The following is a 72,089-nucleotide window of genomic DNA, read 5'->3' as shown; positions in this document are numbered from 1 at the left end:
TTTGAGCTTCAATTTGAGTTTTCTGTTCCCATCTCTATGGTAATGGTCAGTTTTGACCCACATCTTCAATCAGCTGTAAAATTCACTAAAAACAATTTTCTATCATCCAAGTTGTTTCCATCTCTTGGTTTCCTTGGTAGGCTTCCTTATCCATGGAAATATTGGTTTGAATATTTTGTTGTGGGCCTCTGGACCTTTTTTTAGTCAGTAAACCCTCGATTTCAATTAAAAAATGATAAAATGAACCTTTGGGTTTGGCATAAAAGTCTTTTTTTCAGCAACAGAACTTTAATATAAACACTAAATGAAAAGCAGAACAGGCCAGAACACAAACTCTGCTCTGCCGTCCTTCCTGGTTACTGGGCATGGACTGCTGGAAGGGGCATTTTCCTCAGAAAGGGACAAGACGTTCATCCACTCTCACCTCTGGCCCTGGGTTGAATGTTGGTGCAAGGAGCTGCACCCATCTTTCCCAGACATCCCCAATGGGGGCAAGCTTGTCAGTTCTTGCTCCGGTGTCTCTGTCGTCAAATCTGAGGACTCTTGATGTTCGTTGAAAGTTCTGAAGTGGCCTTGTGGCCCGGAAAATATTTCTGCCTGTCGATGCGTCCCAGAGACGATCAGTGGCCTCACTGCAGGATCTGAACACTCCAGGAAGAAGAAGAACACCAATAGAAGCATCCAGGTGTCCCTCATCAATGTCTTTCCTCTTGTCACCATGGACTTTTTTTCCTTTGAGGTTTGTCACAGCAATGCTGACTCTTTTTAGTGACAGTGGCATGAACAGAACCATCAACCATAAACAGCTCCAAACATGTCTTGATGTCACTGCCTCTCGTCACAGCAAACCTTGTGATTCCAGGGCTCATTTTGATGACATCAGCAGCAGCTTCCCTGCCATGTACATCAGGAGACACTGAGCTCCAGCCAATGTTCCCTCTAGTTTTTCATGTGTCTGGTTATCCTCACAAGCTCCCTGAGCTCACTGAGGACCACTGTGAGCACCGTCTGAGGTAGGACCTGCATGGAGGCCAGAGAGAGAGAAGAATCAGGGACAAGGATCTGTCGGTTTGCTGCTTTATGAAAATATTGTAAATGATTATTATTCTTCATAATATTGTTTTAGTAACCTGCTTAGGAGTTGTGAATGATGCAGAGTCCATGGGAAACAGCTAATGCTGTGGTACCCCCCCCCCCAAGTTACTGTACAAACCTCAGAAACCTTTTGCCATAATAAGACAAGATGTTGTTATAGAGATGTAAAGATAAACCTATAGAGATGTACATGTATATAGATGTAGTCAAGTCAAGTCAGTTTTATTTGTATTGCACCAAATCACAACAAAAGTTCTCTCATGACTCTTTACTAGTAGAGCAGGTCCAGCACCAAACTCCTTCAATGAACCTCCACCCAACAGTTCTCCATCAGCAGCACATCCTGCAACAGTGGTGATGAAAACCTTCCTTTTAACAGGCAGGAACGTGGAGCAGATCCAGGATCAGTGGGGACGGCCTTCTGCTTTGACCGGTTGGGGGGAAAGAGAGCAGGAGAGCAGGGCAGAGACAAAGACAGATAATGGAGGAAGACAGATACGCAGAAGGAAAGAGAGGGACAGAGATAAAGAGAGAGAGAAAGGGAAGAGACTGATGGACAGACGGTGAGAAGGTGGAGCTACGGGAGGCAGCTTGAGCCTCTTCAGGTCTGCAGCCTCCTCCAGCAGCACCAGGATCTGGTAGCAGCGGTAGTGATGAGTGGAGTAATCCAGGATTTCGTTTTGAAAAACGTGTATTGATGACGTATTTAGTGACGTCCAAATCCTCGCCGACCGGCAGTGACCACGTGACTGATTCAGGACCTGGTTCTCTGGCTTGGCGTGAGATTCTAAACCACTAAAGCCTGATTTATGCTTCTGCGTCGCGTCGACGCAAACCCCAACAAAATCCTGCCTCCGTGTCGCGTCGACACGTGGTGACGTCAACGTCGAGGACTGTGATTGGTCCGCTCAGAACGTCATTTCCGGTTCAGTCGCAGCACAACAACACCGCCATTTTCAAAGTTTCTGTGGTGAAAGCTCCAAGAAAAAATGGACCAAGATGAAGAAAGGATCATTCGCGGCACTACAAAGACTGACAAATGGCCAACAATTGTTGTCTGTGACCGGAAGAAAACCAAGGAATCCGACAAGAGCCCCGTAAACAATACAAAGACAAAGCCACACCCCCTAGCGGCTTGGCGGTGAATTGCAGAGCAACGCGTTCCCTCGACGCAGAATAAACCAGGCTTTCCAGTCGCACCTGTTTTACGCCCCGTGCCAGATAAGGACCCCCATCGGGCTGTGCCACTCTGGAGGGAGCAGTCTCACAGTCAGTCAGCGGAACCATGCGGATCCGGGCCGGAGCTGTGGGAAGGAGCGCCAATTGTATCGGGTTGTTGTTTTCTGGACTGCAGCAGAACAGGAGCAGCCGGGACTGGAATGTAGAAGTAGGTTATCTTGAAGTTGACTAAGTTATGGTGAACGATATTGTGGTTCAACACTTTAATGAGCTTTAAGGCAAACATATTTCATGAGGAAACAACGCCGGAATTGGACGGATTTCAGCGGCACACAACAACGTATCCGATACACCTCATTGGAAACCTGGTGGTCTAAGACTAAGAAACACCAGTCACCATGAAGAAAGGAACTTTTAGCTGAGTACTCATGTTCTTTTCTGCAGGTTGAATGTGGCATTTGTTGGACAGAAGCGTCTCATCTCAACAAAAGCACCTCTTCAGTGCTGAGGCATGATGGGGCCAGGCATGAGAATGAAGTCCCAGATCCACCAGGATGAACTCAGGTATACAGCCACTCTCCAACTGACTCACAGTTGCTTCGTTGAGAATTAATTCCTATTCATTTCTTCTCTCCTTCATCTTTAACCATCCAGCTTCCAGGAAGCAGATGCTGGATGAGGCTCTGCTGAATTTCATCCTGAAGGACTGCCAGCCCCTCAGCACTGTTGAGAGGGAAGGGTTCAGGGAACTGGTTCAGGTCCTTGAGCCTCATATGTTTGCCAACCAGAAAGGTTTGTGTGGAAAGGATCTAAAGCAGTCCTTGATATCTCCAGTTTATTTCATCTCTAATTTCAATGTATTGATTTACTCTGGGTGTCATTTTCAGACCATCAAACAAACGGTGGCCAAAAAGTACCAGGAGGAACGGGAAGGAGTGAAAAAGGAAGTCCAGCTGCCATGTGGACATCTGTGGACATGGAGGCTCCCTTGGCTCTGACCTGTCACTGCATTAGTGAGAATGAATGTGTTGGGAGTGCAAGACTTTCCACAAAGTCACCCTGCTGACAGTTTGGCCCCAGTCCAAAGAGGCCTGATGGAGGACTGGGCCATCACCAACAAAGTCAAGTGTCTTGTGAGTGACGCAGCACCAAACATGACAGCATCCACTAGACAGCTCCAAATTCACCACTCAGTCTGCACTGCACATCGTCTGAATCTAGGAGTCAGAAAATCCTGTGATCAGATCCCCACTTCCATCATCAGACACAAAGCCAGGAACACTGTCACATCCTTCAGATCAGCACTACAGCCAAGGAGAAGCTGGCACAGGTGCAGCAACAGATGGGAGGGCCAACCCTGAAACTCATCAGTGAGGTGCCAACACGCTGGAACAGCACACACAGCTGTCAGGGCTGCATGATGAGAGGGAACCAGTGTGGGAACCTCTGGCCTCTCTAAGACAGATTTGACTCCACTGACAGCTGAGGAGTTCACCACCATAGGAGAAGCACTTCTAGTAAACAGAGGTCATTCGAGTAGCCTGGTCCCTCTGTGGTTGAGCTATAATTTTAGGAAATATGCTCATTATTCAATGGTGACATCTCTCTGCTGAATAATGTAGAACTGAACGGATCCACTGGACCTTCTTTTTACAAACAGCAGCATGCAGCAGCTGTCCTGAGTGGAAAACTGCACATTTCTGTTGGTGAGAGTTAATCAAGTGATGGACTTTGTCTCTCAACAGAAGCTGTGTGGAAAAACCCTGCAGCTACGAGCGCTTCAGATTCTGAGAGTGATTCTTACGCCATTGGCTGGTTTAACCTGGCGTCTGACCGTGGAGGTGGCCGAGAGGAGCGTGACATGGCTGCACAGGTAAATCAACTAAAGCAGAGTTAGTCTTTGGCAGCAGGCCAGGCCGACAAATGCTAATGTCTCTGACTGACTGACTGATGAAGTTGGACCATTGGTCAGCCACAATGATGCATGACCCCCAATAGTGGCCTGGGTCTTTATGAAGCTCACAAGACTGTGAGCATCATTTTGATGTCATGAGCAACTCTCACTACATCACTGTAGCATCAATTTGAGGTTATTAGCAACTCTCATTACATCACTGTAGCATCATTTTGCGGTTCGTCGCAACTCTCACTACATCACTGTAGCATCATTTCTGAGGGAGGTAGCAACTCTCATTACACCGCTTTAGCATTATTTTGAAATTACTATCAACTCTCACCACATCACTGTAGCATCACTTCTTAGGTTTGTAGCAACTCTCATTACATCACTGTCAGCATCATTTTGAGATTCGTAGCAACTCTCACTACATCACTGTAGCATCATTTTGAGGTTCCTCGCAACTCTCATCACATCACTGTAGCATTATTTTGAGGTTCGTAGCAACTCTCACCACATCACTGTAGCATCATTTCTTAGGAAAGTAGCAACTCTCATTACATCACTTAAGCGTGATTTTGAAATTACTATCAACTCTCACCACATCACTGTAGCATCATTTTGAGGTTCGTAGCAACTCTCACCACATCACTGTAGCATCATTTCTTAGGTAAATAGCAAACCTCATTATATCACTGTAGCATCATTTTGCGGTTCGTAGCAACTCTCACTACATCACTGTAGCATCATTTCTTAGGGAAGTAGCAACTCTCATTACACTGCTTTAGCATTATTTTGAAATTACTATCAACTCTCACCACATCACTGTAGCATCACTTCTTAGGTTTGTAGCAACTCTCATTACATCATTTTAGCATCATTTCTTAGCTTAGTAGCAACTCTCACTACATCACTGTCAGCATCATTTTGAGCATCCTAGCAACTCTCACTATATCACTGTCGCATCATTTCTTAGGTTAGTAGCAACTCTCATTACATCACTGTAAGCATCATTTTGACATTAGTAGCAACTCTCACTACATCACTGTAGCATAATTTCTTAGGTTAGTAGCATCTCTCATTGCATCACTTGATTATCATTTCTTATTTGAGAAGAAACTCTTATTACATGACTGTAGCATAATTTTTAGATGAGTAGCAACTCTCACTACATCACTGTAGCTCTATTTTCAGTTAAGCAGAAACTCTTACTTCATCACTGCAGATTCATTTTGAGGTTCGTAGTAACTCTCACTACATCACTGTAGCATCATTTTGAGGTTTTAAGCAAATCTCATTACATCACTGTCGCATCATTTCTTAGGTTAATAGCAACTCTCATTACATCACGTTCGCATCATTTTGAGGTTCGTAGCAACTCTCACGACATCACTGCAAGCATCATTTTGAGATTAGTCGCAGTTTCACTACATCACTGTAAGCATCATTTTGAGGTTCGTCGCAACTCTCTTTACAACACTGTGGCATCATTTTGAGATCAGTAGCAACTCTCACTACATCACTGTAGCATCATTTCTTGGGTTAGTAGCAACTGTCATTACATCACTTTAGCATCATTTTGAGCATCGTAGCAACTCTCACCACATCACTGCAGCATCATTTCTTAGGTTAGTAGCAACTCTCATTACATCACTGTCACCATCATTTTTAGGTTTTTGGCAACTCTCCCCATATCACTGGAGTATTATTTCTTAGGTTTGTATCAAATCTCATTACATCACTGTCCGCATCATTTTGACATTAGTAGCAACTCTCACTACAACACTGTAGCATCATTTCTTAGGTTCGTAGCATCTCTCATTACATCACTTGATTATCATTTCTTATGTGAGAAGAAACTCTCACTACATCACTGTAGCTTTATTTTCAGTTAAGAAGAAACTCTCACTACATCACTGTAGCTTTATTTTCAGTTAAGAAGAAACTCTGACTACATTACTGTAGCTTTATTTTCAGTTAAGAAGAAACTCTTACTACATTACTGTAAGCATCATTTTGAGGATAGTGTCAACTCTTACTTCATCACTGCATCATTTTGAGGTTCGTAGCAACTCTCACTCCATGACTTTAACGTCAATTTTTAGGTTTTAAGCAACTCTCACTACATTACTGTCAGCATCATTTTGAGCATCCTAGTAACTATCACTACATCACTGTCGCATCATTTCTTAGGTTCGTAGCAACTCTCATTACATCACTTTAGCATCATTTTTGAATTAGTAGCAACATTCATTACATCACTTGAGCATCATTTTGAGGTTCGTAGAACTCTCACCACATCAGTGTAACATAATTTTGAGGTTAGTAGCAACTCTCACTACATCACTGAAGAATCATTTAAAGGTTCGTAGCAACTCTCACTACATTACTGTCAGCATCATTTTGAGGTTCGTAGAACTCTCACCACATCACTGTAGCATCATTTTGAGGATCGTAGCAACTCTCATGACATCACTATCAGCATCATTTTGAGGTTCGGAGCAACTCTCATGACATCACTATCAGCATCATTTTGAGGTTAGTCGCAACTCTCACTACATCACTGTAGCATCATTTGTTTGGTTAGTGGCAATTCTTATTACATCACTGTAGCATCATTTGAGCATCGTAGCAACTCTCACGACATTACTGTTGCATCATCTTGCGGTTTTTAGCAACTCTCACCACATCACTCCAGCATCATTTTTAGGTGAGTTGCAACTCTCAATACATTACTGTAATCATCATTTTGAGGTTTTTAGCAACTCTCACCACATCACTGGAGCATCATTTCTTAGGTTAGTAGCAATTCTCATTACATCACTGTAGCATCATTTTGAGATTAGTAGCAACTCTCACTACATCACTGTAGCATCAGTTTGAGGTTTTTAGCAACTGTCACAACATTACTGTAGCATCATTTTGAGGTTGGTAGCAACTCTCACTACATCACTGTAGCATCATTTTGAGTTAACAGAAACTCACACTACATTACTGTCAGTATCATTTTTAGGTTTTTAGCAACTCTCACTAAATGACTTTAGCATCATTTTGAGGTTCGTAGCAGCTCTCATGACATCACTTTGGCATCATTTTGAGATTAGTTGCAACTCTCACCACATCACTGTGGCATCATTTCTTAGGTTAGTAGCAAGTCTCATTCTATCACTTTGGCATCATTTTGAGGTTCGTAGCAACTCTCACTACATGACTGTAGCTTTATTTTGAGTTAAGCAGAAACTGTCACTACACTACTGTCAGTATCATTTTTAGGGTTTTAGCAACTCTCACTACATCACTGAAGCATCATTTATAGATTTTAAGCAACTCTCACTACATAACTGTAGCATCATTTTGAGGATAGTAGCAACTCTCACTACATCACTGTAGCATCATTTGGAGGATAGTAGCAACTCTCACTACATCACTGTAGCATCATTTGGAGGATAGTAGCAACTCTCACTAAATGACTGTCAGCATCATTTTAAGGTTTTAAGCAACTCTTACTGCATCACTGGAGCATGATTTTGAGGTTCGTAGCAACTCTCACTACATCACTGTAGCATCATTTTGAGGTTCGTAGCAACTCTGACTACATCACTGTCGCATCATTTTGAGGTTTTAAGCAACTCTCACCACATCACTGTAGCATCATTTTGAGGTTCGTAGCAACTCTCACCACATCACTGTAGCATCATTTCTTAGGTTAGTAGCAAACCTCATTACATCACTGTAGCATCATTTTGCGGTTCGTAGCAACTCTCACTACATCACTGTAGCATCATTTCTTAGGGAAGTAGCAACTCTCATTACACTGCTTTAGCATTATTTTGAGGTTCGTAGCAACTCTCACTACATCACTGAAGCATCATTTATAGATTTTAAGCAACTCTCACTACATAACTGTAGCATCATTTTGAGGATAGTAGCAACTCTCACTACATCACTGTAGCATCATTTGGAGGATAGTAGCAACTCTCACCACATCACTGTAGCATCATTTTGAGGTTCGTAGCAACTCTCACTACATCACTGTAGCATCATTTTGAGGTTTTTCGCAACTCTCACCACATCACTGTAGCATCATTTTGAGGTTCGTCGCAACTCTCACTACATTACTGTTAGCATCATTTTGAGGTTTTAAGCAACTCTCACTACATCACTGGAGCATCATTTTGAGGAAAGTAGCAACTCTCACTTCATGACTGTCAGCATCATTTTAAGGTTTGAAGCAACTCTCATTACATCACTGGAGCATCATTTTGAGGTTCTTAGCAACTCTCACAACATCACTGAAGCATCATTTTGAGATTTTTAGCAACTCTTACTACATCATTGTAGCATCATTTTGAGCTTCGTAGCAACTCTCACTACATCACTGTAGCATCATTTTGAGGTTTTAAGCAACTCTCACAACATCACTGAAGCATCATTTTGAGGAAAGTAGCAACTCTCACTTCATGACTGTCAGCATCATTTTAAGGTTTGAAGCAATTCTTTTTACATCACTGGAGCATCATTTCTTAGATTAGTAGCAACTCTCACTACATTACTGTAGCATCATATTGAGGTTCGTAGTGTCACGTCCCCATGGTCACGGGCATGGGGGCATTGCATTATTTTTGACTTCCTTCCCTTCTCGGGTTCGAGCTTCATGGGGCGGAGCTGCTGACTAATTGGGAGCACCTGGGCCCGGCGTCTCCCAGCTATAAAGCAGGCGGCCAACCTGGCCGGCTGTCTCTCGCTCACTCCTCCTGGCCCACGTCGGAGCGATGGTTGTGTTTCTTGAGTTATGTCTTGTTTAGTTCTCTGCATCCATCACACCGCACACATACACCCCCTGTACACTCATGCACACACTCGCACTCACCACTGACACTACTGATAACCACACTCCACTGTACGTTATGGTTTGCCTTGTGTTGATTTTGCGTTACTAAAAATAAATTATTAGTTGTGTGTCACGTTTAGTCCGCGTCTCCCTCCTTCGATGTCACGATTTCTGAGCCGGGTCGTGACAGAAGCAACTCTCACCACATCACTGTCGCATTATTTTGAGATTTTAAGCAACTCTCACTACATCACTGTAGCATCATTTGGAGGATAGTAGCAACTCTCACTACATGACTGTCAGCATCATTTTAAGGTTTTAAGCAACTCTCAGTACATCACTGGAGCATCATTTTGAGGTTCATCGAAACTCTCACTACATCACTGTAGCATCATTTTGAGGATAGTAGCAACTCTCATGACATAACTTTCGCATCTTTTTGAAATTAGTAGATACTCTCATTACATGACTGTCAGCATCACTTTGAGGTTGTTCGAAACTCTTACTACATTACTGTAAGCATCACTGAGTTTATTAGCAACTATAACTACATTACTGTTAGCATCATTTTGAGTTCTTCAGCAATTCTTACTCCATTACTGTTCGCATCATTTTGAGATCATTAGCAATTCTTCCGACATCGCTGTCGCATTATTTTGAGGTTCGTAGCAACTCTTACTACATTACTGTTGCATTATTTAAAGGTTCGTAGCCACTGTTACCACATGACTGTCAGCATCACTTTGAGGTTGTTCGAAACTCTTACTACATTACTGTAAGCATCACTGAGTTTATTTGCAACTATCACTACATTGCTGTAAGCATCATTTTCAGTTCATTAGCAATTCTTCCTACATCACTGTCGCATCATTTTGAGATCATTAGCAATTCTTCTGACATCACTGTCGCATTATTTTGACGTTCGGAGCAACTCTTACTACATTACTGTTGCATTATTTAAATGTTTGTCGCAACTCTTACTACATGACTGTCAGCATCACTTTGAGTTTATTAGCAACTGTCACTACATTACTGCCAGCATCATTTTGAGTTTATTAGCAATTCTTACGACATCACTGTAGCATTAAATTGAGGTTGGTAGCAACTCTTGCTACATGACTGTCAGCATCACTTTGAGGTTATTCGAAACACTTACTACATTACTGTAAGCATCACTGAGTTTATTACCACCATCACTACATTACTGTTAGCATTATTTTGAGTTCATTAGCAATTCTTACTCCATCAGTGTCGCATCAGTTTGAGATCATTAGCAATTCTTCTGAAATCACTGTCGCATTATTTTGAGGTTCGAAGCAACTCTTACTACATTACTGTCAGCATCACTTTGAGGTTGTTCGAAACTCTTACTACATTTCTGTCAGCATCACTTTGAGGTTATTCGAAACTTTCACTACATTACTGTTAGCATCACTTTGAGATCATTAGCAACTATCACTACATTACTCTTAGCATCATTTTGAGTTCATTAACAATTCTTACTCCATCACTGTCGCATCATTTTGAGATCATTAGCAATGCTTCCAACATCACTGTCGCATTATTTTGAGGTTAGTAGCAACTCTTACTACATGACTGTCAGCATCACTTTGAGGTTATTCGAAACTTTCACTACATTACTGTTCGCATCAGTTTGAGTTCATTAGCAATTCTTCCGACATCACTGTAGTATTATTTTGTGGTAAGTAGCAACTCTTACTACACGACTGTCAGCATCACTTTGAGATCATTAGCAACTATCACTACATTACCGTTAGCATCATTTTGAGTTCATTAGCAATTCTTACGACATCACTGTCGCATCATTTTGAGATCATTAGGAATTCTTCCGACATTACTTTCGCATTATTTGTAGTTCATTAGCAATTCCTACGACATCACTGTAGCATTATTTTGAGGGTAGTAGCAACTCTTACTACATGACTTTCAGCATCATTTGAAATTGTTCGAAACACTTACTACATTACTGTAAGCCTCACTGAGTTTATTAGCAACTATCACTACATTACTTTTAGCATTATTTTGTGTTCATTAGTAATTCTTACGACATCACTTTCACATCATTTTGAGATCATTAGCAATTCTTCCGACATCACTTTCGCATTATTTGGAGGTTCGTAGCAACTCTTACTACATTACTGTTGCATTGTTATGAGGTTAGTAGCAACTCTTAGTACATGACTGTCAGCATCACTTTGAGGTTGTTCTAAACTTTCACTTCATTACTGAAAGCATCACTGAGTTTATAGCAACTATCACTCCATCACTGTCGCATCATTTTGAGATCATTGGCAATGTTTCCAACATCACTGTCGCATTATTTTGAGGTTCGAAGCAACTCTTACTACATCACTGTCAGCATTACTTTGAGGTTATTCGAAACTTTCACTACATTACTGTTAGCATCACTGAGTTTCATTAGCAACTATCACTACATTACTGTTAGCATCATTTTGAGTTCATTAGCAATTCTTCCGACATCACTGTAGCATTATTTTGTGGTTTTTAGCAACTCTTACTACATTACTGTTAGCATCACTGAGTTTATTAGCAACTATCACTACATTACTGTTAGCATAATTTTGAGTTCATTAGCAATTCTTATGACATCACTGTCGCATCATTTTGAGATCATTAGGAATTCTTCCGACATCACTGTAGCATTATTTTGAGGTTCGTAGCAACTCTTACTACATGACTGTCAGCATCACTTTGAGGTTATTCGAAACTTTCACTACATTCCTGTTAGCATCACTTTGAGATCATTAGCAACTATCACTACATTACTCTTAGCATCATTTTGAGTTCATTAACAATTCTTACTCCATCACTGTCGCATCATTTTGAGATCATTAGCAATGCTTCCAACATCACTGTCGCATTATTTTGAGGTTAGTAGCAACTCTTACTACATGACTATCAGCATCACTTTGAGGTTATTCGAAACTTTCACTACATTACTGTTCGCATCATTTTGAGTTCATTAGCAATTCTTCCGACATCACTGTAGTATTATTTTGTGGTAAGTAGCAACTCTTACTACACGACTGTCAGCATCACTTTGAGATCATAAGCAAATATCACTACATTACCGTTAGCATCATTTTGAGTTCATTAGCAATTCTTACGACATCACTGTCGCATCATTTTGAGATCATTAGGAATTCTTCCGACATTACTTTCGCATTATTTGTAGTTCATTAGCAATTCCTACGACATCACTGTAGCATTATTTTGAGGGTAGTAGCAACTCTTACTACATGACTTTCAGCATCATTTGAAATTGTTCGAAACACTTACTACATTACTGTAAGCCTCACTGAGTTTATTAGCAACTATCACTACATTACTTTTAGCATTATTTTGTGTTCATTAGTAATTCTTACGACATCACTTTCACATCATTTTGAGATCATTAGCAATTCTTCCGACATCACTTTCGCATTATTTGGAGGTTCGTAGCAACTCTTACTACATTACTGTTGCATTGTTATGAGGTTAGTAGCAACTCTTAGTACATGACTGTCAGCATCACTTTGAGGTTGTTCTAAACTTTCACTTCATTACTGAAAGCATCACTGAGTTTATAGCAACTATCACTCCATCACTGTCGCATCATTTTGAGATCATTGGCAATGTTTCCAACATCACTGTCGCATTATTTTGAGGTTCGAAGCAACTCTTACTACATCACTGTCAGCATTACTTTGAGGTTATTCGAAACTTTCACTACATTACTGTTAGCATCACTGAGTTTCATGAGCAACTATCACTACATTACTGTTAGCATCATTTTGAGTTCATTAGCAATTCTTCCGACATCACTGTAGCATTATTTTGTGGTTTTTAGCAACTCTTACTACATTACTGTTAGCATCACTGAGTTTATTAGCAACTATCACTACATTACTGTTAGCATAATTTTGAGTTCATTAGCAATTCTTATGACATCACTGTCGCATCATTTTGAGATCATTAGGAATTCTTCCGACATCACTGTAGCATTATTTTGAGGTTCGTAGCAACTCTTACTACATGACTGTCAGCATCACTTTGAGGTTATTCGAAACTTTCACTACATTTCTTTTCGCATCATTTTTAGTTCATTAGCAATTCTTACGACATCACTGTCGCATCATTTTGAGATCATTAGTAATTTTTACAACATCATTGTAGCATTATTTTGAGGTTATTAGCAACTCTTCCTCCATTACTGTTAGCATCATTTTGAGTTCATTAGCAATTCTTCCGACATCACTGTAGCATTATTTTGAGGTTTTGAGGTACCTTTGTTTGTAACCGATCTGCTGACCAGCGAGACGCCACCACGCACGGCTGTCGGCTCCGTAAAGGAGGGAGAGGAAGTGGAAAGGACGGAGAAGGGTCGGACCAGGTCTATTTCTAGGTGACCACTCACTATCGTCTGCCACACTGCCCCTCATGGTGGGGAGTGTAGCGCCATCCTGCCACAGTACATTTGTTTCATTCTTTTGCTCTTGCACTTTAATTAAAATGGACTTGACTTGAGAATGTTTTGTTTCAAAATATAGAAGAATTCCCAGATTTATAGGTATCATGAGTATGAAGTTGCACTTGCACCCAGTGGGAAAATGTCCTCTGCATTTGACTGTAACTATGGAGGAGCAGTGGTAGCAGTGTCAGCCTGGGGGCTTGGTCAAGATCAATGACAGGAGTAGCAGACAGGTAATATCCATAGCATGCATGTTGTTTGAGAGGAGTAAGGGTACACTGTTGGTCTCTCACCTGATGCGCTGTCATCAGCACAAATGATCTGTTCCTAAACATCAAAATCTACCATCCCCCCTGATTGTTTTTTACAACTGGAGTACTGGTTAACACTTTAGAAAGCCTTCATTCAGAGCTGTGAAGAACCTTGAACCTGATATCCCAGACAAAGTGGGCCACTAACTGGCCAGATGAAGCTATGCTAGGCTGCTGTATCCTGAAGAGCTAAAGTAGCAGCTTCTGAGAGGGATGCTAACCTGGATGTGTTCATCTCCTACTTTAATATCAGCCCCCAACTTGGAGCTCTGACAGCCTCCAGCTTGTTGTTCCTGTTTCTGCTTCAGTCAACAGGGAACTCCAACCTGCAGTAGAATCTTCAACAACAATGGAATAGAAAAGTGAGGAAGAAAAACTAGAATAAACTTACAAAGCTGAGAAATGTTCATGAAGAAGAAAGGCACACGTTATGATTGAGGCCAGAAACTAAAACTCCACACCAAATGTACTTTGACTTGTAGGATAATGAACTTGAATGTGTTGAAACAGCAGATCAATGAATCCACTACCACACAACAAGATGATGACCCCCTACCACAAGATGGCGTCACAGATCCTGACGCTCTGAGCAGGAAACACCGAGCAAAACATTACAACAAAGCTCCTGTTGTTCCCTCCAGGAAAAACTGTGGCTCTGATGAGAAGAAGGATCCCAGCCTCTTCTGAGGATCCATGGCCGCACCATTGGGTAGAAGGACGATGGGGTCGGCACCAGGAGGAACCCTGGTGTCTCCGATGCAGGGAAGATGGAGCAGTGAAGAGGCCACATTGTGGCGTCCTAAAGAGGACATTTGGTGGAGCCTGAGACAGCAAACATCACGCCCCCTTCATCAGAAGAACCACAGCACCAGAAGAAAGAATCCTGGCAGTGACGACAGGGAGGATCAGGGTGACCTCCTCACCACCACCTTTGAACCTTCAAATGAACTTTAAAAAGCTTTAGAGTGGAGAAGGATTTTAAACATTTTATTGTTTTTTCCTTTCATTCTCATTTGTGCGATTGTCTGATTTATTAGAAATAAACACTGTCTGCTGGGTTTACATTGACTGTGATTCTCTTTTTGCATGCAAGTTGAAAGTTCTGCCAATAAAAACACAAGTATTTGAAGACCAAAGGAAGAACCCCCAAAGTCAGGACCCTGAGATCAAAGTGAGCGCTCTGATCTCAGAGGTCTGGGATATTTCCCATCCCATGGCCCTTCAAATAAGAGCCCTGTGTCTCTGTCTCAAAGTTTTCAACCGTATTTGTTTGTTAAATTAAAACCAGACGACCACTGTGGTCCTTTTTACACGGTAAGTAAAGCACAGATGCCCTGGTGGACCTGTTGGCACCCTGGACTTTGAATCCAGTGACCTGAGTCCAAGTCTCAGTTCCAGCAGGTTTCCTGCAGCCTTCAGCAGAGCTGCCATGTTTCTCTGTAGAGAACTAAGTGATGCTCTCAGCAGGTTGAGGGCACCACCAACAAGTGAGGTATGAACCTCTGACTTCCTTCTTGTCAAACAGGAAACTCCTAATACCTCATTTGAGTAAAGTACCTCATATTCCTGACATCCAAGTAGTAGTGAAGTGGAGGAAGAAGGGAGGAGATCTCCAACAGGATCCTTCTTTCCTCTGTCCTCCTTGATCTCATGGATCACCACAGTCAAGGGGAGACCCAAGCTCCCGGATGGATCTGGCACTCAGGAACTGCTGAGTTTTCCAGTGGACTTTGTTCCATCCATGGTTCAGGAACAGGACTCCTCCTGGTTAACCTGGTATCTTTCCACCCAACTGTGGGTTCTTGGAGAATTTTTCATGTCATGTCAAGAAATCAGGCTGGTGGGTTTTTCAATGAGAGAAATTCTGGTAACTTAATTAAGTGGCATGTTTGTTGAAGCAGTAATTAACTGATAAATTAAGGAAGGCCTGGCCAGTCTTTGCTCCCAGGTCATACAATGGAGTTAGAAAGTCCTGAATAAATCTGGAGTTCCATGATTTCCTTGTGGTTCATGATCCTTTTGCCAATGTAGTCTGGAACAACAGCAAGATGAACCTCCAAATATCAACAGTTTGTATTGCAGGTGATGTCAAGTGGTATTTAGAGGAACCTCCTCCTTGTGTTTGGTTCCATGGTGGAAGGGTGAGCCCTCTGGACTCTGGATCCAGTGATCAGAGTTCAAGTCTCAGAAGGACCTTCCTGTCTGGAATGTGTCCCATGTAACAAACTGATCAAGAGATGTTACGTGGTTCAAATGTTCTGGTTCATTTCTTACTGCCATGAACTCAGACTGTGTGTTTAATGTTAACAATAAATGTAACAACTAAGGAGCCAGTAGCTCCTGTGGAAAAAAATTCTACTTTGTCAGTGAATGAATTCATTTGATATTGAAGTCTGCAACTTTCAGTGTCTGTCAGGATGGCCGAGCGGTCTAAGGCGCTGCGTTCAGGTCGCAGTCTCTCCTGGAGGTGTGGGTTCGAATCCCACTTCTGACAAAGGACATTTTCTCCACATTCCTATGCATCCACAATGGTAAATTCCAAACCCAGTTGAAGCTGCTCTCCACTGATGGGAGTGAGTGGTTGAACTGGCAGCAGAGGAGGCAAAGGAGCTTCCCTGTGACGGTCCAACATCGCCTGGTTTCCTCCAACATGGAGCAGCCACCAAACTCTAACTTCAATGTTGGATCAAAGTCTGCTGAAGAAATGTGTTTTCTTTCAAGTCACATTTTGTCCATTAACTTCATAATCAGAGTCGCCATCTCATCACATGACTAAAGTCTGGGTTCTGTATTGGTGGTAAAACATCCTTCCATGCCCCTCACTAGTTTGCACACAGAAAAGCATATTTTACTGGTTTCAGATCTCTTAGCTTGTTCTCTCTCTTAAACCTGCTGAGGCAGCTTTCACTGTGTGATTCATTTTAAAATATAAATATGGAACAGAACCATTGGAATCAGATGTCAGGACATTTGAAGGAATGTCAATCTCCTGTTGAAATGTTGCAGTGTGCAGCTGAGGCTCTCTGGCAGTGGCACCAGGAGCCCCAATGGCAGAACCTGGACCCTCCTGGAGGAGAACCACAGGTGAGGGCCTTCTTGGCTCCAGATTGATGGAAATCAAGTGTCTGAGGCTGTTAGCAGCCATGAAGTTGATCTGGTTGGCACTGGTATTTGTTCTTGCTGCAGCTCAGGAGTGATTCAGGAGAAGAGTTTCAGAACAGCCCAGGTTGGGGACTGGAATTTTAAAATGTCCCCTGGAACCAAACAACCTTGGAGGGTAAAAGCTCCAATCATAGCCACTCAGATGCAGCAGCAGAAGAAGCTGACATCCACCCTGACAGTCAGAGCATCAAGTCAAGAAAACATCACCATCTTGTAGTTCCAAACCTCCACCTGTCAGATTCAGCTACTTCTGATTGTGGTACTTTAAACTTGAACACAATGGAATTTGGACAAGGAGTTTCCTTCCAGTCCAAACATCATCGTCCAGCCTCCAACCAGTGGTCCCTCAGTTATCATGGAGCCACAGGTGGAGTCTGGATTCTTTTCTGGAATGAGACGGCAATGAGAGTCCTGCCAAGTGACATCACTGACATGACAGGATGACTTCAGTCATGTGACTGGATGACTTCAGTCACGTGACTGGATGACTTCAGTCACGTGACTGGATGACTTCAGTCACGTGACTGGATGACTTCAGTCACGTGACTGGATGACTTCTGTCACGTGACTGGATGACTTCAGTCACGTGACTGGATGACAGTGTAGATTCCAATGTAGAGGTTGGGGAAATAGTCTCTGAGAATCCAGCTTGAACCCACAGCCTCCTTGTTTTCCAAAAACCCAAACAGCGACCATCAGTCTCCCTCCAATCCTGTACTTGGGTAAACAACAAAAACAGAGTAAAAGTCTCTGGCAACATATTTGTTTCCTGTAGGGTTTCTTCATGTATGTGTGGTGTACCTGCTCTCCCAGAGGACTGCCATCTTTGTTCTGTGGCTGACATGTTTTAGTGTCAGCACAGGTCATAGCGCTGAGACTGAACTCTCATTCTCCTCCAAGTAGTATTTCCACCTCACACTCCTGCAGATATTCAAGTGAACAGGGAACACAAATTTATGCTCAACTTCTCCTGTGTATTCATCCACAGTCACTAAACAACAACCAAACCAAACAAAAGGGGGTTTGCTAGCATGGCAATCAGCTGTAGTTCACCATCTTATCCAGGTCACATGACTCAGGAGTAGCGTGGCCGTCTGGCAACCAAAGGGTGGCTGGTTTGATCCTCACTTTCTCCAGTGACCATGTCAAAGTGTCCTTGAGTGAGAGACTGAACCCCTAAATACTTCTGATGAGTAGGTTGGCTCCTTGCATGGCAGCCTTCAGCATCAGTGTGTGAGTGTGTGTGAATGAGAGGACATTGTTCAGCTCCTTGAGTGCTGCTGAGGTAGAAAGGCTCTGTACAAACTGAGTCTTTTTACCATTTCTTTCCTGCCTCTAGCAGCGCTGTCGTCACTTCCTGTGACCGTGGGAGGGAAGGAGTCCCCCTTCAGAATCAGTTTGATATCATTATGTTACTTCCTCTTCAACATGCCTTTAGCAGACCAACTCAGAGAGTAGCACAGTGAGGTAGTGTGGCCGAGCGGTCTAAGGCGCTGGATTTAAGCTCCAGTCTCTGAGGAGGCGTGGGTTCAAATCCCACCACTGCCATCATGTCCCAGATCACTGGAGAGGTGTGGCAGGTCTCTCACAGCCTCTCCTCTCTCTTCCACTGAGGTCTTCAAACCTGTGACCAAAAGAAGAACCCTCCTCTGAGTCCACAGACCTGAGCATTGCTGCTCTGACTACCAGGTTACCTCCTGGTGATCAGTGTGAAGTCATGGGGAGGTGGTCAGTTGTTCCTTTGTTTTTTGACAGAGGCTTCATTGTGAATTAAATAATTTTAATTCTTTACTTGAAGTTTCACGCTGTTTCGATTGAAAAAGGCGAGTTCCTGGAGAAGATCTTCCAGGGGTCCAGGTTCAAGCGGTGCCCCAGCTGGCACCAGGTGCTGACCCAGGTCCTGCATGGGAGATACTGTCAGTTCTGTTCTGCCCTGCTCACAACCACAGGCTGGTGTTGAGGCCTGCAGCAACCAGGGCCCCAGTCACCACGAGTATAAAGGCTGGTCATTGTGGCAGTGGGAGGAGTCAAAATGAAGACAGACCAATGTGAGCAGGACGCTCCTGGAGAAGTCAGAAGAACTTGACCATGTTTCCAAGAGGCAGGGTTCACCCTGGACAGGTCAGAATTCCTGATGATGTCATCAGGGCTTTGACAGTAGCTAGAATTCTGTCTTTGATCTCAGGAGGACATGAAAGAAACACAATTGAGGAAAGTAGAGGAGAACATTCAGCTTCATTAGAAACACTTGAACTGTTGAACAGTAGAATTTGTTAGAAACAGTTTACAACACTGAGTGACAGGATTGAAGAGGGAAGAGTTTTCTACTTTAAATTGAATTCTAACTTTAAACTGTGGATGAACATTTTTAGTAGTTCATATTCTAACATACAGAGGAAGTCATGACATTCCCTTTTTAAAAAAAGAAAAAACATGTGAAGCTCCTCCCCCCAACTCCAGATGGACAGACAGACATGAGAGTGGCCAGGAAGCAAAGAAGTGTTGTGCTCCTCTCCAGTGCTCTGGTGTTCATTTTTTCTCATTTTGAAATTCAACAGCTTCTATCATTGATTGACAGGAAATGTTGATGACACACTGGGATTTTTGTTCTCCTGCTGTCACTGTCAAGTGCAGCTGAACATGAGAGGTAGCAGGATCATTCATGTGTTCATGTTTCCAGCAGACAAGGAGGAAACCTGGGAGGACTTCAGTGACTCTGATCAGTGGTTCTCACTTCATCTTCTCAGTATAAAGTTCAAAGCGAGCTGGCCAGGAGTTGAACCTAGAATCTTCTGATCCGTAGTCAGACTCGTTATCCATTGCACCACCAGCCCTGTGAAGAAGCGGCTGTGTTCATGTGTCCTTGCTGTTACAGAAAATCCAAACAAGGTGGTGGCATTTTCAGGGGACACAATGGTGCAGTGGTCAGCACTGTGGCCTCCCAGCAAGAAGGTTCAGCTCTCCTCCTATTTGGTTGCTAGGAACCTGAATCAGGCCTCAGTGGAGCGGTGCTGCTGAGGCTGAGTGAGGCTGAGTGAGGGACTGAGCAGGAGCCAGCAGGTCCAAGCAGGTTCAGGCAAACTCCCCTCGGTCCACCAACATCAAAGCAGAGGAACTGAGTTCATCTAACAAAATGATTCATATCATCTCCTCTTGGAATGTTCTGGAACTACAAGTACACTTAAAATGGCTGACTTATGACAACAGAAGGAACTTTGAAGTAGATTTGATTCATTTAAGTCAGTGACAGTCATTTTTTCAAGAATTTAGTTCAGGTAACTTGATTGTTTTACTAAGATGAGCTTTAATGTTATACCATTGAAAAAAGACCTTCATGTATTTATGATGACATCACCAATAGGAGCCTTCAGTCTGTCAGGGGGTAGAGTTCAGTCACCACCAATGACATCAGAGTCAGAGTTTAGAGATCAAAGACAGACATTAAAGTCTCACATTAAAGTCTCTCTTATTAAAAAAATTAAAGTGTCATATCTTTGAAAATATACTGCAATACATGAAATATTATATTTACATGAATGGTAACCTCGTTCTTATATTCTTTAATATACTGCAATAGTAATGGACCCTCTATGACACTGCAGTGATGAATCTATCAAGGAGTAAAAATGATTATAATCAGAGAATTTTGAAGTCAAGTTTGAGATCAGTTTGATCCTCTCTCTCCCTCCCCCCTCTCTCTCCCTCCCTCCCGCCCTCTCTCCCTGTCTCCCCCCTGTCTCCCTCTCTCTCTGTCTCCCCCCTCTCTCCGTCTACCCCCCCTCTCCCTCTCTCTCTCTCTGTCTCCCCCCCTCCCTCTATCTCCCCCCCCCTCTCTCTCTCAGGAGCTTTTAAATGAAAATTTTAATAAAACAGAACAGGAGACTGAAGAGTGATCACTCAAACCCACAGGCTGAATGGGACATCTCTTAAAAACATTGAACCACTGAGTAAAACCATAGAAGCGCTCCTGTCTAGTCGGTGCTAACAAGTTAGCTGCTGAGTGAGTCCAGCTGTGCTGTCTTGGAATCCTGGTCAAAAGCCTCCACTCATCAAACAGCTGGTGTGTTGGTGGATCTGTGGATCCTGCTGGAAGAAGCAGGGTGGAGCTCTGAATGGTTCCTGTCTCAAAGAGCTTCTCTGTGCAGCTCCCATCAGCTCCTAAAAACAGGAAACCAGCAGATTCACTGTTGAACGGTGGCATTAAAATGTCTCAAAAGCTGTCCTGTCCACCATTTGTTGGTGCAAAGACATTTAAAAACACCAGTTGAACATTTTCCAAAGTTGCTCTCACCTTCTTTCAAACACCTGGAATGATTTCCTCCAAACCAAAAGAAACTGGTGAAAAAAACAACAACAAAAACTCCTGGAGAATCAAACTCCAGCCTCTGCTCCAACTGGACTTGGGACTTCAAATGACCCCCATTAAAAGCCTGCCTGCATCCCCATTCACTGACTGTTGTGCTGTGGGTCTCCTGGACAAACATGGCAGGATCCTCTTGATCTCCAGGAGAATAAAAGAGGGAACCCTAGAAAACAAGTCAGCGTGAAAGAGGAGCAGATTTTAAAACTCCTCATCATTTCCACCTCCAGGAGTGAAGCCTCCCGGGACCCAAGAGGCTCCAGCTGGCAGAGCTCTCACTCATTTCTCCACCACCTCGCTAACCTGAGCTGGAGCATCTGAGAACCAAACAGTGACCCCCTTCACTCCAGAGCTGACTCCACAAACTCTGAGCCCCCACTTTACCCACAGCCAGCAGGCCTCCTCAACACTGCATGACACACGACGACTAAATTTAACACTTCTCATCCAGAGATCTGTCACATGAGTCTGCTGTGGAGGGTCAGTCTGTCCATCCACATTCAGATCATTAACACAGCGACTCCTAAGCACCAGTAGAGCCTGTTCATCGTCCCTGGGTGGGCTTGAACCACCAGCCTCTCTGTTAACAGCCGAGCGCGCTGACCGATTGCGCCACAGAGACTCTGAGTCACCTGCTTTTCATGAAGAGTTTTCAGGCTAAATTCAGTTTGTGAGGTCCACGCTGCACATTTGAGGGACCATGAAGGACAGAGGAGAGTCTGACTGTCATGGTGAAAGCCTTCAGCACTAGAACTGAAACAGCCCCACCATCTTAACCCCCCCAGACCAAACAGGCTTCATCAGAAACAGACCCCCCTCCTAGAACATCCAGAGAACATCAGTCTGATTAATAGAACATGACAAACAATCAAGAACTTGTTATTGTTTGATCAGAAGCTGAAACAATGTTTCTATGTTTGTCTGTTCTGGTCTGAATGAAAGAGGAGGTTTTCTTGGTCATGTGACGTGGATGAGAGTTCAACTAGAACTTCCTGATTCAACAGGATTTTAGTTTGTAGGGATTTTGTCAAAGCCACCAACCAAACCTCTGAGTGGTGCAGATGTCTGCTGCCTCCTCAGAGCAGACTGGAGCTCAGCCTCACTCACCTGTGGGAGCCCCAGCAGAGCCACCGTGTGATGGAGTTTCAGTTTAGGATCCAAGGTCCTGGATTGAATTGGTGTTTTGTGTTTTTTGGCCTCCTGGCACCATCAGTGGTAGAGCAGAGTGGTGCAGAGGAAGCGTGCTGGGCCCAGAACCCAGAGGTCGATGGATCGAAACCATCCTCTGCTAGAAGAAGAAAAATAAAATGAACCTGCATCTTTAGAAATGTGTGTCTGTTAAAAAGAGGTTCATAAGGATTTTGTCTTCCTCCACAATCACCAACCATTGTGAGAGTAAACAACAGTCCACTTTCTGACTGAAGCAAAAGTAGACTTCAAAAGGTTTTTCTGATTCAACATAGCAGCTAAATTTCCATTTCCATTTCCTGAACAGGACAGGTTAAAAAAAAGGGAATGTCATGACTTCCTCTGTATGTTAGAATATGAACGACTAAAAATGTTCATGCCCAGTTTAAAGTTAGAATTAAACTGAAAATACAAAACTCTTCCCTCTTCAATCCTGTCACTCAGTGTTGTAAACTGTTTCAAACAAATTCTACTGGTCAACAGTTCAAGTGTTTCTAATGAAGCTGAATGTTCTCCTCTACTTTCCTCAATTGGGTTTCTTTCATGTCCTCCTGAGATCAAAGACAGAATTCTAGGTACAAATAAAGACACTATCAAAGCCCTGATGACATCATCATCAATTCTGACTTTGATCTGTGTCTGTCCAGCCTGTCCTGAGTGGATCCAACAGTTTCCCATGGGTGACTCTGTCGTGGTCTCTCTCCTGCTGTCTCCAACTCTCAGAGTGCTTCTACTGGTTTCTCCCCATCGTCCCTGTTGCTAGGCAGAGCACTGGTGAGGACTGAGGCCAGTGATGTCATCACCTCCAGCTGAGACCTGCCAGGTGGTCCTGCTTCATTCAACTCTGCTGCCTCTGCCACTGCCCTGACTGGTGAGGCTGACAGCAGGTTCTCTCTCATCTAAACTCTCTGTTTCCAATGGAGGCTGAAATCCTTGTGATTGGTGGTTCAATCATCAGGTCTGTTGAACTCCCAGGTGCCATCACCTGCTGTCTTCCTGGTGCCAAAGTTGTGGACATTATTGAACGTCTCCAGGACTCATCGACCTCCACCCCTCCTGCAGGTTCTCCCTGTCTCTGTGTGGGTTCTCTCTGGTACTCCAGCTTCCTCCCACAGTCCAAAGACATCAAGAGGGTAGTGGTTACCTGGACACTCTAAACGACTGTGAGTGTGAATGGTTGTCTGTCTGTGTGTGTTGGTCCTGGGATGGACTGGTGACCCATCAAGGGTGAACCCAGGGCTGGACTGGCCACCTGGCCGATGCACATCTTTGGGCCGGCCCATAACTGTCATATTTTTTTTTTCAAAAGTGTATAGTTTTTAATCGACCGTAACGGTATCGGAGACGCGAAACGCGGCCCATTGGTTGATTTTCTTGAAGGACATTGGGCTCGTCCAATGAAATCTCTCAGCTCTCTCTCTTTCTCTTAGTCAAGCCATGCTGTTGCAATGGAAGTGGAGGAGTCAGATCAGTCAGTTGGAGACTATTTTAGTCGCCCTTCTTCCACACAGAGGACTGATTTTTTAAAGTTTCATCCTCAACAAGATTCCATGAACCCTGTCGTCCAGAGGCTCTTCGTTAGAACGGACGGCACGACGTGGAAATGGCTGACTTATTGTGGTCAACGTCATGCTTTGTTTTGTTTTGTTTGCCCTGCTTTTAGCAAGCCCAGTGATCCAAGTGTCTTCATTAGAGGCCTGACAGACTGGAGGCATGTGCACCAAAGAGTAGAGGAGCATGAGAGAGGCATGGCACAGAGGCAGTGTGCTGAGGCCTATTTTTGAAACTGCTCCAGAGCAAGACTGGCCACCTCCTTGAGGGAAGACAGCTGACAGGACACCGTGAGCAGGTTAAGAAGCAGGGCTGGACTGGGACCAAAAAATGGCCCTGGCATTTTTCATCCCTGGCAGCCCTCCATGGTTATTTACACGATATGTGTAAGCACACGCCATACCAGAGGATGTATGCGCACATTTTGAAGTTTCAAAAATTAAAATAAAGTGCAGTATTCTACATGGAAGACAGTAACCATGTTAAAAGAGTGATACTCTTTCACTACTCACAGAGACCTTCTTCTTCCACTACACGTTCCAACACCTGACGTCTCTTCTTCCCAGTCCAGCCCTGGAAGAACGCGTCGAGTTTTGGAAATTCGGCTGCTTTTCTTCTCGGGAGTCTCTCTTTTTCGGCTCCTCCTTTCTCCTTCCTCTTACTGGGCAACATTCTTCATGGCTTCTGACTGCAAGGCGGCCGCTGAGTGGTGGCACTACAACTGGATGGGTCTGTTTCTCATTTTAACACAAAAACAAACTAACCGCTGTTTCTGCGTTTTTACCAGAAATATATATTTTGAAATGCCTGCTCACACCGGCCCATCCGGCTACATCCACCAAACTTTACACACATAATATAATATAATAATATAATATAATAACCCTAAACACAAGCCCCAAAGCAGTAGTTGTTTTGTTTTTCTTCATAAAGGAGGGGCACTGTCATGACTACGATATCTCTGGCAACAAACATGGAAGGGGCTTTGGGGTCTTGTGTTTCAGCTCTGTAAGTTCTGGATGGTTGAAAATGTCAGAATCAGTCCTCTCACTGACATCAATCATTGGTGTGACTTTTGGTAGCTTCAGCTCAAATGAAACCAGGGAAGAGGGGCCAGACTTTGAGGAGCCCCTTAGGGTTAGTGGATGCCCCCGGACCGTGCTTGGGCCCCTGAGCACCTAGATGGCTGAAATTCCCAGCACATGCTACTCTGGGGCATCACACTATGTGTGTAAAGTTTGGTGGATGTAGCCCAAGCAGAAACACCAGAACCCAGATTTGATCCTCAATTCTGCTCCAAAAGGCTCTCGGAGTGCAGAAGTCCCAGACCCTGATTTTTCCCAGTTTCACAAGGGGATAGTTTTTTCTCTTTGAACCTAGGAAGTTTAAATTTGAGTGTGTTGTTCTGTTCTCGAAGGATCACATCTGTGCTGGTTTGACCCCCCTAAGTCCTTTCTGCTGTCCGTAAAGGGCGTGGCAAAGTCCAGTAAAGTCTTTAAATGAAGCATCATAACTGGTCAAAGTTGCTCCAAATGAGATGAGCTTTCTGGGAGGAGCTCACACCTCTGCCAGAAACCAATATTTAAAACTTTGAAGCCCCACCTCCTTCCTGAAGCCACTTCCTGTTTGGGAGGGGGTTCTAGAATTATTCCACCAGATTAGGATTTCATAAAGTTTCAGGTCTGTATCCACTGGAGAGGCCAATGAGAGCAAAAGAGCAACAGGGTCAAAGGTCAACAGGCCTCGTGTCTCAGCCAGGCCTCAAAGGGTTAAGTGAGCCTTTTGGAGCTCCTTTGAAAAAAGGCCTGACACCAATCTTGTTCAGGACCAACATGAAGAAGGATCTTTGGAACATTTTCACATCTTTAAGACCGCCTTGACTCCTTTTTATAGCAGGAGTCACTGAACAGCACAAAGCTGCTATTGCAGCCATCAGGCCTCATTTCTGATCAGTTATTATTGTTGAAACAAAGCTGAATATCAATTATTGATTTTTATTGTCATCATTGTGAACACCTGATAAGAGAAACACAATAAAAACATTTGAAAAGGAAGGATCAGAGTGTTGTTGTACTGCAATACTACAGTACAGCATCAGAGACACTCAGTTATTGATTGCCTGAATGATTGATTTCCCCAGAAGAGGAACAGCTTTGTTGGAGCAGTAAAAATACACACATCATAACAACAAAGTTACATTTGAAAAGAAACTACATGACATTACCAGCACAACATCTGAAGAACAGTTAGGATCAATTTAACTGGCCAGATAGTTAGGATTTCTTTAATGATATCCTTGATGAACCCAGACATCAGAGTGGTTTGTTCCCCTCAATCATAAATCTGTAAATACAGCGTGAAGTGATGGAACTAAAAGGCCACCTCTGAGTGCAGGAGTGAGCCTCTGTGACGGATGTGACGTCAGCAGACCGCCATTAGTTTGAGTCATTGTTTATATTCTTAATGCTGATTGGTCGATCTATAATGGTGACAAATGGACTTCGTAGGTAGAATAAACATCCAGAAATTAAATGAATTTGTAGATTGTCTTCTTAATCAAAAGATAAAGTATTAAAAATATTTGTTTTTTTTCCTCGGAGTGAGCGACAACTACCGGATTTTCTCACAGAAGAACGGGGGCCGACTTCCACGGAAGCAGATGTTTGTAATTCCTGGGGCACTAAAATCCATTTCATATTATTCTTTATTGAACAGCGAATATTATGGAAATAAAATTGATATTTCTCGCCAGAAATGTCCTTAAAATGCTTTTTAAAAATCAAACCTATCTTGAAATGACGCTCGTCCGTAATGGCGTCCTTAGCAACCAACATAGCAACAGTAGAAATGTGACACTGTAACGACTCTCTTCCGAGAGGTGAAAGATTCATCGTAATAACGAACAAACCAAAGATTAAACACAAGAACTGAGCAAAGATTATGAAAACAAAATGCATATTTCTCTCTAGAAATGTCATCAGAATGCTTTATTAAATCAAAACTATCTTGGAAGAAGGCACTTTCCTCCGAAAATGACAGGAGCGGCGGCCATGTTTTTGTTTTGAGAGGCCCGCATGAAAGAGTCACATGAGGGAAGGGGGTATGGGGTCATGGGGGGGGGGCGATCCCAGGTGACGTTGTTCAAGAGGCAGGGTTCACCCTGGACAGGTCACCAGTCCATCAGGAGAAATGAGGTGGTCGGTATCATGCAACCTAAACTAAAACATTAGTCAGATCAAATTCAGATTAAAGCAAGAGTCTCCAGATCAAAGTCAGAATTCCTGATGATGTCATCAGGGCTTTGACAGTAGCTAGAATTCTGTCTTTGATCTCAGGAGGACATGAAAGAAACACAATTGAGGAAAGTAGAAGAGAGCTTGGCAGCATGATGGTGCAGTGGTGAGCACTGTGGCCTCACAGCAAGAAGGTTCTGGTTTGAGTCCAGGCTCGGGTGGGGAATCTTTCTGTGTAGAGCCTGTATGTTCTCCCCATGAATGCGTGGGTTCTCTCTGGTACTCCGGCTCCTTCCCACTGTCCAAAGACATGTAATTGGGGACGAGGCTGATTGGACACTCTAAATTGACCGTAGGTATGAATGTGAGTGTGAATGGTTGTTCGTCTCTGTATGCTGACCCTGTGATGGACTTGTGACCTGTCCAGGGTGAACCCCGCATCTGGCCTGTAGATGCTGGGATAGGCTCCAGCCCCCCCCTCGACCATCAATGTAGGTCTTTTGTTAATTGCATGCCACATGAAATTATTGTTGGTCAGTTTTCTAGCAACTGTCTCACAGTGGCAAGACAAGAACACTTCTACTTTTGATGATGACAGTTTGTTCAACACTGAACTTCATCCAGTACCATGTTGTCAAACACTGGAACCTCCACAGCACCTGAACAGGGACTTGAACCCTGGACCCTCACATTAAAAGTCTGATGCTCTACCGTCTGAGCTCCTCAGGCTCTTTCTACAGCATTGAGACAGGAACAGAAACACCTGTGAAGGTCAAACTGATGCTTTCTTGACTTGTTCAGTCCTCCATGTTGAAGTCCACCATGCTTTTGATTGGCTCTGATTCTCTGTGGCAAAATCCAACAAGAGGCTCCAAAAATGTCCTGAATGTCACAAGAATGCACAGGACAAGATGTTAGTTTCCTTCATGTCTGCAGTTCCTCCACTGGAAAGTAAAGTCAATGCTGCTCCTCTGCTGAAACCTGGGATCGGACCAGGGACCTTTAGATCTTCAGTGTAAGGCTCTCCCAACTGAGCTGGTTCAGTTCTGAGTGAGGGCCCTGCTTCTCTCATTTATAATCTCTTCCACTCTCACTGGACCTTAGAGAGGATTGGAGCTTCTGAAGTCCTGACACATTGAACAGTTCTCCAGGACCATTTTTGATGGATGTCTGGATCACACCAGCCTTTTTTGTTTGTCTTCTTGCACCACCGTGCCGCCCCTACTAGTCGTCTACATATCAGTGTTCTCAGTATTGCACGAACATTCACATCAGTATTGTGCTAATATTTTATTTCCTGGCTCTTCAATCCTCCTATTATGAAGTTGATTGCTTCAGCGACCAGGAGACGTTATCATTGGCAGCTAGTTTACTATTATTGCTGCTGCTGTTGTTGGTTGTGTGTCTGTCTTCCATCCCCCTGTCCCTCTGTCTTTCTCTCTGCTTGTCTTTCACCCTCATCTTGTTCCCATCTTTTTGTCATTCTCTCCCTCCTTTCTCTCTGTCTTTTGTCTTTCCTTCTCTATATTTGTCTTCTGCTGTCTGTCCTGTCCTGCTCTCTTTCAACAACCAACCAGTCAAAGCAGACGTCCGGTTAAAAAAAATATGATAAAAGAACTCTTGGTTTGATTTGGCTTGAGGCATGAAGAAGATAGGATTGTTTTCCTTTCATTTTAGAAGCTTTTCCAGATTCATGAAAAGATCATCAATCAGTGCAGTATTTCAGACAGACTTCTGGTCCGTGAGCACGAGGAATCCAGCACAGATCCACAGAACTCCAACTGCCATCTTTGATGGTTCCTTTACAGTCTGTAGGGTGGAGAGATCCTCCTGAGTCTGGCTTGGAATGTTTGTCTGTGGATGTGTTGGCCCTGTGATGGACTGGTGACCTGTCCAGGGTGAACACGGCCTGTCGCCCAAAAGCTGCTGGGATAGGCTCCACCCCCTCATGACCCTGAACAGGATAAGCAGAAGACAATGGACAGAAGTCCTGACACATTGAACAGTTCTCCAGGACCATTTTTGATGAAGGTCTGGATCACACCAGCCTTTTTTGTTTGTCTTCTTCCAGTTGCCTCAACATTGTGTGAGCCAATAATTCCACATCTGTACCAGACACACCTCTGGTTGGTGGGTTGATGGATCTTTCTGTTCTAACAGTGTCTTTTATCTTGCTTTTATCTTTTCTATCTTTTCTTTGTATCTGCATTCTGTGGTGCACGGTGGCTCTGGAAGAGCGCTCTAACTATTGTCAGTGTACCCCCCCCCCCCAACAACGAAAATAAAAGATTCTGATTCCGATTCTGACACACACACACACACACACACACACACACACACACACACACACACACACACACGTGTATCAACATGATGTTCCGAATGTTTCACTGTCTGTGGTTGTCCAGCTCTCCTTGTCTCTTCACTGTCATTGTCAGAACTCGGAGCAGTCTTCCTCTCCAGGTGATGTCTCTGAGTGATGATGATTGCTGTCTGTTCAACCAGCTTCATTTGTTGATATCTGAGAAGGACTGAAGACAGCAAAGTGTGCTGATTGGCCAACAACCCCTCACAGGTCAAAGGTCACTGCTCTGAGGCGGACCAGTTTACTGTAACAGTGGTGGCACCATCCACTGCTGGCGCTCTCTTCAGTGCTTCTTGTTTCTGCCCTTTGTGTGTGAGCTCCTAGAGCAGCTGGTCCGCCCCCCCCCCTTTTCTTTTCTATTCCTCTAATTTATTTTTTGATTTTCTATTTTTGTAATTCATCATCGATCTCGGCTCACGGTCGCTACACTCTTGACCTCCTGTGAGCCTTGAAGAGAGAGAAGCCACCTTTGTGTTGGAGAAGAGCAGCTTAGTCCAGGCAGCCAGCAGCCTGAGACCAGAGGGTAGCCAATCAACGCGCTTCCCTTCTTCATCGAGCGAATCTCAGCGGGAGCCACGGTCGACGAGGTGGAGGCTTTGGAGGCCGTCCTCCCACCAGTTCGTTGGAGAGGCGTCGTACATCGATGGGAGAATCCAGCTGAGAACGTGAGCCGGTTACGTTGGTTTTCACCGATTCAGGCCTGGACTCCTGTCTCGCTGCCAAACTCCGCCTGACTCCGTAGAGCTGGTCAGCCTCCACTCAGTCCTCTTCATTTGGTTGGAGGTCACCATCGTTCATCCTACACACCTTTCCACCTGCCTCTTTGACGTCTACTTGAAGCTCAGATAAATCCAGGCTAATTCATACCTGCTACTCAATATGGGCCTTAATTACTCTGCTGGAATTATCACTCTGTCTTAAGGGTTTTCTTAATTGTATTAAATCCTCTTTAATTTCCAAGAAGTCTTCCAACTCATTCATTCATGCAAGCCACTGATCCACAAGACCTCATTGATGAGCTTCAACCTGAGACTGATTGTTTCTCATTGGACGAGACACCCATTCAATGAGACTCATTGTCAGTCCATTGAAATCTACTGGTGTTCCTGGTGAGTTGATTTAACAACATGAGCTGACAGAATCTACGTTCAGGTAGGAACCACCACATCCAGGGGTCTGGACCTTAGAGCAGGCAGAGCCATCAAAGTAGCAGACTAAGCTAGCAGACATTAGCATTGAGAAGAAACTGATACCTGAGCCTACTTTTGGGTCTGGTCAGGTGATGACACAATAATATGACATCATTGTCAGACTGACGCCTGCTCAACACTGACCAAACGCCGCCCTATTGCATTGTGGGGAATTTCTGCTTGGCTCGCGTCCATCAATACACACAAAGAAATTTCTCCAGAATCAGTATTGACATACAATTGAGTCCACACTGGTTTTTCATTCTGAGTCGGGTGCAGGTGTGGAACTTCAGACACAGTCTGTGTTTGTGTTGTTCATTCAGTGATTTTTCTTTCAATTCCCAATCACAGCTGCAGAAAGTGAGAGGACAAGCATGGATGTTCAAGATGAACGCCCAACGTGGGGCTTGAACCCTCGGCCCTGAGATTAAGAGTCTCATGCTCTACCGACTGAGCTAGTCAGGCTACATCTGAGTAGCTTCAATAGCCTGAAGTGATCAGAGTGAGAGACGCTACAAGCTCTCCATCAGACTCACAGTCACATGAGCCATCACATGATTGATGAATGACCACAAACACCTTCATCTTTGACAAAGAAGTCAAATAAAAGGTGAACCACAGATGAGACACCAGTGGTAAAAACACTAAAGTGCTGTCAAGGAGAAACAGGATACGAGCAAACACACACACAAGTTACAGAGAGAGAACTCTCCCAGAGGGAACCACTCAAAGGAGAACCTAGAGATCATCAGGCTGGATGACCTCATCAACATGAGACACCAGTGGTAAAAACACTAAAGTGCTGTCAAGGAGAAACAGGATACGAGCAAACACACACAAGTTACAGAGAGAGAACTCTCCCAGAGGGAACCACTCAAAGGAGAACCTAGAGATCATCAGGCTGGATGACCTCATCAACATGAGACAGGTGGATAGGAAACAAGCTCTGAGATGTCAGGAACATGAGATCCAAGTGGTGAGAGAGCTTCAACTGGTGAGGTTCCAGAACCAGGAGTGAGGTGGAGCCTGCATCACCTACTGGGAGCTTTTAGTCTAAGGTTCAACTTGGACTTGAATGATTTCTGCAGAGACAACGTGCAGGGAGGGAATTTGGAGATGAAGAACAAGTTCCTCTCAGCTTTAATGGAGTTTTCAGGAGTCAAACAGACCCTCCTCTGATTGGTTGTCAGATGTGTTCTCATTGGACCACAGCCTCCAGGTTGAGGGTTCTGGTCCTAGTCAGACACATTGACTCTGATGCTGCTGAGCCTGAAGGGAGGATGAAGAAAGGAGTGTCTGAGAGAGCTTCACCAGACCAACTGTCCAGTTGAACAACAAACACTAGTCAGTAGGAATGTTGCTGCTGGGACCCTGATTCAAACCAGGGTTGCTGCAGCCACAACACAGAGGACTGACCACTAGAGGATCAGGGCCTCCTGGAGGCTGAGGTTGGAGCTGCTATGTCTTTGTCTCACTGAGAGATCAAAGACAATTGGAGTCCACAAAGAAATCATTGAGAAATCAAGGAGAGATCAAAGAAAGAATTCTAAGATCAAAAACAGAACTCTGAGATCAAAGGTTGAAGTTCCCCAAGGTTCAGTTTTAGCTCAGACCCTCTTTAATATCTCTGTACTGCCACTTGTCGTCAGGAGACTCAGTATAAACCTCCACAGTCCTGCTGATGTCACTCAGCTGGACATGTCTGTGTCTCCTGGTGACTCAGGACCAGTTGATGTCCATTAACCTGTCATGGAGGCAGAGAACAAAACTGAGGTCTTAATTAAAGCTGGAGGCAGTGTTGTTAGGGCCTGAGCCTCCTTCTGTCCACTGCAGCCCAGTAGCAGGAGTCGTCCTGAATCCAAGGATGTATTTTATGAGAGCGGTGGGACTTGTAGTTTAGGAGGTAGAAGCCTCAGTGTGACACCAAGTGAGAATCAGAGCTGAGCCTCTTAAGAGCCCCTCCCCCGCTGCTCTCTGTCAGAGTGGAGAGGAGAGAGGATTTTTGGAGAGTTTGTTGTTTGAAAAATGCTCATCAATCCCCAGATTGTGGTCAAAAGTTGAATGTAACATATTTTAGTAGGCATTTTTGTCAGGAATGTAGTGAAGTTATTTGTGAAGTGGAGAGAGTTACAGTGTAGACGAGAGAAGCGTCAGTTTGAGGCTATGTGTGTCTGAGGAGACAGCCTCCCATTGGTTTACATTGTAGGGTGAAAAGTGGGTCCTGGACTTTGTCATGACTCAAACAATTTGTAGTTGGTTTCTGTTGGTTTGGTTTGCTTGACTGGTTGTTGTTTGTTGACCTTGCAAATCCATATTTTGGGTTCTGGCTTGTTCTGCTTTTCATTTTGTGTTTGTATTAAAGTTCTGTTGCTGAAAAAATAAATCCAGGGTTTAGTGACTAAAAAAAGGTCCAGAGGCCCACAACTAAATCTTCAAACCAATATTTCCATGGATAAGGAGGCCTAACAAGGTCACCAAGAGATGGAAACAACTTGGAGGATAGAAAATTGTTATAGTTTATTTGACAGCTGATTGAAGACGTGGGTCAAAACTGACCGTTACCATAGAGATGGGAACAGAAAGCTGACACAAGAGGAAGGTTCCAGCTCTGAAAAAGGAGTTTGATCAAAATCTTGAACTGCCAGCAGAAATATCCTTTTGTATGTTGACCTTTGTTGACAGAAGTCACTTTAGCTTGGCAGTGAAAAGAATGGCTGCTAGCTTGACAAAGAACTGCACAAACCAGGTTCAAGCTGGACTTTGGACCCTGGTATCTGCAACGACTCCATCAACTCCTAATCTAGCAGCTCTGCTGGGTCCAACTATTTTACAGAACATTTGACAGACCTGTGGAGCAGTGAGGACACACATGAGTGGACCTTTGCTATCTGGGTGTCCTCCAGTCACATGACTGAAGTCATCCAGTCACGTGACTGAAGTCATCCATTCATGTCAGTGATGTCACTTGGCAGGACTCTCATTGCCGTCTCATTCTAGAAAAGAATCCAGACTCCACCTGTGGCTCCATGATAACTGATGGACCTCTGGTTGGAGGCTGGACGATGATGTTTGGACTGGAAGGAAAACTCCTTGTCCAAATTCCATGGTGTTCAAGTTTAAAGTCCCACAATAAGAAGTAGCTGAATCTGACAGGTGGAGGTTTGGAACTACAAGATGGTGATGTTTTCTTGACTTGATGCTCTGACTGTCAGGGTGGATGACAGCTTCTTCTGCTGCTGCATCTGAGTGGCTATGATTGGAGGTTTTACCTCCCAAGGTTGTTTGGTTCCAGGGGACATTTTAAAATTCCAGTCCCCAACCTTGGCTGTTCTGAAACTCTTCTCCTGAATCACTCCTGAGCTGCAGCAAGAACAAATACCAGTGCCAACCAGATCAACTTAATGGCTGCTAACAGCCTCAGACACTTGATTTCCATCAATCTGGAGCCAAGAAGGCCCTCACCTGTGGTTCTCCTCCAGGAGGGTCCAGGTTCTGCCATTGTGGCTCCTGGTGCCACTGCCAGAGAGCCTCAGCTGCACACTGCAACATTTCAACAGGAGATTGACATTCCTCCAAATGTCCTGACATCTGATTCCAATGGTTCTGTTCCATATTTATATTTTAAAATAAATCACACAATGAAAGCTGCCTCAGCAGGTTTAAGAGAGAGAACAAGCTAAGAGATCTGAAACCAGTAAAATATGCTTTTCTGTGTGCAAACTAGTGAGGGGCATGGAAGGATATTTTACCACCAATACAGAACCCAGACTTTAGTCATGTGATGAGATGGAGACTCTGATGATGAAGTTAATGGACAAAATGTGACTTGAAAGAAAACACATTAAAAAATACTAACTAAACTAAATAAATGAATAAAGAAGCAGCACAAATAATGTTTTCTTCTGCACAAATTTACTGGTATTAGACTGCATTTTGTTAATGAGTAGATGAAAGAGTGTCACATATATATTATATACATGTGATACATGCACGTGGCTTTGGACAAAAGCTCAGTGAAACTGTAGGATTGTAGAATGATTTAAACGTTCCAAGTGGACTGTTTCAGGTTTCTAGAAGACACTTCAGCTCTCATCCAAGAGGCGTCTTCAGTTTTCTTCACTGATGGGAGGATTTATGGCTCTAAGGGGGCGGGACCTTCTCCAGAGGTGATTGACACATGTGAGCTCTGGGTGTCAGAGTTGTTTTGGTCAGGTTGTGAAAGGGAAGTTGACTCAACTGGTATCTGTGTCAGTTAAAAGCCTCACAGTTCAGAGTCGTTCCATAATCTAGGAGCAGAAACTAGAGACACTTGCGACGAGGATGGGATTGGAACCCACGCATGCAGAGCACAATGGATTAGCACTCCATCGCCTTAACCACTCGGCCACCTCGTCTGCTAACAGCAACCCTGACCTTTCAAACAGCTGAACTCTTTGGAGCCCATTTCTCAGAAATGGACCCAGCAGGAGCCACTGAACACAACTCTGACATCATCAGGCTTCTTCCCAGCAGCTTGGTGCTCCAGAGGGAAGAATCCAGACCATCGCTACATCATCAGAGTGAACACCAGCTGATGTTGACCAGTTTAACAAGCCTTTGACTGCTAAATGACATCCAAGCTCAGATTCTCTTGTCCTGGTAGAACAAGTCAGTGTTGAAGAAGATAAGAGCACCAGTCTCTTTCATCCAATGCTGGAACAGCGTTAGACTGAAGGTCTGAAGGTCCCTGGTCTGGTCCAGGTTTCAACAGGGGACCAGCATCAGCCAGCATTTAAATGTGGACAACAGTGGAGGTGAAGCCCACATCAAGGAAACAAGCCTCCTATCACTGTCCTGTGCTGAGTTTCTTTAAAAAATGTGAGACAACCTCAAGATTTTCTGTTTCCTGTGTTGGACTTTGGCTCAGAGAATCAGAGCCAATCAGAAGCTTGTTGGTCTTGGATGCTGGTCATCAGGAGCAATGAGGGGCTCAGTGTCTTGCTCAAGGACACTTCAACATGGTCACCAGCTGAAGTGAGAACTGAACCAGCAACTCTGCTAGACGGCCACTCTGCCTCCAGGCCGTGCCCCCTAACCTGAATCATCATGATGTCATTATTTGTTGCTTTAATTCACCAAATGTGTGACGTGGTGAGTTTGTCAGGAGTTTAAAGACCAAAGTTGTGAACACACAGAGAAGTAAACCTGTCAAAGCTGCTTCACTTGATGAGTGAAACTGAGGAACTGATAGAAGAGCAACAAAGAAAATGGAGTCAGAAGGTCGTCTTCTTCACTGCTCAGTCACAACACTGACACACACACACACACACACACACACACACACACACACACACACAAATAGTTTGTCTTTGAGAGAGGACAAAAAAATATTTGACTGTGCTGACATGAACTTTCATTGTCTAATTTCAGTCTCCTACAAAAGTGTGTGAATGTGGTCGTTGTGGCCGAGTGGTGAAGGCGATGGACTAGAAATCCATTGGGGTCTCCCTGCTCAGGTTGGAGTCCTGCCAACAACGTTGAACTGTTGACAATTTAAATTTGACCCATTTTGCCTCCACACTGTCCTTCATCACAGCATTTAACATCAGGACTGCTCCCAGATCAGCTCCATGACCTCATCCCTGCACCAGAGTACCGCCCAAGTTCATCAAAAACGGTCAAGCATAAATATATAATATGTATATAATGTGAACGCACCTGTACAGGTGCGTTAATGTCCTTAATGATAGAGAATGAGTGAAGGGTTTGTTCAGAGTGGAGTGCAGTACCACAGTCAGGCCAGCAGGTGGGGCTTTCGTTGGTGCTGTGTACCTAATTGCGGTGTCTGTGCTCTGCCAGCAGAGGTCGTGCTTCCCCACCAATCTTCTCGGGTGTCTGATTGGTGCCGCCATGTTCAGGTTGTAGCAGGAGGACGTAGGTTGGTACTTGGCAGTTCGGATGTAGCGAAAGTCACGTTATGAATGGAGGGCTGAGTTGGAGCAGAGGGGGGCAGGATCCTGGGGGTGGACTGTCTTTAGGGGGCTGAGGTGTCTGGTGGTCTTGGTGGACCCTCTGCATCTCAAGCTGAGACCACAGAGTCCTGTGTTCTTGAGTCATTGTCTATAGTCTCTGTTGTTGGAGAGCTCAGTGTGGTCCCTGATGGTCTAGAGGCTAGGATTTAGCGCTTTCACCGCCGCGGCCTGGGTTTGATTCCTGGTCAGGGAATGAGTTATTTAGAGGTTGAGGGAGAGGTGATCAGGTGGTCCACATGATGGTGGAGGTGATGAACTGTGAATCCATCATGGCTCCACTCTCACCCCCATTGTAGTGTTCTTGGTTCACTCTGCCATGGCCCCATGTTGAAGGGTGACTGTCTCATTCAGGTCCAACCCTTTGTTAGACTCTATTAAGTCACTGACTCCCAAACTCTGTAATCCTCCTTAGTAGCTTTGGTTATTGATGATCTGCAATGGTTCGTGGGGGTGGAGCCTATCCCTCAGGTGAGGGGCGGGGTTTATCCTGGACAGGTCACCAGTCCATGGCAGGGCCATCACATAGAGACAGATTGCTTATAAAAATGTTCATCCCCAGTTTGAAGTTAGAGACAGGATTTAAGTGTGGAAGGTTTTTGTATCTTCAATTTAATTCTGAGTGTTGTAAACTGTTTCTAACAAACTCTACTGTTGAACAGTCAAAATGTTTTCTAACCAAGCTGAATGCTCTCATATACTTTTTAAAGTTGAGTTTCTCTCATGTCCTCCTGAGATCAAAGACAGAATTCTAGGTACAAATAAATACACTATCAAAGCCCTGATGACATCATCATCAATTCTGACTTTGATCTGGAGGCTCTTGCTTTCTTGCTTCAAATAAAAAAACGTTGTTCCAGGGAAAAGTCTGCACACACACACACACACACGCACGCACGCACGCACGCACGCACACACACACACACACACACACACACACACACACACACACACACAGCCTGTCTTTGGTATAAAATGGTCTGTCACGTTCTCTCACGTTGGAAGATTTCTCTGACTCCATTGTGAATAAAGAGATTCTTCATCTGCCACCTGAGTCTTGATCCACTGATTCCTCTGATCCACCTCTTTCTGCTCCAGCAAGGCTGACATGGATCAGGTGGGTCCATGTCAGCCAATCAGGAGGTTTCTCCTCTCAGTTAATTTTCTTCATCCCAGTTTAGATTGATTCTTCTCAGCCTGATGAAGGAGCATCTGATCAGGTGTTTGGCTGCTTGTTGGTTGTAATTCCATAGATTTTAATCTCAGATGTTATAGAATTAATAAGAACATCTTAAAGACCTTTGTCCAACACTTGAAACTCTCCTGTCTGTCCAGGCCCAACTGGCCTTTGGTAGTGAGGTGGTGGATGCATGTGAATGAAATGAGGCTGGTGTTGCTGTGAGGAGCCACTAGAGGGAGACACCTGTCGTTCCTCCCAGCTGACAATGAGGCTTCACAGCTGCATTTGAAGCTGTCCTTTATTGGTCCCAACTGTCTTGAGCTCAGGGGCCAAACTCACCAACAACACTTCCTCCTGGTCATGTGGTCTGTTTGTCAGGAGATTCCCAATCCAAAGTTGTTGACACACAAGAGAAGAAAACACGTCAAAGTTTGTTCATTTTTATGAATCAAACTGAAAATGAACAGAAGAGTGACAGTGAAAATGGATTCAAAAATAATAAATAATCATGAATAATGAATAAATACTCAGAATTTACTGGCATTTGACTGCATTTTGTGGTTAATCAGTAGATGAAAGAGGAACATATATATTCTATACATGTGATGTACGTACGTGGCTGTGGACAAAAGCGTCTGCTCAATGAAATTGTAGGATTGTAGACTTCTATAAATGTAGAATATAATTGTAGAAATGCTCTCTCTCACCACCCCCAACGTCTGTGCCAGGGTCTCTGGCCAGTGGTCAATGGCTCATATCACCTGCCCAGGATGGATCCAGCTTGCTTGTCTTTGTAATTCTGCACTTATTAGAGACCTGGAAACAAAGGAATGCTGAAAAAGAGAAAATAGGACCTCACACAAATGGGCTTGTGACAGAAATTAAGATCATTTTGTGAATATCCATCCTCTTCAAATGTGTGTGTGAATGTGGTCGTTGTGGCTGAGTGGTGAAGGCGATGGACTAGAAATCCATTGGGGTGTCCCTGCTCAGGTTGGAGTCCTGCCAGCAACGTTAAGCTGTTGATGTTCCATGTCAGGGTGAACGTCCTACCTGTGCCTGATTCAGTGTGGTGGCTCCCACATGAATTTATCCTAACAAGCTAACTTCTTAACGCCAATCTACACAGTTTGAATCATCAAAACCTCAAACTGCAGTAAGAATTTTCAATTCTCTCATCCACAACAATCCTCATCAATAAAATCTGGAAGAAGGAACCGCAGAAAGTCTGCAGGAGAACGTAGACGAGTGCTGCCACCGACCCGTCGTGGGGAGGACCGGTAACGTGGCGACCCCACTTCCCAAAAGAAGCCGACCGTCCAGCCCACCCTCATCACCCAATAAGGACCTCGGGGACATCCTGGACTCAGTTGACAGGAAACTAACAAGATTCGATGCTGGACTCTCTCGTGGAAATCCTCCACAAAGAGCCTCCATGAGTCTCTGGGACTCAGCCAGCAAAAGGTGGCTTCACTGGCCGCTAGAAATCAAGCCCTTCAAGCCTCCAGCCTCCCATCACTGTTTCCTCCCTCTCAAATATGTATCCTTAAATATGGATTTGAGTCTTTAGATGCTGTAACGTCCAAAGATCATATTCTTATTGACCCTCCCCCTTCTTTGTTCCACCATGGAAAGAGGAGAACTCTATTCTAGTTTAGTGGATGAACATAGAGGAACTACACCTGGATCTCTGTGTTTAACAAACAATTGAGTTAAACATCAGGAGTCATGAGTTTGCTCAAAACTAATGACTTGGACTGAGTTCAGTGAGTTCATAGCCAACAATTCTCCATCAGCCAGCACATCCTGCAAAAGCAATGATGACAATTTTCCTTTTAAAAAGCAGGGACGTTGCGCAGATCCAGGATCAGTGGGAACGGCTGTTTGCTTTAAATGGTTGGGGAAAGAGTCGATTTATTGTCGAGTCAATGTTATTTATATTGTGCCACATCACAACAAAAGTTCTCTCAAGACACTTGACAGGTAGAGCAGGTCCAGAACCACACTCCTTCAATGAATTCACGTATGTGAAGATATTCAACTGATGTGACAAATTCTCATGACAATGAGTCCAGAGAGCCTGTCAGCGCTGACATTCCCCTGGTGTCAGGGAAGTCATGTCAACGGACCTGGTGCCTGTAGTTGGTGTCCATCCTTGATATCCTCCAAACAGGTCATCAAACTTGGCCCTCGTCAGCTTGAAGGACAGCTGGAAACGGCCTTCGTCCAGGCACAGTTCTTGGAGAAAGAGAGTTAAGAAGTTTAGAGTTCCAAGAAGCTTCTTCAGTTCGTTCAGTTTGGTCCTGTAGAACTGTTCAATGTGTCAGGACTTCAGAAGCTCCAATCCTCTCTAAGGTCCAGTGAGAGTGGAAGAGATTATAAATGAGAGAAGCAGGGCCCTCCCTCAGAACTGAACCAGCTCAGTTGGGAGAGCCTTAGACTGAAGATCTAAAGGTCCCTGGTCCGATCCCAGGTTTCAGCAAAGGAGCAGCATTGACTTTACTTTCCAGTGGAGGAACTGCAGACATGAAGGAAACTAACATCTTGTCCTGTGCATTCTTGTGACATTCAGGACATTTTTGGAGCCTCTTGTTGGATTTTGCCACAGAGAATCAGAGCCAATCAAAAGCATGGTGGACTTCAACATGGAGGACTGAACAAGTCAAGAAAGCATCAGTTTGACCTTCACAGGTGTTTCTGTTCCTGTCTCAATGCTGTAGAAAGAGCCTGAGGAGCTCAGACGGTAGAGCATCAGACTTTTAATCTGAGGGTCCAGGGTTCAAGTCCCTGTTCAGGTGCTGTGGAGGTTCCAGTGTTTGACAACATGGTACTGGATGAAGTTTAGTGTTGAACAAACTGTCATCATCAAAAGTAGAAGTGTTCTTGTCTTGACACTGTGAGACTGTTGCTAGAAAAGTGACCAACAATAATTTCATGTGGCATGCAATTAACAAAAGACCACAAATGACACTGGTCAAGTTAATTTTATTTGTATTGCACCAAATCACAACAAAGTTCTCTCATGACTCTTTACGAGTAGAGCAGGTCCAGCACCAAACTCCTTCAATGAACCTCCACCCAACAATTCTCCATCAGCAGCACATCCTGCAACAGTGGTGATGAAAACCTTCCTATTAACAGGCAGGAACGTCGAGCAGATCCAGGATCAGTGGGGACGAGGTTACAAACAAAGGTACCTCAAAACCTCAAAATAATGCTACAGTGATGTCGGAAGAATTGCTCATGATCTCAAAATGATGCGACAGTAATGGAAGAAGAGTTGCTAATAACCTCAAAATAATGCTACAATGATGTTGTAAAAATTGCTAATGAACTCAAAATGATGCTAACAGTAATGGAGTGAAAGTTTCGAACAACCTCAAAGTGATGCTGACAGTAATGTAGTAAGAGTTGCTACGAACCTCAAAATAATGCGACAGTGATGTCGGAAGAATTGCTAATGATCTCAAAATGATGAGACAATGATGTAGTAAGAATTGCGAATGAACTCAAAATGATGCTAGCAGTAATGGAGTGAAAGTTTCGAATAACCTCAAAGTTATGCTTACAGTCATGTAGTAAGTGTTGCTACAAACCTCAAAATAATGCGAACGTAATGTAGTAAAAGTTGCTACGAACCTCAAAATATTGCGACAGTGATGTCGGAAGAATTGCTAATGAACTCAAGATGATGCTAAAGGTAATGTAGTGATGGTTGCTAAGAAACTCAGTGATGCTTACAGTAATGTAGTAAGAGTTTCGAACAACCTCAAAGTGATGCTGACAGTCATTTAGTAAGAGTTGCTAATGAAATCAATTTAATGCTACAGTGATGTCGTGAGAATTGCTCAAAAACTCAAAATGATGCCAACAGTAATGTAGTGATAGTTGCAAATGAACTCAAAGTGATGCTGACACTAATGTAGTAAGAGTAGCTACCAACCTCAAAATAATGCGACAGTGATGTCAGAAGAATTGCTAATGATCTCAAAATGATGCGATAGTGATTTAGTATGAATTGCTAATGAACTAAAAAAGATGCTAAATGTAATGTAGAAAGTGTTTCGAACAACCTCAAAGTGATGCTGACAGTCATGTAGTAAGAGTTGCTACTAACCACAAAATAATGCGAAAGTAATGCAGTAAAAGTTGCTACGAACCTCAAAATATTGCGACAGTGATGTCGGAAGAATTGCTAATGAACTCAAAATGATGCTAACAGTAATGTAGTGAAAGTTTCGAATAACCTCAAAGTAATGCTGACAGTGATGTAGTAAGAGTTGCTTCGAACCTCAAAATGATGCGACAGTGATGGAGTAAGAATTGCTAATAAACTCAAAATGATACTAACAGTAATGTAGTGATAGTTGCTATAAACTCAGTGATTCTTTCAGGAATGAAGTGAAAGTTTCGAACAACCTCAAAGTGATGCTGACAGTCATGTAGTAAGTGTTGCTACTAACCTCAAAACAATGCAATTGTAATGTAGTAAGAGTTGCTACGAACCTCCAAAAAATGCGACAGTGATATCAGAAGAATTGCTAATGATCTCAAAATGATGCTAACAGTAATGTAGTGATAGTTGCTAATAAAATCAGTGATGCTTTCAGTAATGAAGTGAAAGTTTCGAATAACCTCAAAGTGATGCTGACAGTCATGTAGTGAAAGTTGCTACTAACCTCAAAATAATGCGACAGTGATGTTGGAAGAATTGCTAATGATCTCAAAATGTTGCGACAGTGATGGAGTAAGAATTGCTAATAAACTCAAAATGATGCTAACAGTAATGTAGTGATAGTTGCTCATGATCTCAAAGTGATGCTGACAGAAATGTAGTAAGAGTTGCTAATAAACTCAAAATGATGCTAACAGTAATGTAGGAAGAGTTGAAACTCACCTCAAAATGATGCGACAGTGATGTAGTAAGAATTGCGAATGATCTCAAAATGATGCGACAGTGATGTCGTAAGAATTGCGAATGAACTCAAAATGATGCTAACAGTAATGTAGTGATAGTGGCTATGAACTCAGTGATGTTTACAGAAATGTAGTAAATGTTTCGAACAACCTCAAAGTGATGCTGACAGTCGTGTAGTAAGAGTTGCTACTTACCACAAAATAATACTACAGTGATGTCGGAAGAATTGCAAAAGATCTCAAAATGATGCGACAGTGATGGAGTGAACGTTTCGAATAACCTCAAAGTCAGGCTGACAGTCATGTACTAAGAGTTGCTACGAACCTCAAAATAATGCGACAGTAATGTAGTAAAAGTTGCTACGAACCTCAAAATATTGCGACAGTGATGTCGGAGGAATTGCTAATGAACTCAAGATGATGCTAACAGTAATGTAGTGATAGTTGCTAAGAAACTCAGTGATGCTTACAGTAATGTAGTAAGAGTTTCGAACAACCTCAAAGTGATGCTGACAGTCATTTAGTAAGAGTTGCTAATGAACTCAATTCAATGCTACAGTGATGTCGTGAGAATTGCTCATGAACTCAAAATGATGCTGAAAGTAATGTAGTAAGAGTTGCTACGAACCGTAAAATAATGCAACAATAATGTAGTAAGAGTTGCTACGAACCTCAAAATAATGTGACAGTGATGTCAGAAGAATTGCTAATGATCTCAAAATGATGCAACAGTGATGTAGTAAGAATTGTTAATGAACTCAAAATGATGCTAACAGTAATGGAGTGAAACTTTCAAATAACCTCAAAGTGATGCTTACAGTCATGTAGGAAGTGTTGCTACGAACCTCAAAATAATGCGACAGTAATGTAGTAAAAGTTGCTACGAACCTCAAAATATTGCGACAGTGATGACGGAAGAATTGCTAATGAACTCAAAATGATGCTCACAGTAATGGAGTGAAACTTTCAAATAACCTCAAAGTGATGCTTACAGTCATGTAGTAAGTGTTTCGAATAACCTCAAAGTGATGGTGACAGTCATGTAGGAAGAGTTGCTACGAACCTCAAAATAATGCGACAGTGATGTCGGAAGAATTGCTAATGATCTCAAAATGTTGCGACAGTGATGTAGTAAGAATTGCTAATGAACTCAAAATGATGCGAACAGTAATGCAGTGAAACTTTCAAATAACCTCAAAGTGATGCTTACAGTCATGTAGTAAGTGTTCCTACGAACCTCAAAATAAAGCGACAGTAATGTAGTAAAAGTTGCTAGGAACCTCAAAATATTGCGACAGTGATGTCGGAAGAATTGCTAATGAACTCAAAATGATGCTAACAGTAATGTAGTGATAGTTGCTTAGAAACTCAGTCATGCTTACAGTAATGTAGTAAGTGTTTTGAATAACCTCAAAGTGATGCTGACAGTCATGTACTAAGAGTTGCTACGAACCTCAAAATAATACAAAAGTAATGTAGTAAAAGTTGCTACGAACCTCAAAATATTGCGACAGTGATGTCGGAAGAATTGCTAATGAACTCAAAATGATGCTAACAGTAATGTAGTGATACTTGCCAATCAACTCAGTGATGCTTACAGTAATGTAGTTAGTGTTTCGAATAATCTCAAAGTGATGCTGACAGTCTTGTAGTAAGAGTTGCTACGAACCTCAAAATATTGCGACAGTGATGTAGGAAGAATTGCTAATGAACTTAAAATGATGCTAACAGTAATGTAGTGATAGTTGCTAATAAACTCAGTGATGCTTACAGTAATGTAGTAAGAGTTTCAAACAACCTCAAAGTGATGCTGACAGTCATTTAGTAAGAGTTGCTAATGAACTCAATTCAATGCTACAGTGATGTCGTGAGAATTGCTGATGAACTCAAAATGATGCTAACAGTAATGTAGTGATAGTTGCTATAAAAATCAAAGTGATGCTGACAGTAATGTAGTAAGAGTTGCTACGAACCTCAAAATAATGCAAAAATAATGTAGTAAGAGTTGCTACGAACCTCAAAATAATGTGACAGTGATGTCAGAAGAATTGCTAATGATCTCAAAATGATGCGACAGTGATTTAGTAAGAATTGCTAATGAACTAAAAAAGATGTTAAATGTAATGTAGAAAGTGTTTCGAACAACCTCAAAGTGATGCTGACAGTCATGTAGTAAGAGTTGCTACTAACCACAAAATAATGCGAAAGTAATGTAGTAAAAGTTGCTACGAACCTCAAAATATTGCGACAGTGATGTCGGAGGAATTGCTAATGAACTCAAGATGATGCTAACAGTAATGTAGTGATAGTTGCTAAGAAACTCAGTGATGCTTACAGTAATGTAGTAAGAGTTTCGAACAACCTCAAAGTGATGCTGACAGTCATTTAGTAAGAGTTGCTAATGAACTCAATTTAATGCTACAGTGATGTCGTGAGAATTTCTCAACAACTCAAAATGATGCTAACAGTAATGTCGTGATTGTTGCTAATAAACTCAAAGTGATGCTGACAGTAATGTAGTAAGAGTTGCTACGAACCTTAAAATAATGCAACAATAATGTAGTAAGAGTTGCTACGAACCTCAAAATAATGTGACAGTGATGTCAGAAGAATTGCTAATGATCTCAAAATGATGCGACAGTGATTTAGTAAGAATTGCTAATGAACTCAAAATGATGCTAAAAGTAATGGAGTGAACGTTTCGAATAACCTCAAAGTGATGCTGACAGTCATGTACTAAGAGTTGCTACGAACCTCAAAATAATGCGACAGTAATGTAGTTAAAGTTGCTACGAACCTAAACATATTGCGACAGAGATGTCGGAAGAATTGCTAATTAACTCAAGATGATGCTAACAGTCATGTAGTGATAGTTGCTAAGAAACTCAGTGATGCTTACAGTAATGTAGTAAGAGTTTCGAACAACCTCAAAGTGATGCTGACAGTCATTTAGTAAGAGTTGCTAATGAACTCAATTCAATGCTACAGTGATGTCGTGAGAATTGCTCATGAACTCAAAATGATGCTGAAAGTAATGTAGTAAGAGTTGCTACGAACCGTAAAATAATGCAACAATAATGTAGTAAGAGTTGCTACGAACCTCAAAATAATGTGACAGTGATGTCAGAAGAATTGCTAATGATCTCAAAATGATGCAACAGTGATGTAGTAAGAATTGTTAATGAACTCAAAATGATGCTAACAGTAATGGAGTGAAACTTTCAAATAACCTCAAAGTGATGCTTACAGTCATGTAGGAAGTGTTGCTACGAACCTCAAAATAATGCGACAGTAATGTAGTAAAAGTTGCTACGAACCTCAAAATATTGCGACAGTGATGACGGAAGAATTGCTAATGAACTCAAAATGATGCTAACAGTAATGGAGTGAAACTTTCAAATAACCTCAAAGTGATGCTTACAGTCATGTAGTAAGTGTTTCGAATAACCTCAAAGTGATGGTGACAGTCATGTAGGAAGAGTTGCTACGAACCTCAAAATAATGCGACAGTGATGTCGGAAGAATTGCTAATGATCTCAAAATGTTGCGACAGTGATGTAGTAAGAATTGCTAATGAACTCAAAATGATGCGAACAGTAATGCAGTGAAACTTTCAAATAACCTCAAAGTGATGCTTACAGTCATGTAGTAAGTGTTCCTACGAACCTCAAAATAATGCGACAGTAATGTAGTAAAAGTTGCTAGGAACCTCAAAATATTGCGACAGTGATGTCGGAAGAATTGCTAATGAACTCAAAATGATGCTAACAGTAATGTAGTGATAGTTGCTTAGAAACTCAGTCATGCTTACAGTAATGTAGTAAGTGTTTTGAATAACCTCAAAGTGATGCTGACAGTCATGTACTAAGAGTTGCTACGAACCTCAAAATAATACAAAAGTAATGTAGTAAAAGTTGCTACGAACCTCAAAATATTGCGACAGTGATGTCGGAAGAATTGCTAATGAACTCAAAATGATGCTAACAGTAATGTAGTGATACTTGCCAATCAACTCAGTGATGCTTACAGTAATGTAGTTAGTGTTTCGAATAATCTCAAAGTGATGCTGACAGTCTTGTAGTAAGAGTTGCTACGAACCTCAAAATATTGCGACAGTGATGTAGGAAGAATTGCTAATGAACTTAAAATGATGCTAACAGTAATGTAGTGATAGTTGCTAATAAACTCAGTGATGCTTACAGTAATGTAGTAAGAGTTTCAAACAACCTCAAAGTGATGCTGACAGTCATTTAGTAAGAGTTGCTAATGAACTCAATTCAATGCTACAGTGATGTCGTGAGAATTGCTGATGAACTCAAAATGATGCTAACAGTAATGTAGTGATAGTTGCTATAAAAATCAAAGTGATGCTGACAGTAATGTAGTAAGAGTTGCTACGAACCTCAAAATAATGCAAAAATAATGTAGTAAGAGTTGCTACGAACCTCAAAATAATGTGACAGTGATGTCGGAAGAATTGCTAATGAACTCAAAATGATGCTAACAGTAATGGAGTGAAAATTTCAAATAACCTCAAAGTGATGCTTACAGTCATGTAGTAAGTGTTTCGAATAACCTCAAAGTGATGGTGACAGTCATGTAGGAAGAGTTGCTACGAACCTCAAAATAATGCGACAGTGATGTCGGAAGAATTGCTAATGATCTCAAAATGTTGCGACAGTGATGTAGTAAGAATTGCTAATGAACTCAAAATGATGCGAACAGTAATGCAGTGAAACTTTCAAATAACCTCAAAGTGATGCTTACAGTCATGTAGTAAGTGTTCCTACGAACCTCAAAATAATGCGACAGTAATGTAGTACAAGTTGCTAGGAACCTCAAAATATTGCGACAGTGATGTCGGAAGAATTGCTAATGAACTCAAAATGATGCTAACAGTAATGTAGTGATAGTTGCTTAGAAACTCAGTCATGCTTACAGTAATGTAGTAAGTGTTTTGAATAACCTCAAAGTGATGCTGACAGTCATGTACTAAGAGTTGCTACGAACCTCAAAATAATGCAAAAGTAATGTAGTAAAAGTTGCTACGAACCTCAAAATATTGCGACAGTGATGTCGGAAGAATTGCTAATGAACTCAAAATGATGCTAACAGTAATGTAGTGATACTTGCCAATCAACTCAGTGATGCTTACAGTAATGTAGTTAGTGTTTCGAATAATCTCAAAGTGATGCTGACAGTCTTGTAGTAAGAGTTGCTACGAACCTCAAAATATTGCGACAGTGATGTAGGAAGAATTGCTAATGAACTTAAAATGATGCTAACAGTAATGTAGTAAGAGTTTCAAACAACCTCAAAGTGATGCTGACAGTCATTTAGTAAGAGTTGCTAATGAACTCAATTCAATGCTACAGTGATGTCGTGAGAATTGCTGATGAACTCAAAATGATGCTAACAGTAATGTAGTGATAGTTGCTATAAAAATCAAAGTGATGCTGACAGTAATGTAGTAAGAGTTGCTACGAACCTCAAAATAATGCAAAAATAATGTAGTAAGAGTTGCTACGAACCTCAAAATAATGTGACAGTGATGTCAGAAGAATTGCTAATGATCTCAAAATGATGCGACAGTGATTTAGTAAGAATTGCTAATGAACTAAAAAAGATGCTAAATGTAATGTAGAAAGTGTTTCGAACAACCTCAAAGTGATGCTGACAGTCATGTAGTAAGAGTTGCTACTAACCACAAAATAATGCGAAAGTAATGCAGTAAAAGTTGCGACGAACCTCAAAATATTGCGACAGTGATGTCGGAAGAATTGCTAATGAACTCAAAATGATGCTAACAGTAATGTAGTGAAAGTTTCGAATAACCTCAAAGTAATGCTGACAGTGATGTAGTAAGAGTTGCTTCGAACCTCAAAATGATGCGACAGTGATGGAGTAAGAATTGCTAATAAACTCAAAATGATACTAACAGTAATGTAGTGATAGTTGCTATAAACTCAGTGATTCTTTCAGTAATGAAGTGAAAGTTTCGAACAACCTCAACGTGATGCTGACAGTCATGTAGTAAGTGTTGCTACTAACCTCAAAACAATGCAATTGTAATGTAGTAAAAGTTGCTACGAACCTCCAAAAAATGCGACAGTGATATCAGAAGAATTGCTAATGATCTCAAAATGATGTGACAGTGATGGAGTCAGAATTGCTAATGAACTCAAAATGATGCTAACAGTAATGTAGTGATAGTTGCTAATAAACTCAGTGATGCTTACAGTAATGTCGTAAGTGTTTCGAACAATTTCAAATGATGCTGAAAGTCATGTAGTAAAAGTTGCTACGAACCTCAAAATATTGTGACAGTGATGTCGTGACAATTGGTCATAAACTCAAAATGATGCTAACAGTAATGTAGTGAGAGTTGCTAATAAACTCAGTGATGCTGACAGTAATGTAGTAAGAGTTACTAATAACCTCAAAATAATGCTACAGTGATGTCATAAGAATTGCTAATGAACTCAAAATGATGCTAACAGTAATGTAGTGATAGTTGCTAATAAAATCAGTGATGCTTTCAGTAATGAAGTGAAAGTTTCGAATAACCTCAAAGTGATGCTGACAGTCATGTAGTGAAAGTTGCTACTAACCTCAAAATAATGCGACAGTGATGTTGGAAGAATTGCTAATGATCTGAAAATGTTGCGACAGTGATGTAGTGATAGTTGCTCATGATCTCAAAGTGATGCTGACAGAAATGTAGTAAGAGTTGCTAATAAACTCAAAATGATGCTAACAGTAATGTAGGAAGAGTTGAAACTCACCTCAAAATGATGCGACAGTGATGTAGTAAGAATTGCTAATGATCTCAAAATGATGCGACAGTGATGTCGTAAGATTTGCGAATGAACTCAAAATGATGCTAACAGTAATGGAGTGAAACTTTCAAATAACCTCAAAGTGATGCTTACAGTCATGTAGTAAGTGTTGCTACGAACCTCAAAATAATGCGACAGTAATGTAGTAAAAGTTGCTACGAACCTCAAAATATTGCGACAGTGATGTCGGAAGAATTGGTAATGAACTCAAAATGATGCTAACAGTAATGTAGTGATAGTTGCTTTGAAACTCAGTCATGCTTACAGTAATGTAGTAAGTGTTTTGAATAACCTCAAAGTGATACTGACGGTCATTTAGTAAGAGTTGCTAATGAACTCAATTTAAAGCTACAGTGATGTCGTGAGAATTGCTCAACAACTCAAAATGATGTTAACAGTAATGTAGTGATAGTTGCTAATAAACTCAAAGTGATGCCGACAGTAATGTAGTAAGAGTTGCTACGAATCTTAAAATAATGCAACAATAATGTAGCAAGAGTTGCTACAAACCTCAAAATAATGTGACAGTGATGTCAGAAGAATTGCTAATGATCTCAAAATGATGCGACAGTGATTTAGTAAGAATTGCTAATGAACTCAAAATGATGCTAACAGTCATGGAGTGAACGTTTCGAATAACCTCAAAGTGATGCTGAAAGTCATGTACTAAGAGTTGCTACGAACCTCAAAATAATGCGACAGTAATGTAGTAAAAGTTGCTACGAACCTCAAAATAATGCGACAGTTATGTAGTAAAAGTTGCTACGGACCTCAAAATATTGCGACAGTGATGTCGGAAGAATTGCTCATGAACTCAAGATGATGCTCACAGTAATGGAGTGAAACTTTCGAATAACCTCAAAGTGATGCTGACAGTCATGGAGTTAGTGTTGCGACGAACCTCAAAATAATGCGACAGTTATGTAGTAAAAGTTGCTACGATCCTCAAAATAATGCGACAGTAATGTAGTAAAAGTTGCTACGAACCTCAAAATATTGCGACAGTGATGTCGGAAGAATTGCTCAACAACTCAAAATGATGCTAACAGTAATGTAGTGATAGTTGCTAATAAACTCAAAGTGATGCTGACAGTAATGTAGTAAGAGTTGCTCCGAACCTTAAAATAATGCAACAGTAATGTAGTAAGAGTTGCTACGAACCTCAAAATATTGCGACAGTGATGTCGGAAGAATTGCTCATGAACTCAAGATGATGCTAACAGTAATGTAGTGATAGTTGCTAAGAAACTCAGTGATGCTTACAGTAATGTAGTAAGAGTTTCGAACAACCTCAAAGTGATACTGACGGTCATTTAGTAAGAGTTGCTAATGAACTCAATTTAATGCTACAGTGATGTCGTGAGAATTGCTCAACAACTCAAAATGATGCTTACAGTAATATAGTGATAGTTGCTAATAAACTCAAAGTGATGCTGACAGTAATGTAGGAAGAGTTGCTACGAACCTCAAAATATTGCAACACTGATGTCGGAAGAATTGCTAATGATCTCAAAATGATGCGACAGTGATGTAGTAAGAATTGCTAATGAACTCAAAATGATGCTAACAGTAATGGAGTGAAACTTTTGAATAACCTCAAAGTGATGCTGACAGTCATGTAGTAAGTATTGCTACGAACCTCAAAATATTGGGACAGTGATGTCGGAGGAATTGCGAACGAACTCAAAATGATGCTAACAGTAATGTGGTGATAGTTGCTAATAAACTCAAAGTGATGCTGACAGTAATGTAGTAAGAGTTGCTACGAACCTTAAAATAATGCAACAATAATGTAGCAAGAGTTGCAAGAACCTCAAAATAATGCGACAGTGATGTCGGAAGAATTGCTCATGATCTCAAAATGATGCGACAGTGATGTAGTAAGAATTGCTAATGAACTCAAAATGATGCTAACAGTAATGGAGTGAAACTTTCGAATAACCTCAAAGTGATGCTGACAGTCATGTCGTAAGTGTTGCTACGAACCTCAAAATAATGCGACAGTAATGTAGTAAAAGTTGCTACGAACCTCAAAATACTGCGACAGTGATGTCGGAAGAATTGCTAATGAACTCAAGATGATGCTAACAGTAATGTAGTGATAGTTGCTAAGAAACTCAGTGATGCTTAAAGTAATGTAGTAAGAGTTTCGAACAACCTCAAAGTGATGCTGACAGTCATTTAGTAAGAGTTGCTAATGAACTCAATTTAATGCTACAGTGATGTCGTGAGAATTGCTCAACAACTCAAAATGATGCTAACAGTAATGTAGTGATAGTTGCTAATAAACTCAAAGTGATGCTGACAGTAATGTAGGAAGAGTTGCTACGAACCTTAAAATAATGCAACAATAATGTAGTAAGAGTTGCTACGAACCTCAAAATAATGTGACAGTGATATCAGAAGAATTGCGAATGATCTCAAAATGATGCGACAGTGATGTAGTAAGAATTGCTAATAAACTCAAAATGATGCTAACAGTAATGGAGTGAAACTTTCGAATAACCTCAAAGTGATGCTGACAGTCATGTAGTAAGTGTTGCTACGAACCTCAAAATAATGCGACAGTAATGTAGTAAAAGTTGCTACAAACCTCAAAATAATGCGACAGTGATGTCGGAAGAATTGCTAATGAACTCAAGATGATGCTCACAGTAATGTAGTGATAGTTGCTAAGAAACTCAGTGATGCTTACAGGAATGTAGTAAGAGTTTCGAACAACCTCAAAGTGATGCTAACAATCATTTAGTAAGAGTTGCTAATGAACTCAATTCAATGCTACAGTGATGTCGTAAGAATTGCTCATGAACTCAAAAAGATTCTAACAGTAATGGAGTGAAACTTTCGAATAACCTCAAAGTGATGCTGACAGTAATGTAGTAAGAGTTGCTATGAACCTCAAAATAATGCGACAGTAATGTAGTAAAAGTTGTTACGAACCTCAAAATATTGCGAAAGTGATGTCGTGAGAATTGCTCATGGACTCAAGATGATGCAAACAGTAATGTAGTGATAGTTGCTAATCAAGTCAGTGATGCTTACAGTAATGTAGTAAGAGTTTCGAATAACCTCAAAGTGATGCTTACAGTCATGTAGTAAGAGCTGCTAGGAACCTCAATATAATGCGACAGTAATGTAATAAAAGTCGCTACGAACCTGAAAATATTGCGACAGTGATGTCAGAAGAATTGCCAAAAATCTCAAAATGATGCGACAGTGATTCAGAAAGAATTGCTCATGAACTCAAAATGATGCTAACAGTAATGGAGTGAACGTTTCGAATAACCTCAAAGTGATGCTGACAGTCTTGTACTAAGAGTTGCTACGAACATCAAAATAATGCGACAGTGATGTCAGAAGAATTGCTAATGATCTCAAAATGATGCGACAATGATGTAGTAAGAATTGCTAATGAACTCAAAATGATGCTAACAGAATTGGAGTGAAAGTTTTGAATAACCTCAAAGTGATGCTGAAAGTCATGTAGTAAGAGTTACTCCAAACCTCAAAATAATGCGACAGTAATGTAGTAAAAGTTGCTACGAACCTCAAATTATTGCGACACTGATTTCGGAAGAATTGCTAATGAACTCAAAATGATGCGATAGTGATGTAGTAAGAATTGCTAATGAACTCAAGATGATGCAAAGAGTAATGTAGTGATAGTTGCTCATCAAGTGAGTGATGCTTACAGTAATGTAGTAAGAGTTTCGAATAACCTAAAAGTGATTGTGACAGTCATGTAGTAAGAGTTGCTAATGAACTCAATTTAATGCTACAGTGATGTCGTGAGAATTTCTCAACAACTCAAAATGATGCTAACTTTAATGGAGTGAACGTTTCGAATAACCTCAAAGTGATGCTGACAGTCTTGTACTAAGAGTTGCTACGAACATCAAAATAATGGGACAGTGATGTCAGAAGAATTGCTAATGATCTCAAAATGATGCGACAGTGATGTCGGAAGAATTGCTCAACAACTCAAAATGATGCTAACAGTAATGTAGTGATAGTTGCTAATAAACTCAAAGTGATGCTGACAGTAATGTAGTAAGAGTTGCTCCGAACCTTAAAATAATGCAACAGTAATGTAGTAAGAGTTGCTACGAACCTCAAAATATTGCGACAGTGATGTCGGAAGAATTGCTCATGAACTCAAGATGATGCTAACAGTAATGTAGTGATAGTTGCTAAGAAACTCAGTGATGCTTACAGTAATGTAGTAAGAGTTTCGAACAACCTCAAAGTGATACTGACGGTCATTTAGTAAGAGTTGCTAATGAACTCAATTTAATGCTACAGTGATGTCGTGAGAATTGCTCAACAACTCAAAATGATGCTTACAGTAATATAGTGATAGTTGCTAATAAACTCAAAGTGATGCTGACAGTAATGTAGGAAGAGTTGCTACGAACCTCAAAATATTGCAACACTGATGTCGGAAGAATTGCTAATGATCTCAAAATGATGCGACAGTGATGTAGTAAGAATTGCTAATGAACTCAAAATGATGCTAACAGTAATGGAGTGAAACTTTTGAATAACCTCAAAGTGATGCTGACAGTCATGTAGTAAGTATTGCTACGAACCTCAAAATATTGGGACAGTGATGTCGGAGGAATTGCGAACGAACTCAAAATGATGCTAACAGTAATGTGGTGATAGTTGCTAATAAACTCAAAGTGATGCTGACAGTAATGTAGTAAGAGTTGCTACGAACCTTAAAATAATGCAACAATAATGTAGCAAGAGTTGCAAGAACCTCAAAATAATGCGACAGTGATGTCGGAAGAATTGCTCATGATCTCAAAATGATGCGACAGTGATGTAGTAAGAATTGCTAATGAACTCAAAATGATGCTAACAGTAATGGAGTGAAACTTTCGAATAACCTCAAAGTGATGCTGACAGTCATGTCGTAAGTGTTGCTACGAACCTCAAAATAATGCGACAGTAATGTAGTAAAAGTTGCTACGAACCTCAAAATACTGCGACAGTGATGTCGGAAGAATTGCTAATGAACTCAAGATGATGCTAACAGTAATGTAGTGATAGTTGCTAAGAAACTCAGTGATGCTTAAAGTAATGTAGTAAGAGTTTCGAACAACCTCAAAGTGATGCTGACAGTCATTTAGTAAGAGTTGCTAATGAACTCAATTTAATGCTACAGTGATGTCGTGAGAATTGCTCAACAACTCAAAATGATGCTAACAGTAATGTAGTGATAGTTGCTAATAAACTCAAAGTGATGCTGACAGTAATGTAGGAAGAGTTGCTACGAACCTTAAAATAATGCAACAATAATGTAGTAAGAGTTGCTACGAACCTCAAAATAATGTGACAGTGATATCAGAAGAATTGCGAATGATCTCAAAATGATGCGACAGTGATGTAGTAAGAATTGCTAATAAACTCAAAATGATGCTAACAGTAATGGAGTGAAACTTTCGAATAACCTCAAAGTGATGCTGACAGTCATGTAGTAAGTGTTGCTACGAACCTCAAAATAATGCGACAGTAATGTAGTAAAAGTTGCTACAAACCTCAAAATAATGCGACAGTGATGTCGGAAGAATTGCTAATGAACTCAAGATGATGCTCACAGTAATGTAGTGATAGTTGCTAAGAAACTCAGTGATGCTTACAGGAATGTAGTAAGAGTTTCGAACAACCTCAAAGTGATGCTAACAATCATTTAGTAAGAGTTGCTAATGAACTCAATTCAATGCTACAGTGATGTCGTAAGAATTGCTCATGAACTCAAAAAGATTCTAACAGTAATGGAGTGAAACTTTCGAATAACCTCAAAGTGATGCTGACAGTAATGTAGTAAGAGTTGCTATGAACCTCAAAATAATGCGACAGTAATGTAGTAAAAGTTGTTACGAACCTCAAAATATTGCGAAAGTGATGTCGTGAGAATTGCTCATGGACTCAAGATGATGCAAACAGTAATGTAGTGATAGTTGCTAAGAAACTCAGTGATGCTGACAGTAATGTAGTAAGAGTTGCTACGAACCTCAAAATATTGCATCAGTGATGTCGGAAGAACTGCTAATGATCTCAAAATGATGCTAACAGTAATGTAGTAAGAATTGCTAATGAACTTAAAATGATGCTAACAGTAATGTAGTGATAGTTGCTAAGAAACTCAGTGATGCTTACAGTAATGTAGTAAGAGTTTCGAATAACCTCAAAGTGATGCTGACAGTCATTTAGTAAGAGTTGCTAATGAACTCAATTCAATGCTACAGTGATGTCGTGAGAATTGCTCATAAACTCAAAATGATGCTAACAGTAATGTAGTGATAGTTGCTAAGAAACTCAAAGTGATGCTGACAGTAATGTAGTAAGAGTTGCTACGAACCTTTAAATAATGCAACAAGAATGTGGTAAGAGTTGCTACGAACCTCAAAATAATGTGACAGTGATGTCAGAAGAATTGCTAATGATCTCAAAATGATGCGACAGTGATGTAGTAAGGATTGCTTATGAACTCAAAATGATGCTAACAGTAATGGAGTGAAACTTTCGAATAACCTCAAAGTGATGGTTCCAGTCATGTAGTAAGAGTTGCTACGAACCTCAAAATAATGCGACAGTAATGAAGTAAAAGTTGCTACGAACCTCAAAATATTGCGACAGTGATGTCGGAAGAATTGCTCATGAACTTAAAATGATGCTAACAGTAATGTAGTGGTAGTTGCTCATCAAGTCAGTGATGCTTACAGTAATGTAGTAAGTGTTTCGAACAACCTCAAAGTGATGCTGACAGTCATGTAGTAAGAGTTGCTACGAACCTCAAAATAATGCGACAGTGATGTCGGAAGAATTGCTTAAGATCTCAAAATGATGCGACAGTGATGTATTAAGAATTGCTAATGAACTCAAAATGATGCGAACAGTAATGGAGTGAAATTTTCGAATAACCTCAAAGTGATGCTGACAGTCATGTAGTAAGAGTTGCGACGAACCTCAAAATAATGCGACAGTAATGTAGTAAAAGTTGCTACGAACCTCAAAATATTGCATCAGTTATGTCGGAAGAACTGCTAATGATCTCAAAATGATGCTAACAGTAATGTAGTAAGAATTGCTAATGAACTTAAAATGATGCTAACAGTAATGTAATGGTAGTTGCTAATCAAGTCAGTGATGCTTACAGTAATGTAGTAAGAGTTTCGAACAACCTCAAAGTGATGCTGACAGTCATTTAGTAAGAGTTGCTAATGAAGTCAATTCAATGCTACAGTGATGTCGTGAGAATTGCTCATAAACTCAAAATGATGCTAACAGTAATGTAGTGATAGTTGCTAAGAAACTCAAAGTGATGCTGAAAGTAATGTAGTAAGAGTTGCTACGAACCTTTAAATAATGCAACAATAATGTAGTAAGAGTTGCTACGAACCTCAAAATAATGTGACAGTGATGTCAGAAGAATTGCTAATGATCTCAAAATGATGCGACAGTGATTTAGTAAGAATTGCTAATGAACTCAAGATCATGCTCACAGTAATGGAATGAACGTTTCGAATAACCTCAAAGTGATGCGACAGTGATGTCGGAAGAAATGCTAATGAACTCAAAATGATGCTAACAGTAATGTAGTGATAGTTGCTAATCAAGTCAGTGATGCTTACAGTAATGTAGTAAGAGTTTCGAATAACCTCAAAGTGATGCTTACAGTCATGTAGTAAGAGCTGCTAGGAACCTCAATATAATGCGACAGTAATGTAATAAAAGTCGCTACGAACCTGAAAATATTGCGACAGTGATGTCAGAAGAATTGCCAAAAATCTCAAAATGATGCGACAGTGATTCAGAAAGAATTGCTCATGAACTCAAAATGATGCTAACAGTAATGGAGTGAACGTTTCGAATAACCTCAAAGTGATGCTGACAGTCTTGTACTAAGAGTTGCTACGAACATCAAAATAATGCGACAGTGATGTCAGAAGAATTGCTAATGATCTCAAAATGATGCGACAATGATGTAGTAAGAATTGCTAATGAACTCAAAATGATGCTAACAGAATTGGAGTGAAAGTTTTGAATAACCTCAAAGTGATGCTGAAAGTCATGTAGTAAGAGTTACTCCAAACCTCAAAATAATGCGACAGTAATGTAGTAAAAGTTGCTACGAACCTCAAATTATTGCGACACTGATTTCGGAAGAATTGCTAATGAACTCAAAATGATGCGATAGTGATGTAGTAAGAATTGCTAATGAACTCAAGATGATGCAAAGAGTAATGTAGTGATAGTTGCTCATCAAGTGAGTGATGCTTACAGTAATGTAGTAAGAGTTTCGAATAACCTAAAAGTGATTGTGACAGTCATGTAGTAAGAGTTGCTAATGAACTCAATTTAATGCTACAGTGATGTCGTGAGAATTTCTCAACAACTCAAAATGATGCTAACTTTAATGGAGTGAACGTTTCGAATAACCTCAAAGTGATGCTGACAGTCTTGTACTAAGAGTTGCTACGAACATCAAAATAATGGGACAGTGATGTCAGAAGAATTGCTAATGATCTCAAAATGATGCGACAGTGATGTAGTAAGGATTGCTTATGAACTCAAAATGATGCTAACAGTAATGGAGTGAAACTTTCGAATAACCTCAAAGTGATGGTTCCAGTCATGTAGTAAGAGTTGCTACGAACCTCAAAATAATGCGACAGTAATGAAGTAAAAGTTGCTACGAACCTCAAAATATTGCGACAGTGATGTCGGAAGAATTGCTCATGAACTTAAAATGATGCTAACAGTAATGTAGTGGTAGTTGCTCATCAAGTCAGTGATGCTTACAGTAATGTAGTAAGTGTTTCGAACAACCTCAAAGTGATGCTGACAGTCATGTAGTAAGAGTTGCTACGAACCTCAAAATAATGCGACAGTGATGTCGGAAGAATTGCTTAAGATCTCAAAATGATGCGACAGTGATGTATTAAGAATTGCTAATGAACTCAAAATGATGCGAACAGTAATGGAGTGAAATTTTCGAATAACCTCAAAGTGATGCTGACAGTCATGTAGTAAGAGTTGCGACGAACCTCAAAATAATGCGACAGTAATGTAGTAAAAGTTGCTACGAACCTCAAAATATTGCATCAGTTATGTCGGAAGAACTGCTAATGATCTCAAAATGATGCTAACAGTAATGTAGTAAGAATTGCTAATGAACTTAAAATGATGCTAACAGCAATGTAATGGTAGTTGCTAATCAAGTCAGTGATGCTTACAGTAATGTAGTAAGAGTTTCGAACAACCTCAAAGTGATGCTGACAGTCATTTAGTAAGAGTTGCTAATGAAGTCAATTCAATGCTACAGTGATGTCGTGAGAATTGCTCATAAACTCAAAATGATGCTAACAGTAATGTAGTGATAGTTGCTAAGAAACTCAAAGTGATGCTGAAAGTAATGTAGTAAGAGTTGCTACGAACCTTTAAATAATGCAACAATAATGTAGTAAGAGTTGCTACGAACCTCAAAATAATGTGACAGTGATGTCAGAAGAATTGCTAATGATCTCAAAATGATGCGACAGTGATTTAGTAAGAATTGCTAATGAACTCAAGATCATGCTCACAGTAATGGAATGAACGTTTCGAATAACCTCAAAGTGATGCGACAGTGATGTCGGAAGAAATGCTAATGAACTCAAAATGATGCTAACAGTAATGTAGTGATAGTTGCTAATCAAGTCAGTGATGCTTACAGTAATGTAGTAAGAGTTTCGAATAACCTCAAAGTGATGCTTACAGTCATGTAGTAAGAGCTGCTAGGAACCTCAATATAATGCGACAGTAATGTAATAAAAGTCGCTACGAACCTGAAAATATTGCGACAGTGATGTCAGAAGAATTGCCAAAAATCTCAAAATGATGCGACAGTGATTCAGAAAGAATTGCTCATGAACTCAAAATGATGCAAACAGTAATGGAGTGAACGTTTCGAATAACCTCAAAGTGATGCTGACAGTCTTGTACTAAGAGTTGCTACGAACATCAAAATAATGCGACAGTGATGTCAGAAGAATTGCTAATGATCTCAAAATGATGCGACAATGATGTAGTAAGAATTGCTAATGAACTCAAAATGATGCTAACAGAATTGGAGGGAAAGTTTTGAATAACCTCAAAGTGATGCTGAAAGTCATGTAGTAAGAGTTACTCCAAACCTCAAAATAATGCGACAGTAATGTAGTAAAAGTTGCTACGAACCTCAAATTATTGCGACACTGATTTCGGAAGAATTGCTAATGAACTCAAAATGATGCGATAGTGATGTAGTAAGAATTGCTAATGAACTCAAAATGATGCTAACAGTAATGTAGTGATAGTTGCTATAAACTCAAGTGATGCTTAAAGTAATGTAGTAAGAGTTGCTACTAACCTCAATTTAATGCTACAGTGATGTCTATGAATTGCTAATAAACTCAAAATGATGCTAACAGTAATGTAGTGATAGTTGCTAATAAACTCAAAGTGATGCTGACAGTAATGTAGTAAGAGTTACTCCGAACCTTTAAATAATGCAACAGTAATGTAGTAAAAGTTGCTCCGAACCTCAAAATAATGCGAAAGGGATGTCGGAAGAATTGCTAATGATCTCAAAATGATGCGACAGTGATGTATTAAGAATTGCTAATGAACTCAAAATGATGCTAACAGTAATGGAGTGAAAGTTTCGAATAACCTCAAAATGATGCTGATGGTCATGTAGTAAAAGTTGCTACGAACCTCAAAATAATGCGACAGTGATGTCAGTAGAATTGCTAAAGATCTCAAAAAGATGCGACAGTGATTTAGTAAGAATTGCTAATGAACTCAAAATGATGCTAACAGTAATGGAATGAACGTTTCGAATAACCTCAAAGTCATGCTGACAGTCATGTACAAACAGCTGCTACGAACCTCAAAATAATGCGACAGTAATGTAGTAAAAGTTGCTATGAACCTCAAAATATTGCGACAGTGATGTCAGAAAAATTGCTAATGAACTCAAGATGATGCTAACAGTAATGGAGTGAACGTTTCGAATAACCTGCAAGTGATGCTGACAGTCATGTCCTAAGAGTTGCTCCGAACCTCATAATAATGCGACAGTAATGTAGTAAAAGTTGCTACGTACCTCAAAATATTGCGACAGTGATGTCGGAAGAATTGCTCATGAACTTAAAATGATGCTAACAGTAATGTAGTGATAGATGCTAATCAACTCAGTGATGCTTACAGTAATGTAGTAAGTGTTTCGAATAACCTCAAAGTGCTGACAGTCATGTAGTAACAGTTGCTACGAACCTCAAAATAATGCGACAGTGATGTCGGAAGAATTGCTAATGATCTCAAAATGATGCGACAGTTATGTAGTAAGAATTGCCAATGAACTCAAAATGATGCTAACAGTAATGGAGTGAACGTTTTGAATAACCTCAAAGTGATGCTGACAGTCATGTAGTAAGAGTTGCTACGAACCTCAAAAAAATGCGACAGTGATGTCGGAAGAATTGCTAATGAACTCAAAATGATGCTAACAGTAATGTAGTGATAGTTGCTAATCAACTCAGTGATGCTTACAGTAATGTAGTAAGTGTTTCGAACAACCTCAAAGTGATGCTGACAATCATGTAGTAAGAGTTGCTCCGAACCTCAAAATAATGTGACAGTGATGTCAGAAGAATTGCTAATGATCTCAAAATGATGCAACAGTAATGTAGTAAGAGTTGCTACGATCTTCAAAATATTGCGACACTCATGTCAGAAGAATTGCTAATGAACACAAAATGATGCTCACAGTAATGTAGTGATAATTGCTAATCAACTCAGTGATGCTTACAGTAATGTCGTAAGTTTTTCGAACAACCTCAAAGTGATGCTGAAAGTCATGTGGTTAGAGTGGCGAGTAACCTAAAAATGATGCTGATTGTAATGTAGTAAGAGTTGCTAATAAACTCAAAACAATGCTACAGTGATGTCGTAAGAATTGCTATTGAACTCAAAATGATGATAACAGTAACGTCGTGATAGTTGCTAGTAAACTCAGTGATGCTTAAAGTAATGTAGTAAGAGCTGCTACGAACCTTAAAATAATACAACAGTAATGTAGTAAGAGTTTCTATGAACCTAAAAAATAATGCGACAGTCATGTCAGAAGAATTGCTAATGATCTCAAAATGATGCGACAGTGATGTCGTAAGAATTGCTCATGAACTCAAAATGATGCTAACTGTAATGTAGTGAAAGTTTCGAATAACCTCAAAGCGATGCTGACAGTCATGTGGTAAGAGTTGCTACGAACCTCAAAATAATGCGACAGTCATGTAGTAAAAGTTGCTACGAACCTCAAAATATTGCGACAGTGATGTCGGAAGAATTGCTAATGAACTCAAAATGATGTTGACGGTAATCTAGTAAGAGCTGCTAATAACCTCAAAATGATGCGACAGCGATTTACTAAGAATTGCTAATGAACTCAAAATGATGCTAACAGTAATGTAGTGAAAGTTTCGAATAACCTCAAAGTGATGATGACAGTCATGTAGTAAGAGTTGCTACGGACCTCAAAATAATGCGACAGTTATGTCGTAAGAATTGCTAATAAACTCAAAATGATGCTCACAGTAATGTAGTGATAGTTGCAAATGAACTACATGATGCTTGCAGTAATGTAGTAAGTGTTTTGAACAACCTCAAAGTGATGCTGACAGTCATGTAGTAAGTGTTGCTACAAACCTCAAAATAATGCGAAAGTAATGTAGTAAAAGTTGCTACGAACCTCAAAATATTGCGACAGTGATGTCGGAAGAATTGCTAATGAACTCAAAATGATGTTGACGGTAATCTAGTAAGAGCTGCTAATAACCTCAAAATGATGCTGACAGGAATGTAGTAAGTCTGGTAATAACCTTAAAATAATGCTAGTGATGTAGTAAGAGTTACTATGAACCTCAAAATAAGGTGACAGTGATGTAGTACGAATGGCTAATGATCTGAAATGATGGGACAGTGATGTAGTAAGAGTTGCGAATGAACTCAAAATAATGCGACAGTGATGCACTAAGAATTGCTAATAACCTCAAAATAATGCTAGTGATGTCTTAAGAATTGCTAATGAACTCATTAATGAACTCAAAATGATGCTAACAGTAATGGCGTGAAAGTTTCGAATAACCTCAAAGTGATGCTGACAGTCATGTAGGAAGAGTTGCTACGAACCTCAAAATAATGCTATAGTGATGTCAGAAGAATTGGTAATGATCTAAAATGATATGACAGTGATGTAGTAATAATTGCGAATGAACTCAAAATGATGCTAACAGTAATGTAGTGAACGTTTCGAACAACCTCAAAGTGATGCTAACAGTAATCTAGTAAGAGCTGCTAATAACCTCAAAATGATGCTACAGTTGTGTAGGAAGAATTGTTAATGAATTCAAAAATGATGCTGACAGTGATGTCGTAAGAATTGATAATAAACTCAAAATGATGCTGACAGTGATGTAGTAAGAATTGCTAATGATCCCAAAATGATGCTAACAGTAATGTAGTGATAGTTGCTAATGAACTCAAAATGATGCTCACAGTAATGTAGTGATAGTTGCTAATGAACTCAAAATGATGCTTACAGTAATGTAGTAAGAGTTGAAACGAGAACAACAAACTGTCCTCTGATGGTTGGACAGGTTGCTTTGGTCCGTCCTCTCACTCATCATTAAAAGCCCTTATTACTCATCATTCATCCAATCTGACACTCACGTCTGCAGTGGGGAATCCCCAGCAGCCCGCGGCCCACATGGAGCAGTGATTGCAGGCCAATCACGTCAGGCCTGCAGCGGCACGACCACCAAATGACTCGCAGGTGTCACTCTCAGCTCCAACCTCATGGCAGGCACAAGGCAGGGCGCCGTTGTTGAAGAGAGCCCAAGAGACACAGCTGAGCTGAGACAGAATGGAGACCAAGGACAGGAGGGACGACAGAGAAAAAGGAAACGTTTGCGAGACATTTTAGGAAAATTAGTTTAGTGGGGAAACGGTTCTTAGCCAAACTTGCTAAATGGAAGGACAACAAAAAAACAAAGATCTTAACAAGAAAATTAGCACAAAATGAAACCCTGCAAGAGAAAGTAAATCAAGAACTAAATATTCTTGAGGCTCAGGTCTTTAGTTCCAATGCTTGTAAATGACATCTGAATGCATTCACAACCCAAATCTGAGCAGACAGAAGCGTCCCAGTCAGGCCCAGTTTAGTTCCTTTAGAACATTCAGGGATACAGAACATGGACCAACTCAGGCTGAGAGACACCGACTTGACATGAAAGCTGTTGAGGCCACAGTTGCTGATGAAGTGGTCAGATTTCTCCAGTGGTTCTTGGTTCAGGGAGCTGGAGCTGGAGCTGCTCTCAGGCACCACCAGGACGTGATCCTGGAGAGACAGAAGGAAGAAGTCCAGGCCTGACAGAGGAGAAGGAGGCACAGAGTAGAAACAGCAGATACGTGTCGGGAAAGGGAGAGGGTATCAGTCCAGCAGAGGAGCAGGAAACCTACCACCACAGGGCTCTGCCTGCAGGAACCTGCAGGTGAGGAGGACCTGGTGGTCCGGCACATCCACAATGATCTGGTTTTCAGACACCGGCACGTTTCGGCAGCCGTAAGCGTGGGGACAGAAGGAGGCGTTGGCGTGGCCTGGAAGACACAAACAACCATCTCCATTTTAATGTTTCTGAAACAGCCGGAGCAGGAAAGCTAAGATGAATCAAAGATCCTCCACCCTGCCAGATCCGACCCTGGTAATGTAGACCTGCACAGGGTGGGTGGGGTGGAGCGGCTGGTGGTGGTGGAGGATGAAGACGTATCTGCCCAAAGCCTGGACACGGTGGAGTCCACCGCAGCGTTCTGAGTAGAAGGATGAGAGCGATGTTCAATGGTACATGTTTTCTTTCCTGAACCGCCGATGTTTCCAATCACGAATCTCAGTCATGAGATTTGAACATCATGGAGGAGTTCAAAAGTGTCAAACTGGGCCGGTCTCCATTTTATGAGTCCGGAGACCGAGGATAAAACTACAAGTCCCTGGTTCAGATTTGACTCGTCTGAATCCAAACACAGCAGCGTTCTTCCACCAGGCCAGATGAGTTGATCATGATAACAAGATATCTTCATGCGACTACAACACACAAACTCATCACCAGAAAAGACTTCATGGTGGAACAACAAATCTCCTCCCAATGGGAAAAACATTGAGTTGAACAATCAACTTTTCCATGATGACATGGAGAGCTTGGCAGCAGCAGCAGGCTTGAGGGAAGGTGGATCAGAACCGTTCTAACAAGAGCGCTGAGGGGACACAGGAGGAGCTACAGGGGGAGGGAAGGTGGATCAGAACCGTTCTAACAAGAGCGCTGAGGGGACAGAGGAGGAGCTACAGGGGGAGGGAAGGTGGATCAGAACCCTTCTAATGAGAGCGCTGAGGGGACACAGGAGGAGCTACAGGGGGAGGGAAGGTGGATCAGAACCGTTCTAACAAGAGCGCTGAGGGGACACAGGAGGAGCTACAGGGGGAGGGAAGGTGGATCAGAACCGTTCTAACAAGAGCGCTGAGGGGACACAGGAGGAGCTACAGGGGGAGGGAAGGTGGATCAGAACCGTTCTAACAAGAGCGCTGAGGGGACACAGGAGGAGCTACAGGGGAGGGAAGGTGGATCAGAACCGTTCTGACAAGAGCGCTGAGGGGACACAGGAGGAGCTACAGGGGGAGGGAAGGTGGATCAGAACCGTTCTAACAAGAGCACTGAGGGGACACAGGAGGAGCTACAGGGGGAGGGAAGGTGGATCAGAACCGTTCTAACAAGAGCGCTGAGGGGACACAGGAGGAGCTACAGGGGGAGGGAAGGTGGATCAGAACCGTTCTAACAAGAGCGCTGTCCCACTAATGTTCCTCACCAGAATCCTCCTGTCAGGGGGGAACCGTCCATGGGTGCTGATGCAGCGGACTGAAGGTTCAACGTAGTCCATGCTGAACTGGTCTTTAGGCACCAGGTGGACTTTGTGCTAAAAACAGCAGAATTAAAAATAAAAAAATAAAAAAAACACAAAAAAGGGAGAATTTTTACAAAAGTATGCAAATGAGCTGAAGATATAAATACAAAAAGTAAATCAAGGTTTTTTCAAATGATTGCCAGCTATTTAGCTCAGAGAAGGACAAATGTCAATCAAGATGTCAGAATGGAACGATCCCACTGGCTTCTGGTCAAGGGAACCATGGAGATGCTAACTTCCTGTTGGACTATCAGGGTGTCTCATCCATGACATGCTAACTTCCTGCTGGACTATCAGGGTGTCTCATCCCTGACATGCTAACTTCCTGTTGGACTATCAGGGTGTCTCATCCCTGACATGCTAACTTCCTTTTGGACGATCAGGGTGTCTCATCCCTGACATGCTAACTTCCTGTTGGACTATCAGGGTGTCTCATCCCTGACATGCTAACATCCTATTGGACTATCAGGGTGTCTCATCCCTTACATGCTAACTTCCTGTTGGACTATCAGGGTGTCTTATCCCTGACATGCTAACTTCCTGTTGGACGATAAGGGTGTCTCATCCCTGACATGCTAACTTCCTGTTGGACGATAAGGGTGTCTCATCCCTGACATGCTAACATCCTATTGGACTATCAGGGTGTCTCCTCCCTTACATGCTACCTTCCTGTTGGACTATCCGGGTGTCTCATCCCTGACATGCTAACTTCCTGTTGGACTATCAGGGTGTCTCATCCCTGACATGCTAACTTCCTGTTGGACGATAAGGGTGTCTTATCCCTGACATGCTAACTTCCTGTTCCACTGTAAAGCTTCTGTGTCGCGTAATATTCGTACCTACGCCGTCGACGCAGACCGTACGCCGTAGCCTGACACGCGCCTCCAAAATATCCTGCCTCCGCATCGCGTCGCCGCGGGGTGACGTCATCGTCGAGAACTGTAATTGGTCCGCTCAGAACGTCATTTCCGGTTCAGTCGCAACACAACAGCACCGCCATTTTCAAAGTTTCTGTGGTGAAAGCGCCAAGAAAAAATGGACCAAGCCGAAGAAAGGATTATTCGCGTTACTACAAAGACTGACAAATGGCCAACAATTGTTGTCTGTGACCGGAAGAAAACCAAGGAATCCGACAAGAGCCCCGTAAACAATACAAAGACAAAGCCACACCCCCTAGCGGCTTGGTGGTGTATTGCAGAGCAACGCGTTCCCTCGACTCAGAATAAACCAGGCTTTTCAGTCGCACCTGTTTTACGCCCCCATGCCAGATAAGGACCCCCATCGGGCTGTGCCTCTCTGGAGGGAGCGCGTCTCACAGTCAGTCAGCGGAACCATGCGGATCCGGGCCGGAGCTGTGGGAAGGAGCGCCAATTGTATCGGGTTGTTGTTTTCTGGACTGCAGCAGAACAGGAGCAGCCGGGACTGGAATGTAGAAGTAGGTTATCTTGAAGTTGACTCAGTTATGGTGAACGATATTGTGGTTCAACACTTCAATGAGCTTTAAGGCAAACACATTTCATGAGGAAACAACCCCGGAATTGGACGGATTTCAGCGGCACACAACAACGTATCCGATACACCTCATTGGAAACCTGGTGGTCTAAGACTAAGAAACACCAGTCACCAAGAAGAAAGGAACTTTTAGCTGAGTACTCATGTTCTTTTCTGCAGGTTGAATGTGGCATTTGTTGGACAGAAGCGTCTCATCTCAACAAAAGCACCTCTTCAGTGCTGAGGCATGATGGGGCCAGGCATGAGAATGAAGTCCCAGATCCACCAGGATGAACTCAGGTATACAGCCACTCTCCAACTGACTCACAGTTGCTTCATTGATCATTAATTCCTATTCATTTCTTCTCTCCTTCATTTTTAACCATCCAGCTTCCAGGAAGCAGATGCTGGATGAGGCTCTGCTGAATTTCATCCTGAAGGACTGCCAGCCCCTCAGCACTGTTGAGAGGGAAGGGTTCAGGGAACTGGTTCAGGTCCTTGAGCCTCATATGTTTGCCAACCAGAAAGGTTTGTGTGGAAATGATCTAAAGCAGTAGTTGATATCTCCAGTTTATTTCATCTCTAATTTCAATGTATTGATTTACTCTGGGTGTCATTTTCAGACCATCAAACAAACGGTGGCCAAAAAGTACCAGGAGGAACGGGAAGGAGTGAAAAAGGAAGTCCAGCTGCATGTGGACATCTGTGGACATGGAGGCTCCCTTGGCTCTGACCTGTCACTGCATTCGTGAGAATGAATGTGTTGGGAGTGCAAGACTTTCCACAAAGTCACCCTGCTGACAGTTTGGCCCCAGTCCAAAGAGGCCTGATGGAGGACTGGGCCATCACCAACAAAGTCAAGTGTCTTGTGAGCGACGCAGCACCAAACATGACAGCATCCACTAGACAGCTCCAAATTCACCACTCAGTCTGCACTGCACATCGTCTGAATCTAGGAGTCAGAAAATCCTGTGATCAGATCCCCACTTCCATCATCAGACACAAAGCCAGGAACACTGTCACATCCTTCAGATCAGCACTACAGCCAAGGAGAAGCTGGCTCAGGTGCAGCAACAGATGGGAGGGCCAACCCTGAAACTCATCAGTGAGGTGCCAACACGCTGGAACAGCACACACAGCTGTCAGGGCTGCATGATGAGAGGGAACCAGTGTGGGAACCTCTGGCCTCTCTAAGACAGATTTGACTCCACTGACAGCTGAGGAGTTCACCACCATAGGAGAAGCACTTCTAGTAAACAGAGGTCATTCTAGTAGCCTGGTCCCTCTGTGGTTGAGCTATAATTGTAGGAAATATGGTCATTATTCAATGGTGACATCTCTCTGCTGAATAATGTAGAACTGAACGGATCCACTGGACCTTCTTTTTACAAACAGCAGCATGCAGCAGCTGTCCTGAGTGGAAAACTGCACATTTCTGTTGGTGAGAGTTAATCAAGCGATGGACTTTGTCTCTCAACAGAAGCTGTGTGGAAAAACCCTGCAGCTACGAGCGCTTCAGATTCTGAGAGTGATTCTTCCGCCATTGGCTGGTTTCACCTGGCGTCTGACCGTGGAGGTGGCCGAGAGGAGCGTGACATGGCTGCACAGGTAAATCAACTAAAGCAGAGTTAGTCTTTGGCAGCAGGCCAGGCCGACAAATGCTAATGTCTGACTGACTGACTGATGAAGTTGGACCATTGGTCAGCCACAATGATGCATGACCACAAATAGTGGCCTGGGTCTTTATGAAGCTCACAAGACTGTTAGCATCATTTTGATGTCATGACCAACTCTCCCTACATCACTGTAGCATCACTGAGTTTATTAGCAACTATCACTACATTACTGTTAGCATCATCTTGAGTTCATTAGCAATTCTTCCGACATCACTGTCGCAATATTTTGAGGTTTGTAGCAACTTTTACTACATTACTGTCGCATTATTTTGAGGTTCGTAGCAACTCTTACTGCATGACTGTCAGCATCACTTTGAGGGATTGTGAAACACTTACTACATTACTGTAGGCATCACTGTGTTTATTAGCAACTATCACTCCATTACTGTTAGCATCATTTTGAGTTAAATCGCAATTCTTATGACATCACTTTCAGCATCATTTTTAAGTTACTCGCAACTCTAACCACATGACTGTCAGCACAACTTTGAGGTTATTCGAAACTTTCACTACATTACTGTTAGCATCATTTTGAGTTCATTACAATTCTTACTACATCACTGTCGCATCATTTTGAGGTTCGTAGCAACTCTTACTACATCACTGTAAGCATCACTGAGTTTATTAGCAACTATCACTACATTACTGTTAGCATCATTTTGAGATCATTACCAATTCTTCTGACATCACTGTCGCATTATTTTGGGGTTCGTAGCAACTCCGACTTCATTACTGTTGCATTATTTTAAGGTTTGTAGCAACTCTTACTGCATGACTGTCAGCATCACTTTGAGGTTGTTCGAAGCTCTTACTACATTACTGTCTGCATCACTATGAGGTCATTCGAAACTTTCACTCCATTACTGTTAGCATCATTTTGAGTTCATTAGCAATTATTACGACATCACTGTCACATCATTTTGAGATCATTAGATATTCTTCCTTCATCACTGTAGCATTATTTTGAGATTAGTTGCAACTCTTACTACATTACTGTTGCATTGTTTTGAGTTTAGCATCATTTTTAAGTTACTCGCAACTCTAACCACATGACTGTCAGCATCCCTTTGAGGTTATTCGAAACTTTCAATACATCACTGTTGGCATTTTGAGATAATTTCCAATTCTTCTGACATCACTGTCGCATTATTTGGAGGTTCATAGCAACTCTTACTACATTACTGTTGCATTATTTTGAGGTTCGTAGCAACTCTTTCTTCATGACTGTCAGCATCACTTTGAGGTTATTCGAAACACTTACTACATTACTGTCAGCATCACTTTGAGTTGATTAGCAACTATCACTACAATACTGTTAGCATCATTTTGAGTTCATTAGCAATTCTTACTCCATTACTGTCTTATCATTTTGAGATCATTAGCAATTCTTCCGATATCACTTTCGCATTATTTTGAGGTATGTAGCAACCCTTACTACATGACTGTCAGCATCACTTTGAGGTTATTCGAAACTTTCACTACATTACAGTTAGCATCCTTTTGAGATCATTACCAATTCTTCTGACATCACTGTCGCATTATTTTGGGGTTCGTAGCAACTCTGACTACATTACTGTTGCATTATTTTGAGGTTTGTAGCAACTCTGACTTCATTACTGTTGCATTATTTTAAGGTTTGTAGCAACTCTTACTGCATGACTGTCAGCATCACTTTGAGGTTGTTCGAAACTCTTACTACATTACTGTCTGCATCACTGAGGTTATGAGCAACTCTCACTACATTACTGTAAGCATCGCGGAGTTTATTCGCAACTATCACTACATTACTGTTAGCATCATTTTGAGTTCATTAGCAATTCTTACTACATCACTGTAGCATTATTTTGAGGTTAGTAGCAACTCTTACTACATTACTGTTGCATTAATTTGAGGTTCGTAGCAACTCGTTCTACATGACTGTCAGCATCACTTTGATGTTATTCGAAACACTTACTACATTACTGTCAGCATCACTTTGAGTTTATTAGCAACTATCACTACAATACTGTTAGCATCATTTTGAGTTCATTAGCAATTCTTACTCCATTACTGTCACCATCATTTTGAGATCATTAGCATTTCTTACTACATCACTGTCGCATTATTTTGAGGTTCATAGCAACTCATACTACATGACTGTTGTAATATTTTAAGGTTCATGGCAACTCTAACCACATGACTGTCAGCATCACTTTGAGGTTGTTCGAAACACTTACTACATTACTGTCTGCATCACTGAGGTTATTAGCAACTCTCACTACATTAGTGTTAGCATCATTTTGAGGTTTGTAGCAACTCTTACTACATCACTGTAGCATTATTTTGAGGTTTTTTAGCAACTCTTACTACATGACTGTCAGCATCACTTTGAGGTTATTGGAAACTTTCACTCCATTACTGTTAGCATCATTTTGAGTTCGTTAGCAATTCTTACTCCATTACTGTCACCATCATTTTGAGATCATTAGCATTTCTTACTACATCACTGTCGCATTATTTTGAGGTTCATAGCAACTCATACTACATGACTGTTGTAATATTTTAAGGTTCATGGCAACTCTAACCACATGACTGTCAGCATCACTTTGAGGTTGTTCGAAACACTTACTACATTACTGTCTGCATCACTGAGGTTATTAGCAACTCTCACTACATTAGTGTTAGCATCATTTTGAGGTTTGTAGCAACTCTTACTACATCACTGTAGCATTATTTTGAGGTTTTTTAGCAACTCTTACTACATGACTGTCAGCATCACTTTGAGGTTATTGGAAACTTTCACTCCATTACTGTTAGCATCATTTTGAGTTCGTTAGCAATTCTAACTACATCACTGTCGCATCATTTTGAGATCATTAGCAATTCACATGACATCACTGTCACATTATTTTGAGGTTCGTAGCAACTCTTACTACATCACTGTAGCATTATTTTGAGGTTTGTAGCAACTCTTACTACATGACTGTCAGCATCACTTTGAGGTTGTTTGAAACACTTACTACATTACTGTAAGTATCACTGAGTTTATTAGCAACTATCACTACGTTACTGTTAGCATCTTTTTGAGTTTAATAGCAGTTCTT

General features: G+C 41.6%; 3 non-coding genes across 3 annotated transcripts; 2 read left to right on the top strand and 1 right to left on the bottom strand.

Moving 5' to 3' along the window:
• Nucleotides 1-16,216: 16,216 nt before the first annotated feature.
• trnal-cag (transfer RNA leucine (anticodon CAG)) lies at nt 16,217-16,299 on the top strand. The gene has a single exon. It is a non-coding gene; the product is annotated as a tRNA-Leu (tRNA).
• A 2,134-nt stretch (nt 16,300-18,433) lies between these two features.
• trnal-uaa (transfer RNA leucine (anticodon UAA)) lies at nt 18,434-18,515 on the top strand. The gene has a single exon. It is a non-coding gene; the product is annotated as a tRNA-Leu (tRNA).
• Nucleotides 18,516-31,246: 12,731 nt separating this feature from the next.
• Nucleotides 31,247-31,319, bottom strand: trnak-cuu (transfer RNA lysine (anticodon CUU)). Its single transcript has one exon. It is a non-coding gene; the product is annotated as a tRNA-Lys (tRNA).
• Nucleotides 31,320-72,089: the final 40,770 nt, after the last annotated feature.

This window comes from Aulostomus chinensis, chromosome 1, assembly GCF_037954235.1.
Source record: "Aulostomus chinensis isolate RoL2024-O1b breed Wild chromosome 1, RoL_Achi_v1.0, whole genome shotgun sequence".
Classification (NCBI taxonomy): Eukaryota; Metazoa; Chordata; class Actinopteri; order Syngnathiformes; family Aulostomidae; genus Aulostomus; species Aulostomus chinensis.
Note: the sequence above shows the minus strand (reverse complement) of the source record. Positions and strands in the feature narration are given on the sequence as shown.